General features: G+C 36.9%; 1 protein-coding gene across 1 annotated transcript; it reads right to left on the bottom strand.

The window, feature by feature from the left end:
- Positions 1-10,403: 10,403 nt before the first annotated feature.
- On the bottom strand, positions 10,404-61,291 carry LOC131044704 (uncharacterized). The gene is made up of 9 exons (XM_057978090.2): positions 60,977-61,291; positions 37,942-38,056; positions 37,652-37,719; positions 20,999-21,058; positions 20,529-20,687; positions 20,242-20,388; positions 11,078-11,292; positions 10,858-10,966; positions 10,404-10,734 (listed from the first exon to the last, which is right to left on the bottom strand). Exons 1-9 carry the CDS (start codon positions 61,079-61,081, stop codon positions 10,645-10,647), a joined length of 1,068 nt encoding a protein of 355 aa, XP_057834073.1. The 5' UTR covers positions 61,082-61,291; the 3' UTR covers positions 10,404-10,644.
- Positions 61,292-70,885: the final 9,594 nt, after the last annotated feature.

Here is a 70,885-nt window from a genome sequence, read left to right as displayed (position 1 = left end):
ATCATGGACTGACACTTTTCCCTTCTATTGTGATGCGTTATTTATATGTTTCGTGTTTGTAAGTGTTTTGGGATGCGAGGGGATGATTTTCCTTCACTCACTCCGGTGAGACAGGGAACGTCATGATTCTCCTTCATCGGTGTGTTTACCGTGTCTGTATATATATATTGGTCTATATGCACGTGTGGTTCTTTGGTGCAAGACATTAGGTACTAGTACCAGGAAGGTACAGGGTATTGACTCCACCTGGTTACGCAGGTCTGAGCATGCCTTATATATCCGATGGGAGTGGAGGAAATAGTTGTTGTACCCTAGCTTGACCGCAGTTATGCTCGTGTGAGTGTTGTCAGTTGGTTGTGTTTCCCCGTCTAGTTGTTATGCGTGTCATGGTGCCTTGGTTTGGTCATTTGAGAGTCGTCATTTGATCTGTCTTGGTTTTGCGTGTTTCTGTTATTTAAATGGTTATTTAATTTAAATGGATGATGCTATCTTATATTGGTGTAATCATTTAATTAATATGCTTTGTGATTATTGTTTATTTAAATTAATGAATGCTAGATTAAATGGTTAAAATGGCTTAATTTATTGTGTAAAGTTGCATTGATATTTTTGTGAAATAAATAATTTGCCTAGCCATTTAAAAAGGTAAAATGCTTATGTTGGAAGAAAGTAATTTGGAAAAAGAAATTAATAAAAGCTTTCCTTTTTGCTTTCCTTTTGACTTTTGCTTTTTCATTTTAATTGTTGGAAAGAATTTTATTTTTTTTGGAAAAGAAATAAATCTGATTGCCTTTTAGTTTTAAAATATTTAAATTTGATTGGATGAAAAACTTTAACCTAGAATCTTGGGTTAAAAGATATTTTTGGGCATCCATTCTAAAAAAATTGACGGCAAGGGAAGAAGAGGATTTTTGGAGAGAAAATTCTGGAAAAACTTCCTGGAGGAGCTACGAATTCGTCCTGGTTGCAAGATTGGATTTGCTTCATTCCTTTTGCTTGCTAATTGCTTCAAGGTTGGAGGTTCCCTTCTTGTTTTGAATTTGTTTTGTAATTTTCAATTTGCTTCCTGTGCATGGAAATTTATTCAATCTTCCTGTAGATGTTTGTAGAATGATTGAAATGAAAGAATTAGTGTTTACTACTGCTGGTTTTGTGAAATCTATATCATATGGTTGCATTCAGGAAAGAAATGGTTCATTTCTCTATATGTTGTGTGTTTTGTTCTTGAAAATCAATTTATTGATTTACCTCTTCTTTGAGAAGAAAGAATTTTAGATTGGACTTGGTGGAGCATCCTTGTTTCTATTTTTGTCATGATTTGGTTAGTCATTATTTCTTGTATGTTTATTTCACCATTTACCTTGCTGGTAAACTCTTCCTTGAAATTTTGGAAATTGGCACTGTATGTGTGACCCCGTGAAACAATTCTGGAAATGTAGTATTACCTGTTCGAAGAGGTAAGTGTTGTCGGTTCGAAGAGGTAAATTACATGTTCGAAGAGGTAAGTGTCATCGGTTCGAAGAGGTAAATTACCTGTTCGAAGAGGTAAGTGTCATTGGTTCGAAGAGGTAAATTACCGGTTTGAAGAGGTAAGTGTCACTGGTTCAAAGAGGTAAATTACTTGTTCGAAGAGGTAAATTACCTGTTCGAAGAGGTAAGTGTTACATGTTCCTGTTTGAAGAGGTAAATTACCTGTTTCTGTTTGAAGAGGTAGATTACTTGTTCCTGTTTGAAGAGGTAAATTACATGTTCCTATTTGAAGAGGTAGATTACCTGTTCCTGTTTGAAGACGTAGATTACTTGTTCCTGTTTGAAGAGGTAGATTACATGTTCCTGTTTGAAGAGGTAAATTACCTATTCCTGTTTGAAGAGGTAAATTATTTGTTCCTATTTGAAGAGGTAAATTACTTGTTCCTGTTTGAAGAGGTAGATTACCTATTCTTGTTTGAAGAGGTAGATTACATGTTCCTGTTTGAAGAGGTAAATTACCTGTTCTGTTTGAAGAGGTAAATTACTTGTTCCTGTTTGAAGAGGTAAGTGTTACTAGTTCAAAGTGATATTGCGTGATGTAATGTGATTTTTCATGTGAATTTTATTATGTGGTTAATGAATTTATCAATGAAAATTAAGGCATGAATTAGAGATTCAAATGGGTAGATTTGGATTATTGATTTGGAAATTGATTAGATGTGACTGCTGGAAAGGAGTGTTTATTTAATTTTCAATCAATGATGTTGCAAGTGTTTATGATGCTAATATTTTCAAAAAGATTGTCTAAGTGTGGATTTGATATATTTTGTTGTCCTTGCAAGTGTGTATTGTGATATTTTGGTCTGTGGTTCAGTCATCCTGTGGTGGTGTAATTGGTACCTTTGACCAAGTGATATATGTTGGCTCCGTTGCCTTAACCATGTAGTGTCTTTGCCTTATGGTTAGTCAAGAGTCAGTATGTCCTTGTTTGACTACTTGTTTTTCTGATAGTGGTGTTATGGTTGTTTGCTACGCCATATGGTCCTCGGGGAGTGACCATGCTTGTGTAGTGTCCTTTGAGAGAGTGGCTTTCGCTTGGGGGTTGCACCCAAAGTGGTAAGCATTACGACCCAGCGAAAGTCAAATAATAACTGGTAATCTAATGAAATGATTAGGTGGGTAGTAGCATAACATTAATTAAGATAATTGTACCTCATGCATAGGTGAGTACTAGTACAGGGCTCATAATGTTTCGAGAAGGCCTGGAATGGCAAACCAACCACCTTGTCTTCACGAAAGGCTGGTAGGGTCCGCATGAGACTTAGTCAGAGCCAGAGGTTCGGGAGAGGTTACCAAAACAGAGAGTCGGGACCTATGAGGGCCTACCAGGGTAACCATATTAAGCTATGCGATGACACTCTCTCATTTGGTTCACTTGTGTTTTGTGATGTCAGTTCACTTGTGTTTGTGAAGTTGAGTCACCTAGATTCTTGTGGAGTCTTATTGTGCTGTCATGGAGTCGTATTGTTTTGTCGACCATGTCATGTTTATGCTTGTTTGAGGGTCCTTAGCTATCTCCTAGCACGGTGGGGTGATATCATTTGGGAATTACATGGTCGAGTGGTAGTGCCACTTCCCATCGGATGTTCGAATTTGTGCCTTCATGCAAGGATTGGCTTCGCAGGTGTTCATGTGGTTCGTGACTCATGCTTCATCTCATGTTTTGGAGATTATTGGTATTTGTAGACCTATGTGGTCATTGTATCATTGTAATATTGATCTTATGTAACCTTGTAATTGGATGAGATCAATCCTTTATGTTTATTGAGAAGCTATGTATTGGAAGAGCAATGTAATCCTATATTTAGACGTTTTTATCAGTTCCTTGATGATGATAGTAAATGCTTATAGAAGTGGAGATTATGTTGTATCCTTTCAATCTTTCTATGATGAATCTTTATTTGCTTATGGCTTCTTGTGATCGTTGAGTTATGATGCATATGTGGAAGTTATTCCCTAAGTTAATTCTTCGTTGGTAACCCTTAAGGAATTTTGGTGTAAGTCTTTCGCTTGTGTTATCGTGCATGTTGTGTAAATGCACTTATGATGTTTATACTTTTAAAAAAAAAATTGTTGTTTCACCCTTGTTGTGGGTTTTCCTTCGGGGTTCCTGGCGGGGCATTACAAAGGATGGATGTCGACCTACCCCTACCCATTCAAATGGAACCTACCTCTACCAATGGATGTCAACCTGCCCCCCCCCCCCACCAACTCACTACCCTAGCGAACAGTAGGGGCCCTCCCACCCATGTTACGTATAGAATCGAGCCCTATTATTCTATTCTCAGAGGCCCTACTACTATTATAAGTTGGGCTAGAATAGGCGGCTACCCCTACCCACTTTTCACTTAGCGATTCCCCTAATCAAATTGGACAAAATTATTAGCTCGAATTAACAAATTAGAGTCGATAGATTATGGTGTTGGCATGTTACGTATAGAATCGAGCAATAATAGAATAATAGGGCGAATAGTACGGCGGCCCAAACAAATAGTAGGGGAGTTTCCCATCCTACTAGATTATGTTGTTGGCATGTTATGTATAGAATCGAGCAATAATAGAATAATAGGGCAAATAGTAGGGCGGAACTAGAGTTTCCCAACCCCCCCCCCCAAAACTTCGATTAATGTGCGCCTGCCCACACCTACCCCTACCCCATTCTATGGCATCAGATGAATAGGTGTGGATGATTGATCCATGACGTTCGAATCCTCATTCATCCAACTGGGCACTACGGCAAGACGTGAAACACCCACTCCCATTCCGACCTCAATCTGTGAAACCGTCTTGCGCCATATGTACTGCAGAAGCGGGAGACATGGTCAAAGCCCGTTACAGATTAGCAGGTTGGTTGCCCCCTCGTTCTATGGAGGGGTCGGGGTTCAACATCCCCGGTAATCGAAACCTAATCACGAACTATCTATAGGGCATCCCGACAGGGAAGGCTTCAATTAGGCGGGCGGTTGGGGGAGTCGTCCGAAACGGAGAGTGGTGAATGCATCCGAAGTATCCTCCTGGCTTTAGGGCCAGACTATACCTGGCGCAGCGTAGTCATTATTTCACCTGAGTCGATCTGCTTCGGTCGATTTATGTTGGCAGGCTCTCTCGCCCCACCTTCAATAAAGAGAGAGTTAACCATCCGAAGGCGGTAAAGGGCTGAAGGCGGTAAAGGGCTGAAGGCCTCATCTTCACGCATTAGTCTGCCGTTAAGAGTCCGGTCAACTCCCCATTATAGGGTCCCTTCACCTATCCGGCCAGTGGTTCACTTTCCACTTACCAGTGATCAAGCGACCAAACCGATCGCGAACCTTCATGGAGAGGCCAATAACGAAGTTCTATCCTATCGATCGACCGTTGTGGCAGCGATAGAAGAGGAGTACGCGGCGGCGTTAGCAGTAGGCACAATAGAATATAAATCCAGGGCGGGCGGGCACCGACCTACCAGATAATGGTGCAAAGTGTGGTTCTAGTTCCGGTTTGTCCGAGGTTACCCGTTAATGGATCGTTTCAGCCTATGCTCCATCACTCTCTCTGGTCCTCCACTTCGCTCTAGAACCTACGTTCCCGACTACGCATAGGCCGAATCGTGGGCTGGGAGGTAGATTCATTGAAGGGAAGGGGGGCAGGGCCCCATAGAATAGTAGGGCACAATCATATGAACCAGACTTTTGATCAATTGATCGATGGTTTCTTAGGGGCCCCTACTATTCTATGCAGCTCGGTCACTTTGTCAGTCATGTCTGCGATCCCTTTCCCTTTCAAAACTATACTAGCAACCAGGGGGTAGGGGATTAATTGATCGATGGTTTATGTCGGGGGCCCTACTATTCTAGGCAGTTTGGTCCCAATAGAATAGTAGGGCACAGTCATATGAGCGATCAAAATTATCAATGGAGAGATGGTTTATGTCGAAGCCCCTACTATTCTATGCAGTTCGGTCCCCATAGAATAGTAGGGGCCAGTATACAGAGCCAGACAAGAATCCTAGAATCACCTACAACAAAGAGCGCCCCACCACTACCCTCAACAGACGTTACCTAGTTGTTTGTCTACACTCACTTCATTTACAGTTTCAAGCAACCATTTAGCATCAAGTCAGTAGAATTGAGATTACGCCCTCTATTCTATAGTGAATGAAAACAACCATTTAGCATCAAGTCAGTAGAGAGATGAATTTTGAGAAACAAATAAGAACAAGCATGAGGACTAACTGCTTCTTCAGGTAGTCGATTGATTGCCCCTTTTCCCTACTCATGAGAAGTTCCTTCCTATGTTTATATTGTAGCAGGTACCTTTGAAAGAGACGGTCAAACTCTTGCCAACTTATAAAGGGAGGGGGGGGCAAGGGAGGGGGGGGGGGGGGTTCGTTGAAGTTGGTGCCCATATTTCTGCTTAAGTCTGGAGAGATATGTTTTGCTAATATTCCCCAACTGCTTGAAGCAGCAACGTCGCGCACACCATTCGAGCAACCCCTTAAAGCGCCCGCCATTTTCGGCAATACAATAAGCGGCCAAGTATGCGATGACCTTTTGGTTATAGTAGGCAACAACTTCCCAAAGGCTTTGGCTATTGTCAAAGGGGTTATGCTAATCAGAATACATCCATGATGAGTCATAATACATATCTATTCTAATTGGACCTCCTATTAGCTGACCAGACCATAATATCGAGCACACACTGACATTGAACTAGCCAAATACCCTGCTACAGGGTATTAAACCGTCGGAATAGCGGGCGGCTTTTACTCTCGAACTGTTGCTAGCGATCCAGCAACATAAGCAAGGGTTACTGAGACAAAGGCAAGGGCATCCCATCCTTCTCGCTCTATAGTAAAGCTCTTTAACACAAGGCACAAGCAGAGCCAGTTATCGTATTCGAAAGCCACCATCCCTCTCGCACAGTCCCTGTTTCCAATGGCGGGGGTTAAGCAATGGAGGCAGGCGCAGGTGACTCTGATCCATTCATTGAAGTTCCAGTCCCAAAACCACCAGCTTCAGTGTAGAGAACTCCACTTAGACCTTCGCCCTCATCCCACTTGATTTCCAATGGTGTGCCATCGTGTTGGTTTTCGCCTCCTTATCGTCCTCTGAATCTCCGTTGATAAGCTTATAATCGTAGTTGTCGCCTTTCCTTTTAGTCCACTTAGATGGCGCCCGCTAAGATGAGCTCTATAAGGCAGTAATAGAATCAATCTCCTTCGGGCTCCACTATGCCCTCCCTCCTCTTAAGGTTGCACTAATTGCTTCCTCTTTGGGAAGGTGGGTTGGCCCGCGATGAAAGGTGGGGTGGGTTAGTCCACTAAGCCACCTAAATTGTCTATCATTGGACAGAAAAGGGTACTAGGCGAGGCTGTGATGGGTCAAGGTAAACTACTGGATCAAATGGAACTATAACTAGGGGTTATGGATCTCGATCTCTATCTATAACTATAACTATAACTGAAAGGGATGTCGTAGCCTTTGCCTTCTGCTATGGATCTCCATCTCGACCTGCCCTAAATAGAATGGTGTGGGGATGCTTCTGGGTAATGTGTTTCCTGTTCTTGGCATTGGATCATAAATTGGTGGATCAACAGCTATAGGGAAGTCGACAATTCTATACGTAACATGCCCACCCCATAGAATAGTAGGGATCTACCTCTGCATGCACAACTAGAATAATATGCCCTAGGGAGGATGCTGACAGCGAATGAGGTGTTAATGTCTCAGTCTAGTGGACGGCAGTCGCAGCACCCGACAGGAAGGAGATCAATGTAGAGCAAAGCGATAAGGTGGCTGAGGAGAGGTGGAAGGCGCAAGGAGTACAAAGAGATAAGGTGGCTAGCTCGATGCAGTGGAGAGATGAGGGTGGTGCAATTAACCTACATGCAACTCAAGTTGTAGAAAACCTTAACATAACTAGCATCATTTTTCTTATCGCAAATTATGCTTCAAGTCTAAGAGGAAAAAGTGCATATAGCCCCACATATCTCGTCATCTTTTAATTATTTATCAACGAAACCTGAGGATGTATCCCAAACATTTTGGGGGGCAAAATATTTTGGGTACAAGGGGACACCTCAAAGACATCCCCAAGCCATCCCCAATTTTTGAAAAAACACAAACGTCTTGAAAACTTAATACGATCTAGTAAACAAAAAGGGATGACCAACCATCCCTAAGATGATTGGGGGACATCACAAACATCCCTACACATCTAACAGACATCCAAATAAATAAATAAAAAGTAATGTTTTTGTTTTTTTTAAATTGTAAGTCCTAAAAATAAATTCTCTAAGTTAGCCTAACGGCCTCGTCGAAACTACTTTTGGTGTGGATAGGGGAGCTACACTCGCTCCCCCTATAGCCCCCTAGCCTTCGAGCTTTTGGCCCAAATTAATAGACCTTTGACCACACCAAACACATGCTAGATAAAGAAAAGGGACTTCTTGTGTCGATGACCTCCACACCCCAACTCACCATAAATGAGGAAATAAAACGACACTTTCTTTGTTTTTGCATTTCATATTAGAGTTGAAAGTAAAAGTTCCAACCTTCAGTTATTTTGTTGTAGCTTGTACACTATATTATAATACCACATGCGGATTGACAATGAATTATGAAAGCAATTAAGTTTTTGCATTAGCTAATTTATTTTACTCTAATTTGAACTCTCAATTCAACACAAATATTATGTAATAAAGAACTTTAATGTATATGATGAATGATTTATCAATGTTATCATATGAATATTTGAAATTTCCTATATATTATATTTTTTTCTATTTATATACAGCCATCCTCTTTGATGTCCCCTATTGTCCCCAAAAATGGCTTTAAAAAAGGTCTGCGTAAAAACCCGTCCCCTTGTCCCTTGTCATCTCCATCCCGAAAACAAGAGGTAACATAGTTATTTATGGATGTTCACAACTGAAGTTCAAGCTTTCCAATCTGAACTTAGTATTAGATGGCAACTACATGCCATTGAAGCTAATATAAGTATCTTCAAAGCTCAGAAATAGGGAATCTCAATTGTGGCACAAATATGCAATGAACTTGGATTATTTGATTGCAATTCAAACAATTGCTGCTTGCATTATGTTGTTTTTTGGGGCATTTTTTATCAATGGATCAAGTAAATCTAAGTTGAGTGAATTCACGTTGCCTCACTTTATACAAATGTTTGCTTAATTGTATTAAGTACATGATCTTGAACAAGCCCAAGTTGGAGGTAAGATATTTCCGTGCCATGAGCTCCTAAGATAAATGATTAAGTATGTGCCAATTCCGGAAGCTCTCTTCTCTACTTGATGCACAAAACCGCCACCTAGAAAGTTGAACAAAACTTGTAACTGTTGGGCTACTTACCTTATTGACATGTGAATCATTAGCATTAAACAAAGAACTAAAAACTTTGAAGTTGGCCTCCTCGTTTAAAGGAATGAGACGGTCAGATAGGAATAGATGTTATCGCATTAGTTTTAACATTGACAACAAGTGTAGGTTAGCTTCCCTACACCCTTTTAAATGTGCCCTTTTTATTTACAACCACAATGCAAGGTTCACTACAAAGAAACAACCCTGTCTTCTTAAGTTTAAAAAAAGAGGAGAGATAAATAAAGTATGGATCCATCATGCCGAGAGTTCCATGTATGATCCAAAAGTATAGGAAGTTCTCCGATTGCTGATGGCACAGCACTTAGAGCTCACATTAATTTCATCAATCGGAGAACTTCTACACATTAGACTTCACATTATCGGAAGCAATGAGTGACACCAAGAATCGACAAATGTTGCAATTACTCTTACAATATTAAGATGACCACAATAATGTTCAATCGGGTCCTCGTTCAGACCCTTTTCTGTTTGGTAACCTACACATAAAGTATTAAAATTTGTAAAGAAACTTTTCCTTAAATCTCCTTACAAAAATGTCAAATATTAATGTATAACTAATATATATGTTTTCTTTTATCTGATGTAACCTTGAATTAGTTTTGTTTGATAACCACCCAAAATTTGCATAGAACAGGGTGCAGGGCGATGATGGGATAATTTATAAGGCATAGGATGGTAATGCCTCGTGTAAGCATTTTGAAAATCTCTGAAACTTAGTCTCATGTGATGCCAAAGTTATTTCAGTCTCATGTGATGCCAAAGTTATTTCAGGCATCAAAACTTCAAAAAGCTTGTAACTAAGTTGAAGACAAAACAAAATCCTCACATAAATTCACTCTTAATAGATTAATTATTTCAGTCTCATGTGATGCCAAAGTTATTTCAGGCATCAAAACTTCAAAAAGCTTGTAACTAAGTTGAAGACAAAACAAAATCCCCAGATAAATTCACTCTTAATAGATTAATACACAAGAACCCCACAGGTTTAGAATATGGATAAGATTTATTGGTGTTACCAAACAAATTTGAAAGTAAAATTCATCAAAGAGCAACATGATTCTCAAATTTTCTCTAGCATGTAGTTGCCCCAAGTACTTGCAAGACTATTTGAGTTTGACGAGGGAAGTATGCAGTAGCTCCCCTCCGTCTTTGTTTTGTGCATTTTGAGTTTTTCATGCAACATAATTTTAGATGTAGCGTGTAAGTAAACTTCATTGATGGGCAACATTATTCTCAAGTTTTTTCTAGCAGGTAGTTGCCCCAAGTACTCGCAAGACATATTTGAGTTTAATGTGGGAAGTATGCACCAGCTTTTGTGCATTTTATGTTTTTCATGCAGCACAATTTTAGATGTGCCACGTCTAGGATAACTCGATAATACAAATTTGGCATTTCTTCTTATGTATAATTTATATTTTGTATTTTATATATATCTGTTAATTTTTGGACTTCTAAACTCTTCCATATTGCATGCATATAGCTAATGGAGCTCTGTAATTGAGGATTCAAAAACTGCATTAAAAATATTTAAGTGTATTACATGCAGTATTCTAATGTGCAAGATACGAGGCATGCATTGAGGAAACATTTACATCTTCAAATTGGGTTTACCTATTCACTGTCCCGGTCAAATTGTAGCTCAAGCATATTTACCAACAAAAATTTCATGCAGAAGCCATTAGAAAGATCCATTGATGCAGTACAATTCCAAAGAAACATAGTTTCTCCCCAAATTTGATTATTCTTCTTGCAATTCTGGTTTTCCCGGTTTTACAACTTGTGACATAAAGTTTCCTAATAGTCTCTGATCAATAACCATGTTTGGCACCTGTACAAGAGATGAAATGGTTTTATGTTAGGAAATGGCCTTTATGTTGTTAAATGGAAGAAAAGAAGTGAAAAAGTGCAGAATGAAAATGATAATATGTTAAAGGTTATGAAAATTTAGTACCTTCTCTCCAAAAAACATTTTTGAGTTATTTGCAATGGCCTCAATAAACTTCAGTTCCAAATATTCTGGGGTAAGTTTTAGTTTGTTTGCTTCAGCTTCCTTCATGACCCTGAAAGGAAAACCATCCCAAAGCTCGAGATTAATAAAGTGACGTGATAATGATCCAATGAATATAAGTGTGCAATTCTTAATATCAGAAGGTAAGAGTTGAGCAACATGCCTGTAATAGTTAGAATCTGTATGACTTTTTTCACGAGCCAAGTACATTTCATTCTCAAGCTGTTGTTGCCGCTTTATACTCTCTTTCTCCATCAATCTTTGCTCCATTAGAATCTTGCTGACATGAGAATTTTTCTCAGCTTCTGTTACAGCCATTTTCTTTTCCGTTTCAGCTTCCTTTTCCACTACCTTTTGTCTCTCAATTGCTATTAAAACCTTGAATTCCGACAGATGCAGATATTGTAAGAATTTAGCCATATAGAAATGTTCATACTAACTTATGAAATACAAGAACAATTAGAATACTTCGTAAACTCACGAACAATCAGACATACCATAATCTAGAAATTTGAAGCATGCTAGAATTTCAAAAGTGAAGTAAAATGAAAAAATATGTAGACAAGAATTGCCTAATTGATCCTAAAACACTAATACTGCCTAAAAGAAATGTGTAAGAAACGCTATATATTTTTATCTTGGGTGATTTATACAGAAAACAAAGTGCTGGTTCTAAAATAATAGGCCATGCGACATGACTGGCCTATTTTAGGTGCAATCCTGTGTATTTTTATCTAGATTCTAAACCCTCATTAGGGTATAAATTTTCTCTTAAAAGTTTATCAGAATCTAAAATTTCTAAAGCAAATATGTTCACGGTGAATAAAAATAAAATTATAATGTCCTAAACTTGAAACAAAACTAAAAATTATTTAGACAAGTATTGCATAAAAGAAATGAGTAAGAAAAAATAGTAGACTTTTATCTAGGACGATTTATACACGAAACAAAGGGCTGGTCCTCAAATAATAGGGCATGCCACATAGATCATGACCTATTTTAGATGCAATCCTGTGTATTTTTATCTAACCCCTCGTAAGGGTATAAATTTTCTTTAAAAAGTTCATCAGAGTTAATTTCTACAGCAAATTGTTCCACAGTAGAAAAATAAAAAAGTTATAATGTTCTAACCTTGAAACTAAACTAAAAAATTATAGTCTATTTGTGTTCTAAATTTTTCTACCTTCAAGTGTGTGGATATATATAGAGAGAGGGGTGGGTAGAGGGAAGTACATTTTGACTACTCTAGAAAAACTTGGAAAACAACATGGCAAATGCATTGGGTCGCAGTTAATTGCAAGTATTTTGAGTAATATAACATAGATTAAACCCTAGCAAGGGAAACTGGTTCCCAAATGAAGGTTCTTCATAATCATCGACCAACTCTTACATCTGCTGCCACAAATTTTACTATTTATGGGGATAGTCCAAGAGTCTTTTAACTTTTTATCAAACGAATCAAACAGAAAAGGAAAATCATACCCTATTAAGACCTCATTCTTTAGACCATCTTAAAAATCTAAGATTCTAAATCATGGAGATGCTTCCAATCACAAATGATTCACCCCAAACGAAGTGACACAAACTGAATTTTATCCAGATTATTAATTCAAACTAGCATTCTAAAATCAAACTTAGAAATCTATGCCCATTTAGGGTTTAGGGTTCAGGGTTTCCATGGTTTCATTTTCCTAGATCAACCAAATCTAGGAATGTTGGTTCCTAGAATATAAGGTTATTGTTTAAATATAGACAGTCAAACCTCCTTAGAACACCTAGCCAACATCTTAACTTTTTAGAATCCTCAATCTTTAGTCTAAATCATGAAGATAGTCCCAATCAGAAATAATTCCCTCTAAGCATAGTGATACAAATTGAATTTGTTCCAAATTAGTCATCCAACCTAACATTAAAAATCAGACTTGTGAATCTATACCCATGGTTCCATTTTCCCTGATCCACCAAATCTAGGAATGTCAGTTTTAAGCATATGCAGTTATTGTTTAAATCTAGACTACTGATTCTTCCTTATCTCTTCTCATCTAATAGGACCTATGGAAATTAGAATTTAATTTATATTCATCACCAACAGCTATAAAATTTACCATAATCTCTTCTAGTTGTACTGTGATTAGCATTTACTAGTTTATCTGAATTACCGCGGTCGGCCCCCTAGACCCCTGGTACTGGTCCGATCGGTCCGGTCCTGGTACGGACCAGGTCGAACCCAAGAGGACCCAGGTTCGTGATTCACAGGCCTGGTTCGGACCAGGTCGATCCCAAGAGGACCCAAGTCGAACCCAAGAGGACCCAGGTCGAACCCAGGGGTCTGACAGCCCAAAAATGGGCTTTTTTTTTGCAAAAATTTTTTTTTTTTTTAATTTCACCACATAAAAAATTAAAATATAACCCTAAAAGTGAGTTTTAAAACATTAACTTGGCTCATTTCACACAAGCAACATGACTACAAGCAAGGGGAAACGAAGATGTGGGATATAGAACCAGAACATACTGATTTGGATGCTTTCACTTCTCAGCTTGTTGCATTTGATGACTCAGATAGCGAGCAAACTTAAAGTGCAAGTGGCGTTGGCATTGGCATTGATTCATCTAATGTCAATGTCAATGATGAGGAGGAGGAGAATGAGGATGAATTAGAGAATCCATTTGATGATCAAACTTTAAATTGTTAAAAGTTGAAACAATGATACTAGAATATTTTACCATTTTGATATTAAACTTGATGTATATAATGCTGTTATGGTATGATCATGATGCTATGATTACAAGTTTATGTTGGTTTTGTTGTTTATATGATGCTATGTGGCATGCTAATCTTAATTCATGCTTATAGGCTGCTAATCATAATTTACATGTTTTTGGACAAACGAACCCAAACCCCTTTTCAAAATTTTGCCGTACTGGTTCTTCGAACCCGAACCGGCAAGCTAGTATTTAATGTTGCAGCGCCATGTGAATGGTAGAGAGAAGAGGATCTGTTGTTAATGTTGAGCAGTAGTATTCCACGAATTATGACTTTTTTTTCAAATCGCTGCTCATATTAACCATATTCTAAACTAAAATGCTTGAAATTTTTCTCCATGACTTTTTGCAGGGCTCTTTCATCTCGTTCTTAATCCGAGTCCATTCTAGATATCAGTTTATCGCTTAAAAGGCTTCTGATATCACAACCTTGATATCGCTCAAATGAGCCAAGTTGACCTCTATGGACTTTGGAAAGAGAAATTGTCTGAAAATTTTGAAATGTAATTTCTGGAAAGAAAATATCTGATAAATAATGAAGTTTTCAACATAAAAAACGAGTGTTCCAAGGCAACATGTTCCCCTAGAAAAATTACATTTCCAGAACAAGGATGCCCAAGACTTAGGTCTGGGAAATATCCCACCTTTACACCTCTTCAGCCCCCAACCATTACCACTAGGCAAGAGACATACCCAGAACATTTCCCCTATTGGGAATGTTGAGGGGACTTTAAGAATTAAGAAAAAACCCAAACATCTCTCATGCACTTCCAAGATTGCTTGTCATCCCTGTACCAAACACCTCCAAAAAGTTTCTGTTTTTAAAAAAAAACATTTTTCTTGATGTTCATGCTCCCAACTCTAATCCTACAAATTTATGGGCCCCACCAATGCCCTAAGCACTCCACAAAAAACCATAAAAACACCTCACACTCACTCCAAATCATAGATTGAGGAGTCGGTTAGTCCTAGCAAGAACTCATGGGACTCGTGAGTCCTAGGGCTCGCCGAGTCAACTTGCGAGCCAAAACCTGGAGAGTCCAAGCTATGAATCGCCAAGTCGTGTTGAGTAACTCACGTGAATCCTAGACTCAAACTCGTGAGCCCCGACTCAAGCCTCTTGGCTTTCCCAAAAAACACCCAACAACATTTTAGAACTTGTTTTTTGGTTTTATTTCATTTCTTTTGCTCTTTGTTGCCCAAAACAGGTCTACACATTGAAATAGGGTTGAAAGAAGTGAAGAAGAGGAGGATACAAGATCGGAATAGAGACAAATAAGTGATTTTTATTCTCTTTTTTTTTTTGTTTTCTTCGATTGAAAATCAGAAAAATCTTGAAAAATTGGGGGAAATGCTGGCCAAAAATTTCCCATTTCCCTTCATAACCTATTTCCTAGTATTTTTAGCTTGTTTTTTAATTCTGTTTTTTTCAAATGATTGATTATCATTTTTTTGCTGATTATTTACAAAACCGTATTGACTTTTTTATTTTTTCATGTTGAAACAACAATGTCAACTTCAAAGTCAAGGCCATCTAAAAAAGACTTTGCATGGAAGTATGGGATACCGGGAAATAAAAAGGGTGAGGTCACTTGTACTTAATGCAGTAAATGGATGAAAGTAGGAATTAATAGATACCACATTGCCAAAATACCTCACCCTTCTTGCTGATTGAGTTGAGAAAAGAAGAAAGGCCAAAGACAAAGGAAGCAATAGCAGCAATGATGAGTCAGAATGTATCCAATTCTATGGTGTTGCACACCTAATCTTCAAAAAAATGTCGATCATATTTTGTCCCAGCCATGTAGTGCTTTTGGGTGTGAATGCAATTGGAGTTTATTTGAGAACATTCACACAAAGAAGAGAAATAGGTTGACCCAGCAGCACCTCAATGATCTTGTCTTCGTCCAATACAACCTTTGCCTTCAAACTAGAAAGGTGGAGGGCATTTCACGAGTCCATCAACTTGTTTAATATTGATCCATATGGTGAATGCATTGTCAATGAACAAAATGATGATGATGTCCTCCTTACTAAAGAAAACCTTGCATAATTGGAGAGATATGCAGCAGAAGCAGAAGCAACAGAATTGGATGCAATGGAGGAGCATGAAGCCAGTTTTGAAGAAACAACTCATCATCATTTAGATATCGTAGCACCTTCTAGTTCGAGGCCTAAAAAATTGAGTTACATTAGGAGAGGAAAGAGGAGGTTGTAGATTGTATTTGGTTGTTTTTCTCATTTTGACATATCATATATGTAAACATTTATAAACTTATGATGCTGTTATACATTTGAAAGTTTGAAACTATGAACATGAATGATGAGATTTCAAATATTAGATGTTTGAAGATCATATGACATGTGTAATATTTGAATTATGACAAATTGATAATTAAATTAGGCTCTTTATGTTCTCTAAATGCATTAATTTCGTTTTGTTTTTTTTTGTAAAACTACGGTTTTCTTCTTTGACAAGTCCTAGCCATGTTTTTTGCGGAGTCCCGAGTTTGAGTCCTATTTTGGGCTTCCTAGTCCACACCAAGTCAAAGTCCTATAACATTGCTCCAAATCACTATTAAAGCTTGAAAGCATTGAGCAATGCTACAAGTTGCACAGCTAGAGAGAGAGAATTGGCGAGAGGGAAAGCATAGCAAGGAGAGCAGCAAGTGCCAAGTGTTCAAGTTTCAACACATCAATCAAGTCGGTTACCATCAATCCTTTTAAGTTTTAAGTAAGCCATGGCCCTTCATTGTTTGGGATTTGGATTTTTTATTTTAATTTTTCATTCCTAAATCGCTACATCTGAAACCAATGATTATGTAACAGTTTTTTTTGTTTTTTCTTTCAATTTAAATATACAATAAATTATGCATAGAATCATATATGGTTATAAAATGTTGTTTATAGGTTTGTTGGAAAACCAGCAGTTAGGCAACCCTCAAAACAATATTTAGGGTTTCTAGTATTAACTTCACATTTACAACAGCAATGTTTTAATTATTTTAATTTGTTTATTAAATTAATATTATTTAATTTAAAAAAAATTATTTGAAAATTTGCATAAATTATTAAATAGCTGATTAAGATTTAAATATTTAATACTAACCAAACTAGGATTTTTTGTCTTCTGCGAATCCTCTGTTTCTGCCCTTCATGCAACCTACAGTAATAAAAAAAGGAAAATCTTTGTCTTGAGCCCATGCATAATTTAATGACATGACATGCGTATGTTTCATAATGGTTTAATTTCATTTGTTGCAGCATCAGTATGAATTATAATTCTCACAGCATGAGTGATAAACAGAGTCAGCAAGAGCCTATGGGGGTAGAATTTAAGACTCCGAATACAACTGAGGGGCTCAATGAGACAACTACTTCTATCAGTAGTGTATATTTTAGTTGCCCTTCCAAGTTTGGAGAAGAATTTGCCCAGAGCCAATTTGATAAGAAATTCCCTTTAAGACAATTTGCAACCAAATTACAATAAAAAACTAGGGGAATGACCACTCCACTATGGAAATTTCATTTCCGTCAACTTGAATTTCAAGGCAGCAGTAGAAGAGTTAATGCACACGTCCTTCATGTCTGAGGCAAAGATGTAAAGATGTGTAAGGAATTGTCACTCAAACGAAGAACTGAAATAAATAGACTGTGAGGTTGTGGTAGAGAGCAAACACTTGTAGCTACTGCTCTGCCATAAAGGTCTTACTCCCACTAGTACTAGAACTTTTTAAGAGCCACAGCTTTGAACTTTTCCATCTAATTCAAGGGCAGCAAAGCGTAGGGGAAATGTAGAATGATTAGTAGAGATGTGGCAGAGTTATTCAATGTGCAAAATAAGGATGAAGCAGACGACGCAATTGGCAAAAAAATTTTTTGCCACTGTCATTCCATTCTATGTGGCTCACTCTTCTTCTTATAAGGAAGTTGTGGCAAAGATGATAAGAGCAAAACCATCATATTGGTACCAAGGGCTACAAAATTGAGGACAACAATCTTGGATAAGAATACTCCGAGGTTAATATTCTAATGGAGAAAATGAAGGCTACATAAGTCACTAGTGGATGCAGCAAAGTCATGGATAGGTGGATGGACATCACACACTGCCCAATCATAAACATCATGGCCACACATACAAAGGGCCCTCACTTTCTTATGATTCTTGCTTGTTCAGAGCACCGCAAGGATGCTGATTTTAGTTCAAATTCTTGCAAATGCTATTGAGGAGGTTGGGCCAAAAAATGTGGTGCAAGAAATAATTGATGCAACATACATGTGCAAGGTTGCAAGGAAATTGATTGAGACAGCCTACAAGCATATTTTGTCGACTGCTCGTTGTGTGAATGCCATGAATAATGCACTCAACAACATGAGTAAAATTTACTTTGGTCAAAGAGGTAGTCAATGATGCTATAGATGTGTAGATGTTTATTTGCAACTACCACACTTCATATGCACTCTTTAGGATCTTCTCCAAGGAGGAGTTTTTGACACTTGAAAAGACTAGAAATGCATCGTATTTCATTCTCTTGGAGAGGATGCTTGAGTTGCAAGAGGCATTGCAACTAATGGCCATGGCATTAGTGTGTACTCAATGGCCTGATTCTAAGTCAAAGCAAGGGAGGGCAATAAAAGAGTTGGTGAAAAGAGATACTTTTAGAGTTGATGTTAGATAAATTGTCCCATCATTACTCAAATCTTCTAAGTCACTAGATACGAGTGCATTGACAATATTGCTTGGCCAAATGAAGGCCATTGTACAAGAGAATTTCCCCACGTTATAATTCTACAATAAACATATTCAGCCACTCTATAATAGATGGGAGAAGTTCAACACTCTCTTGCATATGGTTGCTATGCATTGAACCCGAAGTAGTATAGGCAAAAGTCTGAAGAAAGTTACCCCTATAAAAGATATTGAGATGAAAGTGGGGAATTTGCCATTCTTAAAGGATATGATGAGGAGACCGAGCTAAATATGGAGACTGGCACATGAGGATCCAATTTTGTGGTGGACTATACATGGACCCAATTCCTTGACAACCAGAATAGCCATTTGTCTATTGTCTTAAGCTTCTAATCCTTTTGTCACTAAGAGGAATTGGTCTACTTATAGATTCTTCCATTCTATTCAGAACAGACTTACCTCTAAGAGGGAGAAGAATCTTGTAGATGTACATAACACCTTGCACCTCATTGACCATAACACGCTTACATATAAGGATTGTCCAATAGCCTGATGAGATGTAGAGCCAAGGATCCAGCCAAGGTGATATTGATGTGGCACAAACAAAGTTGGTTGGTATTGGTTTGGAGGAGCTTGACCTTGAGAAGTTCAACAATATAAGTGATGAGGAGTTTGATGTGGACTTTGGGGATGATCAGAGGGATTGGCCCATTGGATAATTGTATTTAAATTTCCAATATAATATAAATATACTAATATTCAGTACTTTCATTGCTCAACGCCTTGTATGTTTAGTATTGCAAAGATTCATTTGGTATTCCCACACGTTTTTATTAACTATTTTTCCCAAGTACAGTAAATATTTGCACCACCATCCCCAAATCTAGGCCCTTGGTCCCCCCGTCCCTAATAAACACCCCCTTTTCTAAGATTACATGGAAAATTGTAAAAAATATTATAAAATGCATCTAAAACCACTAAAATGAACCATACTGAAATACTAAGATTATGGAAATAACAAATGTTTGAAATACAATATATAAATCCCTTGAAACAAAACAAAAATCTGATTGATGAATGAAATTTCCACTATTGCTCTCAAATCACTGAATAAAGCACATTGATATCTATAACTTATAGAAATAATAATTAACTCAAAAAGCATATTATACTGAATTGATAGATGAGCTTTGCATTGTAAAAGGCAGCAAAATCCTACTCCAGTAAAACTATGTAGAACAACTAATTGTCTCAAAGAAGCCATTCACAATTGTGAATAAGTATTCTTCAATGTCTGAACGAAAGGGTCAACTGGAGCACAAAATTTTGCCTTACGAAATAACTATTATAAAAAGTTCTAATACGAAATACCTCTCTTAAATATAGACATGCAACTATAGATAGGCTTCCTACAAAACAAACTTTGCATCACTCCCCTACAAGAATCTTTGGCCTTCGTCTTTTTTTTTTCATTTTCTTAATGCAATATTTGACCTTTGCATGGCTTTATTTACATTTTTCACCTAAAACACTCTAGCCTCAGCATGCACTTATTTTATAAAACTTTGCATGCCCTTATCTTTTGTTCTTTCTTCCTAAGATAATCACATGCTTAAGTTCCATTCAGTTTTCCTAGAAGACTTATGTTTTTCTCTTATATGGTCTTCCTAGAAAAAACATATAGAATTTCTCTTCTATGTATGTTCCAAATACAAATAATATTAACAGCAAGTGAACAATTAGGCTCATCTCATTACACAAATATAATTTAGACCTCTGGACCAATCTTTTGTAACTCATCAATGCATATATATTAAATGAAATCAAATGAGCTATAAATCTGACTATTGCATTACTGCATTTGAAATTCATACTTTTGTGCGTTCTTCCTCCATTTGTTCATAATTTCGAGCAATGCTTGTTGGAATTGTCGGCTTTGTCACCCTTACACCAATTATCTCGATGCCAGGGGCATAGCGTGTACAATCAGCCTGAATTGCTTCTTTCATTTTCTCATCAATCTGTTCAAATCAAAATCCACGTATTGTTTCAAATATTCTACTCCAAAATTGATGCCTATCTGAAAAAGCATTATATCCCTGCTCTAGTCAACTCAAACCAACAATAAGGGTCTCAATGCGGCCTTGTAAATAGAACTTGCCTGGTCAAACATGTCAGTATACACGTCCTGCAGAGTGTGGGCACTGCAAAATTGATTGATTTCATGATGTATTTTGTCATATATCCAAGTCTTGTCATATTTCACACCATAATTGAGTAGTGTCTCATAAACATATTCCTTTCGAAGACGGTTCACTACCTGCACAAATTTGAACGACGTCTTTTAAAATGAGAATAAAAAATTTAAACTACTTAATGAATAGAGTATGCATTGATCAAGACAGGCACAATTTATCCAACCCGTACTGAGTGCACATCACACAGTGGACCTCTTTCATATAGGCTTAGTGCATAGGCCACTACCTAATCTGAGGCCATAACAAATAGGATACGTTTCTATAATAGAAATTTATGCCTTTAAATTCCACGGTACTATCATAATTAAATGTTCTCAGGTTCATGATAAAAGGCACGAGTACATTACATTACAATTGAAATGTATCCACAAACCTCAATCTTTTCAAAGTAAATCATTACTCCACCCTTTGTACCACATGGTATGTTAGTTACCTGTCCTCCAAAACAATAAAGAGAGATTAAGGTTAAAAAAATTACTCGCAATATATCAATATATATATTGAAATGAAATTTGATTTAGAGATTCCAACATTAAACTTGACTCGAGAGAATGCATTAAGAATTTTCAACAAATTATGTATCCCTGAACTTGTATTTCAATTTCATGCCCACCAAGAATTTGAATAATAGAGTCAATATTTTATTCAATGGCTTAAATAAAGTCTTGCACAAATCACAACCAAACTACTACGAACCCTTTTTTAATTTTTCTGGTGATAAAGTTAAAAGATGTTAAAAGTTAGGCACCATAAGCGAAAAGAAATGGGACATGAAACAAACACGTGCTATTGATAAACAAAACTACATTTGCAAAATGTTTTAATCATGAAGGTAGGAAATATGGTTGGAAAGATAGCTTTTAAATAACTTTTAGTAATTTACATATAATAAACAAAATTAATTTATTACACACTTCACTGTATGTCCAAAATACACAAAATAAATTTATTACACACTTCATTGCATGTCTAAAATAGACATAGATACTCCTAACACCCCTCTTATAATGCTCTTTTAGTCACACATCAACATTACTCTTTTTTTCCTTAAAATTTTCTCAATAGGTTCTGTTGTAAAGACATGTTGCTTGATCTTATCAAGCAATAACCTAATTTAATCTCGTTGTTCTGAATATGTTTTCTGTATAATGAGAATTATTTCTATGTGCTTAGATAATGCATGGAAGAATGGATTCTATACCAATTCAATGGGTTCGCTGATCCTCATAATTCACTATTGTCAGTACAGCTCATTTGAAATTCATGTCTTCTAGCATTCTTGTAAGCTTTGTATTCCTCTTCATTTTACTAACATTCATATTAAATGATGTACAAAAACTTATGCCCTTATAAAGGGGCTACAATGTCAATAAAAGGTGCAAAAAACAACATATCAATTACCACTACTGCCAAAGTTATATGTCTCACAGATTATCACATATCCTCTCATATATGTATCATCTACTAAGAACCATTCTATCATAATTCATAAGTATCATGTCTTGCTGGATGTAGCCAGCTCAAAAAAAAAAGCCAAAAAATAAGCCATGTTTTCTTAAAGACTTAAAAATACATAAATATCAAGTAGACATATCAACAAACTAGAGTCTTCTTCCAGTTATGTCGCATTTCATGGGCAACCCAGGAACTTTACATGGAGATGAACCAATTTCACCTACAGTAATAATATTTGCAGCATCAGGCTCACCACTAATGAAATCTGCTAATTCAAAAGAATTCCTACATTTTGTCTATGCCAATTTTGGAATATCCCTGTCAGATTTGAAATCCTACTTTGGTCCATGATAATTTTCAGTGTTAGAGTAGTTCTTTCCGGCCTTAAAGTTGGTTTGTTGGGGCTGTACAAACACAATCATCCAGCTACTAGTAGCCTTAAACCTACTTTTCCTCCTTGGTAGTGCTCTTCACAAGTAGCTCTGTCCTTTACACTCTTTGAAAACCACTCTCTCATTAATCAAAGAAAGTCTGCGTCCAAGGAACCATAAACAGTGCCAGGCTAGACCCTACACCAAAAGTACAATCTGAAGCATCAAAAGGGGAAGCGGTTACCCTAGAAATGAAGTCTTTTTCCTTATCGGGTGCAGCAATGTGAGAATGCTTTGAGGTTTCAGCCAGCCCTTCTATTTGAGTTTCCTTACTATCAAAGCCAATAGTACTACATAAGAGTAATAGATTCCCCTTGAAATTCACTGGATTGTTTTATATTCAGCCTTGCTTGCCGATATAGCTATGACCTAACTTGTTACCTCTGTTGACCAAATGTCCTCATGGTAAAAATTATGTTCAAGACCTCATCTATCAATATATTAGACATGTTTATCGATCCGATTTTCCTTTGTAGGTGTGGGTTGACAGTCTTTATCAACTTCGGTGGATTGTGAACCATCAGAACTGGTCATGTTTTTCTATTGTCCCCCATCATCCCCATGCTCCATACACCTTGTTAAGCTTTCCTCACTACCAAAGCTCCCTTCAGTAATCTTTCACATTGCTTCTTACCAGCTACTTTTTTGTTCTCTTGTTATCAAACTTAGTCATGGAGATATCCCCTTCAGCAGCCAACACATTTTATAGAGCTTCCTCTCCTGTTCTCATCTACCTTGCCCTCTACCCAGACATCATCAAATGGGAGAGGTCAGATCTTTAGTCTTCCTCCTACGACTCCTAAACTCTTGTAGGTTGACTTGTTTGGAAAATGACCTATCCTGAGAATGTCTCTTTAATCTTGTTGTCACTTCATTTCCAGTCAAGTGCAAGATAAGAGTGACTTCCGTAGTGCGGTCAGTAGGGTGACAGGTCGCCCTTAAATTGGGAAAAAAATGTTTACATCCGACTTTGGACATTTGTTGGGACAATGTGTTAAAGGATTATTCAAATTCCTATTGTACCATATCTTGCACAGTACACTTGTGGAGAAACAAGCCAAAAGATACCAAAAAATTAGAATGCTTTATGTCATAAGTAAATCCAGTCCAAGTAACATTCCAATTTATTTTTATTTTGGCAAACATTAACCACCACAAAAACCATATTTCCATGCAAGTTGAGAAAAGTCAACACACGTACTTTGACTGTTTCAGGACTGATACAGAAAGACAATCATCCACCTTCATTCTAGATCTTTTTTCAAGTTATCAGATAGCTGCCATCTAAAGCAAAATTTCTTTGTTTCAAGGAAAGAATACAACAAAAGGTTATCTATTCAGTTCCAAGTTTTTGAGATATCTGCCACTTCCCAGCTTTCATTCAATTTTGAGATCTACACCAATATCCTACTTGGCAGGTCATAGAGTCACTTTATATCAATCTTATGTAGAGGAGTGCTAAATTGCTAATACAACATTTAAATCCTCCTTCCAGTTGAGAAAACCAAAACATGCATTCTGCCCAACCCCAAGGGATTTCTAAATATAGATATAAGTTCTCTTCTCCTGACAAGGAAGCTTGTGTCTCTGTTGACCTAAAATAACTTCATAAGTTCTCTTTAGATGCGTTTGGTCATGTTGGGGCTATCTGTTGCAAAGTTTTCAAGCTAAATACAAAATGGATCTTAGGCGCATAAGAGAAAAGAAAAAATTAGAGGTTTGTCTGTCTTTGACAAATTTCAACACCACCCACCAAAGAGAGGGAAAAAGAGAAAATGCTTAATTTTGTTATTACCTTTCTTTCATTCACGCAGCATAAAAAATGCTAGGGTTTTTCTGTCTCTTACTTTGAAGAGGTCTCCTTTCTTAGTGTGAGATCAGCTCCTTGCTGTCCCTGTGTGTAGCGCATTGCAGAAATATGAAGAATGGATATGAAATGTTGCAGGAGGAGAATTAGATCTCATGAGTCAGCAACAACTCACATCCACGTGCCCAAATGTTCAGAATGAAAGTTCTACATGAGATACATACTGCACTTCATCAGGTTTGTGTAGGGCTACTTTTGAAAGTCTATAAGGTTCTGCAGTTTGATGAGGTCTACATGCTTGAAGATTTTTCTGTTTGATTCATAAAATTTTGAGGGATAATCTATGAATCCCCTTGATTCTGAACCTCCATATTTCAATAGAATTTACATTGTTTGCCTTAGCAAAAAGCAGTGAATCAAACAGTAGATAATACCAAGGAGTTTGTGCTAAATGACAAGGGTTTTCATGTTTTATGGCGTGAAAAGTGTTATTTCCATGTTTTTTTACATTCTAAAATAGTGAAAGCATACAACTATGGAAGGCCTTTATCAAGGATGCAAGATACATGATAGATATAACATATATACTACAGAACAAAAGGGCAGCAGCGAGTTCCATTTTTTACATGAACAGAGGGCAGGGGTTTTTAAGAGAAGACCTTACATAGCAGGCCTATCTATTTATCTCATCATCAAAGGATTCAGTGTTGGTTTTGAGGTTAAAGTTAAGAAGGTTTTGGTTGTTAACTTCATTGCTTAAATCATGTTGAACAGTGTGTTTCGGCTGTCAATAGCCTTGCCTAAAGTCTTGGTCTTAAGAGCCTATGGCTTGTCATAAGCATGGAACAGTTGTAAATGCGAAGAAATGAATAGTCACCATGATGGACAGATGACAATATGGTTGAGAGCCATGCCAAAGAGCAGAGAAGTAAAAAGCGCAAGCCTTTTTGTCAAGAAGCCTAGAAGCTAGCTAAAAGACAGGATAGAATGATGTGACAGCCATGTGTATGACAGTCATAAAGATTCTCACAGTAGAGGAGCATGCATTATGGTCAAGGTGCTTGTTTTGTGACATTGCAAAATAAAAACTAAACCAAAAGAATACAGAATATAGCAGTCACCAAAAATGTCAAGTGAACAGCAACAGAAGGTGAAAGAAGATTTATCTGTGTTTGCAGGATAATCATTAACACTTTGTCATCTCCCTTAAGGTCTTCAAACCACAGTGAAAGAGAGCAGTTATAAGTGAGGTATACAATAGATCAAGAATGCAGCAAATAAGGGCAGTCAAATGGCAATCATCACATGTGAACATGATATGATAATAATGAGGACATGTTGCATGGCAGAGTTTTATAGGTGACAGTCAATGCTATAAAGAATAGTAACAACTATCATTGAGTAAGAGATATCACTCTGTAGGACACTCTTAACGGAGAAGCACAGAAGTATACAAGGAAAATATGACAGAAGTAAGATAGTATGACAGTGCTCCTTGTTAGAAGATGAAAGCATGACAGTGAGAGCAAGAGGTCATGCTGGTATACACAATATGGTGATAAATATTAAACAAAAGGCTTAATATTATAGTGAAGGGTCATTGAGAAAGAAATATAGCAAGAGAAAGACAAGGTTGCTGACAGTCATAACAAATAGCAAAGAGAGACCTTCAGCATACACAGATTGTCATAGTACAGTACTTTTTAGGGCAGAAGTTATGAAGGCAATGGTGCATTAAAAGGGCACTATGAGAGATAGATAGGACAGTCCTTCAAGGATATGTAGGAGAGGACAGTCTAAGACTATGATAGTCATGTGGATATGACTAAAGAACATTAAGACTTCAAGGAAAAAAGGATACTTACAACTATCAAAAAATAGAGATGATAGTCCACATGAGGTAAACAATTGATAGAGATGTGAAGGAAGAGCCATGATGGATATGAAGAAAGCAACTACATTGAATTTTGTTTTGGTCTGACATTCATGATAGCTGGGGCTATTTTTGTGCAGCATAACTCAGGGTTCATTAAATGGCTCAAGCATTGCTAGTTTCAGCATTACTATGCTGATGTTCAATTTTACGTCACTAATGATGACTAGTGATTGTACCTGCAAAAGCTGTGTGGGATTCACTTTCTACAGCTCATAGATGGTATATTCATTGCTGTTGTTTCACATATAATATGGAAAATGATAATCCTGCTAATAAGAGAAATAAGGGATTATGATCCGGAGAGCTGTAACATGGAAAAGGAAAATGGTGAATGTTGAGGCTCACTATGTAAAATCTGCACAGAATGGATTTGGTTAGATTGTCCACCGTATTGATTATGATGGAGTCTTACAAAAGGGGGTTGAAGAAATTTTGCAGTTTGAGGATAGTTTAGACTCATCTAATGAGCAGAAAAAACTGAAGGATTTTGGATTAAAAAACAACAATGTAGAGAATGTCTTTCAGTGAATCTGCATTTGACGTCTTAAAATTCAAAGATGACACAAATTTATCAAGATTGCCAGAAGAAGATAATGAAATATGCTTTGGCACTAACAGAAATGAACTGCTTGAAGGAGCAGTTGGCAAAAGCTGAATTTAAGATAAAAGGATTAGAAAATAAGTTCGATACATAATCAATGCTTATGGAGCAAGAAATAAAAAATTAGGGCTCCAAAAGAAGATTAGTCAGAGAATGATAAGGCTATATCAACTAGACTAGAAGCAGATTTGAAATGCCTTAAGGAGAATGCTTTCAATTTAGAGGGGCAATTGAAGCCTTCAAAAGATGAGAATGAAGAATACAAGAAACTTGTAGAACAGAGTGAAGAAGATTGCATCAAGTCATTTGAAAGGGCTTTGGTGTTAAATAACTTCTAATAACTGAGTCAAGGAAAAAAGAAATGGAAAAGTTTATAATATTACTCCAGAAAGAGATTTCTGAGCTTAATCAAAAGCTTAGGTCTAATGAGAGGAGACAGGAGCCTTTAAATAGAACAGAAAGAGAACTGCTAAAGAAAATCAACAAATTCAATCAATCTGAGACCTGAAAGAAAGTCAGAAGATTATCTGGTGATAAATAAGAAGATAAAGGCTTAATTGTTGGCATTGGGGTAGAAGGAACAAGAATTGCAAGAAGTCTTAACTGTTGCAAAAGACAGAATATCTAGCTGTGATGACAGTGCAAGAGATGTTAAGTTTATGACAATTTTGAAAGCACTATCATGGGCAGACAGTAGGGTTTGCAAAAGACAGAATACAAAGAGGGTTATGATGCATGCAATAGTTTTCACAGAGACAAAGAGAGTGAAACTGAAGAAGAGCAGATCTAAGTTCACCTTGGAATGCACAAGACAGTAAGAGAAGGAGACAAATCCAGTCACAATGAAAGAGTCGAGAGTTCTATCAAGCTGAGAAGACAATGTGCTATCAAGGAACAATGATAATTAAGAGTTGATGACAGAGTCATAATATCTTTTCTCTCATGCCAGTCACAATGAAAGAGTCCAGAGTTCTATCAAGCTGAGAAGACAACATGCTATCAAGGAACAATGATAGTTGGGAGTTGATAACAGGGTTGAAGGTTATCTTTTCTCTCATGATGCTAGCCAAAGGATTCTATGTAATGAAAGTAATAGGAAAACCTGTCATCATAATGACAGTCATATGGAGAGGGCGAACCTTGAAGGCAAGAATGTGAAGATAAGGAAGGTCTTGATGACAACATATGGCAATCACTATCCTTAGGTTTCTCCCATGCCATCCTAAGAAGAAAAGCATCCTCAAACTTGTTTTTCACATGGCCTACATGCATGGAGAGTGGAGTGTGGCAGTTTAGAATAAGTAATGAGCAGTTATAGATGGTTGCAAGCATATAGAGACCAGTTAGATGAGAGGATCTAGGAGACTGTTTGATCAAGTCACTTACTTTTCCAAGCATCTAGGAGATTCTTCAGCTGGATGAAGTCCAAGCAATCAAGGAGTCTTCAACAAACAGAATTATGGAGTCTCCAAAGCAGTCAAAGTAGGAATATTAGTTTTCCAACACCTGAATGCAGGTCAAATGGTCAGCACAAGCAGCAATAGCCATCAATTGTCTTTAATACATGTCCCAGTTTCTCTACTACATGAGAGAAGAGTAAATAGTATGCTTAGGAGCAAAATAAGTTAGTTCTTTCCTTTCTAGACAATGTTTGTAATCTGAAGCCAGTTCCTCCATGGATGGATGATGGCATTGTAACTCACTGAAATTCAGATTTTCAGACTTGTACACAGTTGTAAAGAGCATGTCTCCTCAATAAAGTTCAGAGAATTTACCTTCTCAAAACCTGTATCATTGTGTAAAATGCATGATAGATAAATGGTTTCTATGAAATTCTATATATTTTATTTAATATATGTCTCTTTCAGCACCTTTAGGCAGGATAAGGCATACTCTCTTTGCAGGTTACGTGTTGTGTGATTGGTACAAACAGCAACTAGTTGTGAAAGTTCCATTTTCTTTCTTGAAATGTTAGTATTTTCACCTCCCTATGAAACACTTATGCATGGGTATATAGAAAATTTGATTTGTGTTATGTTACAGCTGAGTCATTGAGTACATGTATGTTAGAAACAACAGTATAAATCCTGAAACTCATTCAGTGCATCACCCCAATTGAAATAGGTTCATTTCATGTCATTTGTTTTCCCTTTTCCCAAAAATTCAAGTTCAGCTTAGGTGATTGCAGCAAGGGAACCAACCCCCTCTGGAGATTCACTCCGATCTATGGGCAACCCACGGACCCTGGAGTGTTTTCATGTTTCACTAGATTGGTAGGTTAGGAGCTTAGCAAGGGTGCAATTTATGTGATAACAGTCTCATTTTAAATTGGTCCTCATCAAAAGATTTGCCTAACCAAAAATTATCCTCAAAAATGTTAATTATTTTTTGGCCCAAACTGCCACAGAACACCCTCTCATGCGATAGAAAGACTTGTGTTTATAATGAAGGTTCCACCATATTGATTTAAAGGCCTATTCCGGACTCAAATATGATATTTCCTTCAGTACTTTCTATGGTGTTTGTCCATACCTGTTTGAGTATCCATTTCGAAGGTTGCAATGTTAGATACTTCAATACTAACCCACTTTGTCACTTGCCTAAAACAAATCTTCTAACTGACTACACATCTCATCTTTACACCTCTGCCAACTGACTGTAAACATCACCTGACAATTTTATTCATTTCCTCAAAATGTCCATAAGAGATCTGAGAACATGAACAATAAACAGTACTGTATGATAAAATAATTTTTGACAAACCTGGAACCTGACAGTTCCTGAAATTGGATGACCAAACCACTTGGTAAGCTCACTCTTTACCTTTTGCTCCAGTCAGTTCCACAATTCCTTGAAAATGAAATAAGAAAGTGGGATACTACAATATCTTCCAATCCCATTAGGTCCATGACTCTGCCACCCTCAAGTTCTCAACCACTAAGGAGGATCATTACACCAACCTAATATATGAGATATCAGAAGGGAGTCTTTTGATCATTATGTACTGCAATATATATCCATTTTTTTAGATTGTCTATATTTTCTTTCTTAAGTGCACAAAACAAAGAGGTATTATAAGAAAATTGAACTTCAAGTAGATAGTCATCATTTGGGAGATCAATATGTTGTTCTTGAGGCCTGAATTCACTAGTACTGAGAAGGTATGGATTGCTTCAGCTGCTAGCATAAAAAGGGCTTGTACCACAGAACTACCTCACCTACTCAACCTTTGTAGCACAAATAAATTGAATACCCGTGAATAATTTCCAAATGTGAGCATATGCACATTTGAAAAGACACATCACCATTCTAACAAATTTGTCTCCTAAACCTTCTGGTTTCAGCACTAACTGAATCCCCATTCAACTCTATCATATGGCTTGTCAGAATTAATCGATTGCACACAAACATTTTGTCCTGTGTTTCTTGCCCATTCTGTCCCTTCCTAAGTTGTAACAAGGTTGTCAGGCGTGTATCTTCTTTCCACAAATTCAGTTTTTTGTCTCAAATACTACTAGCAATGATTTTTACTAAATACTTATATGACACGATCAAGTGATTGGCCTTCAATTCTTAGAGTTACTTGTTTCCTGTTTTACAGATAGGTTTAATAACTTTTTGTTTATCTCAGGCCCCAAAGTACCAATCTCTAATGCACATGCATATATTTGCAACATCTCATAAATGATCCATTTTTTAATCAGGCTTATATAACTCAACAAGGAATTTGCCCACCCCTGATGATCTTTCATCAGATTCATGACTAATCAATTTAATTGCATATAAGGTCTCATTTCTAATAATGGCCTTCACCAACACTAGAGCTTTTCCATATCAGTCTTTATAGTTACAATCCTTTCACAAATGCTCCTATTTTTTGAATTTGTTCATCAGTCCTATTAAAGATAGAATCTCTTTTTAGATCCCACTGTTTCAATCACTTTCGCTATAATTTTTTACCTCAAACATTCTAAAATTAACTTAGATCCCTAGTCATTTCCCTTTTACAATTTATTTTTTATCAAATTTGATACCTTGAGCCTTCTTGTTCAAAAAAAAGTAACCTCCTCCCTGATTCTGATGGCACCATATTAGGGGATTCAACATTTTTAGGTTTTGAAACAATTTTCCTTTAACTATATTAAAGTCCTCTTGAACTCTATCCAGTACTTTGTTTCTTTTCATTATCTTTATTTTTACCATAAATTATCATGAACACTTAGTAGCACTAAAAGCGCCTTCCTGGATCTGAACTGGACGACTCATATCTGTTGTTGTTTTAAGGACTGCTAAAGTAGTCTTGAAAACTTTGAAGCGCTTTTGGTTTTTGAGATATCAGACATTTCTTATAGAGTCCTTTAAACTTAAACTTCATCTTAGAGTACAATTTGAACTCCATTTGAATCAAATGGTTACCTAAAGGAGTAAAATGGATCACTCCTTTTTTCCTTCAATTTCCTACATAACTATAAAATGATTTCATGAAAATATAAATATATCCAACGTTGAGTGGATTGTATCTCTTAACTTACTCATAAGAGCCACATGAGAGCCAAACACTTTAACTATTATTTTTCTCTCCACACAAAGGATCTTCAATACTTGATATTCTCTTAAATTTACACCAAAACTATAGTCCATTCCTTTCCTATGAAATATGTTGCCTCCAAATTTGTCTTATTTTCCCTCTGAGGTCTGCCCTTATAATCTATGGGATTTATTTCGAGGTGCACTGCAAATCAATCTCACAACTGAGACTTTTCTTGATGATTCTTTGGATTCTTAGAACATAAAATGAGAAAACACCAAACATACCACAATCTTCTTTGAGAAAAAACCCAAATGCCCTGTGACAAGGAGATCTGCAAGGGCCTACAGTCTCATCCTTCCTTTTCTGAAGACATAAAACCACAGCACTACCTTTTCCATGGGAATTCTCTGTAGCAACATGCTCAGCAGCATTCCAAATGTACTAATAATACATCATAGCTTACACTTGTAATTTCAACAATCTTCAATATCAAAAAATAAAGCTTGTCCTTGGACCCAAACAATCCCACCATGGCTATTCACTATGTATTTTTAGAGCTATTTTTAGGTTTTGACAACCTTTCAATATATCTAGTCATCTTTGTAACTTTTGAGGACGTCCTTTGTCTTCAATCAAAGGGACTTCTGCTTTTCCCTTTTCCTGCTTCAGGCCATCCATCCTCCCGATGTGACTCTTCAATACATATTTTAGATGACTCTTCAAATTGTGTTTTAGATGAAGCAAGAACAAGGCTTCAGGTGTTTCCTTTTTCACCCGTCTCAGAAACCATCTTAATCTTTCTTCTCACAATTTCCCTCTATAGATCATTTGAGGCCTAAGTGAACCCTCCTTTTGAATGACTTTCTTCTTCACTAGTATAGTCTTCACCTCATTGGAACTCTCTGTCTTGTTGATGGCCCTTTTTCTCTGATAAGACACTACCCTGATTCATAATATCCTAAGTTACGGGTTCGGGTTCGGGTTCAGGCACCAGTTCGGGTTCGAAGAACCCGGTATGCCAGTACGACAAAATTTTGAAAAGGGGTTTGGGTTCGTTTGGGTTCGTTAGTACAAAAACATGTAAATTATATATACATGCAGCCTATAAGCATGAATTAAGATTAGCATGTCACATAGCATCATATAAACAACAAAACCAACATAAACTTGTAATCATAGCATCATGATCATACCATAACAGCATCATATACATCAAGTTTAATATCAAAATGATTAAATATTCAAGTATCATTGTTTCAACTTTCAACAATTTAAAGTTTGATCATCAAATGGATTCTCTAATGGGGGTTTGGGGCAACGCCCCCAACGGGTTCAAGGGGCAGCACCCCCAGCGGGTTCAAGGGGCAGAGCCCCTTGCGGGGTCAAGGGGCAGCGCCCCTCGCAGGGTCCTGGGGGGGTCGAGGGGCAGCACCCCCGCCGCCAACACCAAATTACAACCTTCAAACCCACACGGAACTCCATGGCGTGCATCAATTTTCTGCTTTTTTAAGACGTCAGGAACAAGGCCAAAGAAGTCAAAATTCTGATCAAGGTGCATTCTCCCGTACGGGAATTGTGTTTTCTGACTTGTTCTTTCGTACAGACTTGTGCTTCTCTCTTGGTTGTACAATGCATAGGTGTGTGGCTTGAGACATAGGGTCATTTTAATTTTTTATGTGGTGGAATTCAGAAAAAAAAAAAATCCATTTTTGGGCTGTCAGACCCCTGGGTTCGACTTGGGTCCTCTTGGGTTCGACCCTGGGTCCTCTTGGGTTCGCCCTGGTTTGAACCAGGCATGTGAACCACGAACCCTGTCCAAACCACAGGCGAAGCAGACCTGAACCCTGAACCAGAACCGTACCGGACCAGTACCAGGGGTCTAGGGGGCCGAACCCAGTAACTCAGATAATATCATTCAATTTCTGAACAAGTGGATCATATGTATCTTCAACAATATTTGTCAAACCATTACCAGACTTATGAAGACTGAAAATAGCATCTGTCAGCTTCTCTGGAGGAACAAAGATGGAACTTTTTTGGAGTGGGGAACTCTCCTCTCAAGGAGCCTCTATGATCTGCTGATTAGGAAACTACTGTCTCATTTTTACCTATTTTACAGTTAAATTTGTTCCTCTTCTCATCATATTTAACCAGATAAGGAGAAACATTTCATATGACCAGATTGTTTGCAGCAAAAGCATTCAAAGAACCCTACTAAACCAAAATGATCATATACAAAGGATGTCCCCTTACGAATAATCTTCACAACTTTAGGAAAATGATCTTTAATCTGTAGCATAACTGCCTATGCAGTCATACAAGGCAAAGTGATGCAGTCATGGACATGGGGTTGAATTTAAGACTATCCAACCATGCAAGCTATCAACAACAATATACTCAAATCGCACAACAGCAGAACTCAAATATTCTTAATCACCATTTAACTGAACAAGCAACTTCATTTACTCAGACCGAATATACATCAATAGATTATGTCAAAAGGGCTTACAATCAAAATAAGATCTAGGTCTTGAATTACAGTGAAATACAAGCATAAACAATGTGTGCTTTCTCCAAGAACTATCTTCTGTGCTAATATACATACTACGATATATTATGCTCTTTAATCTTCTAACCCTTGGTTTGCTATCGTTCTCAGTGAGTGAATGCTGTTTTCCAACGTGGAACTGATGTTATTTTATGGCAAGAAAGGATGAAATGTCTTGGCACTACCAAAAAAAGTACTTCATTGTCCTCTGTACGTGTTAGAATTCATAGGTTCAATGTAAGGTGAATTCTCCTTTGATCCTCAAGTAAATGAGTAGATGATTCCCCTTGTGAATAGTGTGGCAAGATGTAAGCATAGAACTCAATGATGTCCTAATCATGAGGCTACCTAGGACCAATAATCTTATGAATGACATTATCAATTGGCACAAGATTCAAGTCTGTGGTACAGAGATGGATTAAACATTCCTTAAGTTAGGATTACAAGACACGCCACATTAATCCAGATGAAAACCCTTGGCAATGACATGGCTTGATAGAATACAAGCACATGTAGCTCTAATGTGAATTCAAAACCACCATAATACAAATGCATTAATGCACAATGAAATATTGTTTGGAACTCTAATCTACTTAATGATAATGCAATAAAAAATCAACACTGTTGTGAGAACAAAATGGTTGTGACACTCCTAGACACTAAGATACCTACAAAACAAAACAAACACGAAAGAAAATATTTTTGGTTGATGCAAGATTGCTCTTACACCCTAAATGATACTATATTATAGAATAGAAATAGCAGATGGAATATGCCATTAAAACATCTCGTAAGAACTATAGCAATTCAAGCCAATAAAAAACTCAAAAACTGTAAGGGAACATTGCTGATTTCTAACCATCTTCGGTGACCAAAGACATTCACTTTATCGATTTCAATATCAAACATCCATGATATTGCTTTAAACCAGGACTGGCCACAATACCGAAGGCCTTTCTTCTAAATGACTAAAACCATTCTCGCCATATTAGAAAATCATGAAGGCGTCATAATATCCCTGGTTTAGCATCCTACATAGAGTTTCAATGATGCCACTGTTCACCCAAATAGTTTTCAAATAGGCTTGAAGACTTTCTTAAATGAGTTTTGACCTAAACATACAAAAAAATTGAATTTTTCTGCAGCAAGATTTCTTCTTTTTCAATTAGTTTTTGATATTTTACCATATTATGTTTAGGAAAAATACTAAGCAGGCCCTACTTGGTTCTTCCTGCTGCTCCTATGGTTCTTTCTCTATATTCCTTTCCTCCACCTAGCTCTTTTCATGTCCTTCTAACATCTATTAGGGTATGAACAGAAATCTTCTTATTCTACATCTCTGCAACTTTCTCACTTCTGAGCTCAACCTCGGTCATCGGTTTATCATGGTCAAATACCCCTTCTTCACAGCTAGGACTTGGCAGTTGCAGAGCAGGAGGCAGTTGAAACATTCTCACAAAATGGGTTAAAGCTTCTACGCACATTTTGTTCCTCCCACTGGCACTTATGAATCCCCTGCATTAATTATAGGGGGCTTTCTATTCTAGTTATCTTATTCAACTACATCTCATCACTCACATGACCTCTTTTAAAACTTATATTAAAGTTTTAAATATCCAATCTCCACAATCTAGCTAGCTCATACCAACACTTTTTTCCAATTTGCCACCATGTCAATTGGGAAATCCTGAATGTTTTCCAATGTGAAATATTCAAGGAACTCTAATGGAATCCAACTTTTTGTCTTACCCAAATGAACAAAATAGGCTAGTAGTTAAACGTTAAATTCAATTACAGAAATCATACTAATATCCCCAAACAAACAAAACAGGCTAGTAGTTAAATATTATATTCAATTACATTACAAAAGTACAATGCTGAAAAGAACTCTAGCTGCTAAAAATAACTAAACGCTAAAACAAAGTAAACAAACTAGACAGGATAAACATAAAACAAATAAATTTCAAACAGTATGTTGCAAGTATGAGGAAAAATAGCCATGTGAGCAAAGAACTCCTCAAGACTGCAAATCACCTCTATCTCATGTGTGTAGCAAGGATCAGACCAGAAGAACCAATAAGACCGTCATGAACCACCATGGGAAGGACAGTGCGGGATCTGGTGATGTCTAATGGTAAGGGCAGGAAGCTGCACATCCTGGGAGAAAGTAGAATACTCATCCTGGAACATCTTTTTATCAAAGACCAATGAACCTCTAGAGGTCAAGAAAAACTGGTCACATGCACATGTTATTGTAGCTCAGGCAGCAGGAAAGGGGATCTAGGAGGCCCTCTTCACCAAAACAAAGAAAATAGACAACACCTAGAATGTAAATGAAGACTAGATCTCTAGTAAACCACAAAGAACATTGTCTTGCTAAGCTGCCACTTGTGTGTGTGGATCACTAGTATCCAGAGGGTGCTAACAGCCTCAACATCTATGACGGGCCAACAGGAGGTAATCAGCTTAACAGATCTAGGGGTCTAAACTGAATTCCTAAAGTGACAAGCCTCTTGAAGAAAAAAGGCCAACTAACTCTAATCAGCGTAGCAGAAAAATGTAGATAGAGAAATATTTGAGTCACTATGCAGCTAATGATACCTACACCTACCCCAAGTCTCATAGAAGACTAGACACCTAAAAATAAAGTGCTTCTCATTCCCTGCTTCCTAGAGAGAATAAAACCGGAAGGTCCTGCTACTACATGGTGTACAGTGATCCATCTCAACAAGTACCCGTGGAAGCACCCCTTAGCTAGCCAAAAGGGATCCTCAAGCACTGTGACCAATGGTGCTGGAGATAGGCAAAATGGATGTGTCATCTACAATTTGTAATAATGACCAAAGAAGGCAAGGAGGGGCATTCAAGGACTATGTGCATGGAAAAAGGCCATCAATACAGCCTCTGGGAGATTGAAGAAGCAAACTGATCAACTAAAACAAACTACTTCAATATCCATAAGACCCAAAAAATGAAAAAATCAACCCTCCCAAAAGAGCAGTTGCTAAAGATCAATATCTCTCTTAAGTTAACGTAGATAATCCAAGGATTTAAGTCTATCAATGTACAAAAGTATGCTTAAAGATATTCCCAAGGTGAAGAAGCTAGACAGCAGAATCAGCTTGGACAAGCTCAATTAGGTAATATTGGTATCTAAAAATAGATTTTCTACCATCAAGAAGTTGATGCAAATAATTTTTACTTTTTTGCAGTTAAGGCATGGGATACATTTTCTATAAAGGGATCCTCTCACAAAGTCTCAAATAATAAGAAAACTAATTGAAATGGTTAACAGCATTTAGCAATATATAGCACTATTTCACAATACAAATTAGATTTTAGGGTCACAAACATTAAAATGGGAAAAGAGAAAGAACAATTACCACTTCTTTAGTAGCAAAATAGATATATAATTCTCATGAAAAAAGTACTTATAGGAATCCTAATTATAAATTTCAGTTGACAGACACGAATAATATGAGGAAAAACAATAGAAATCCCACAGGAAGAAAACTATAACTTAGATCTATCATAGCAAATTTGATTATTTTTCATTGGATCCATAATACATACGGCAATATGAGAAATGGGAACATTTTTTTCTTACTGTATCTTGTATGACAATGTCTAGAAGAGACTATATAAGTTTATGGTCTCATTTTTATCTTTACTCCGCATACCTTTCTTTTCCTTGAGACACACAGTGAAGATGTTTACCTTATCTGTTTGAATGGTCACTTGAATTGGCTCATATCGAGTCAACAAAGGAATCTTAAGATGGAAACCTGAAATGAAGACAGATCAGAAAGAAGAACAAAAACACTGTAAAAAAAAGTCATGGCTACAAATATGCAAAATGTCTATGCAGCATCTAGGATGCACCTTTGAGTGTATTTATTAATTAATTGAAAATTAAAAAATCTTTTGTATTCTGATATTTAACTAATTAATAAAAACAGTCAAAAGTGCATCCTGGGTGCTGCATAGTCGTTGCCACAAATGTGTACCTGGAGAAGTGATTGTTTTCAGAAGAGCACCACCCCTCCAATAGGCCCCAACATGCCCTTCAGGAACTTGATGCACAACGTCTAGACTGCTGGCTGTTGATAAAGGAATAGATAGCTACAGATATCAAACTAGCATACCGAATTAGATCACTGGTGAGGAAAGTTAGAGATAGGTGGAAATAAAAACAGCAGATGCTAATCTGAAAACCGTACAAAAAGAAAGCAATATCTCTTATCTAATCCTTACAATAAGATGTTTGATTTAACAACTCAAGGGTAGGCATCTGAATGAAAAAAATCCAAGGCATACCATAAAAACATTATCCCAATTTTGTTACAACTGAGCTGAAGAATTAACATTTGTCTTCAAAAAACTCTTTAACACTAGGACAGTCTCTTTTTTTTTAAAAAGATCAATAAATTGATACAACATTTTTGTGCTTCATTTATGGTAGCAAGGCAGGGATTCATCAAGCAAAGAGTCTGCTTGGACTCATCTTTAACTCGACAAAAGACTTGAAATTTTGAAATTCATAAAAGATTGAAATGTCACAAAAAACTACTGTTTGGGCTTTGGGTGTGGTTATAACACACTAGACCAATAATGGTAAGGCTCCAAATTCGAACCCCACGGTACCCCCTCATGCCCAGATTGCAAAAAACATGGAGAGATCACTAGGTTTAGTACAAACTATTAGTCTAATATTCTATTACACTTATTTTATTAATTTTACTTAGGTAATTACATTTCTCTCCATGTAGCTTACTAGGTTTAGTACAAACTGTTGATCTAATATTCTATTACACCTATTTTATTAAGTTTACTTAGGTAATTACATTTCTCTCCATGTAGCTTACTAGGGCATTAGAGAATTGTAATTAGCTAAGTAAATAAAATAGATGTAATAAAATATTAGACCAATAGTGTGTACTAAACCTAGTGCTTCCTCCATGTTTTCTGCATATACATATGTATGTATGCATGCTTGCTTCCTCCATGTTTTCTGTATGTCTGTATGTACTATATACATACATACATACATACATATATGCAGAAAACACACACACACATATATATATTCATATATTTATGTATATATACATATAGGCATGTTTCATCCATATTTTCTGCATATATGTATGTATGTATGTACACACACACATATGTATGTATGTACGTACGTACGTACATATATGTATATATATAGGCATGTTTCATCCATGTTTTCTGCATATATGTATGTATATATGTATATATATAGGCATGTTTCATCCATGTTTTCTGCATATATGTATGTATGTACGTATATACGTATATGCAGAAAACATGGATGAAATATGCCTATGTGTGTGTGTGTGTGTGTTCTGCATATATGTATGTATGTATGTAGTCCATACATACATACACAAAACATGGACGAAGCATGCATGCATGCATACATATGTATATGCAGAAAACATGGAGGAAGCACTAGGTTTAGTACACACTATTGGTCTAAAATTCTATTACACCTATTTTATTAAGTTTACTTAGGTAATTACAATTATATACATACATATATATATATATATATATATATATATATATATATATATGTATGTATATGTGTATACATGTATACATATACATATATGCGTGTGTGTGTACGTGTATACATATACATATACACATGCATATATATATATATATATATAGGTGTATACATCTATATATACATATACATGTAAATGTATATTCATGCATATATATGATATACATATATATATGATGTATATATGATGTATACATGCATATATGATGTATACATGTATATGTATATCATATATATGTTATGCATGTATACACATATGTATACATACATATATATGATATATACATATGTATACATATATGTATATGTATGTATACATACATGTGTGTGTGTATATGTTTTCTCTTGAATTGCTAATTAATCAATGAGAATAGTATAGCTATTGCTTCTAAATTGAATCTTTTGTTTAGGGTTGATATAGCTAATTTCTAAGCAGTCTAATTTTGGGTTGATTTTGCTTTGCAAATCTAACATAGTATCAAAACCATTATGTATTAGAATAAAGTTTATTTTGTGTTGGCAGCGATTTTGCTTTACGAATCTAACATAGTATCAAAACCATGATGTATTAGGATAAATTTTATTTTGTGTTGATAGCGCTACAATATTAGTTGATCTGGTGAATGGTAGAATCATTCGGAGCTCGCCATTGTATCCCAAAGCATCATATCAACTAGGCTCAGCCTTTATTTCATCCAGATCAAACAATTAAAAGCTTGCTAATGGGGTCAGTACAATTTGCATTGGTTTGCGCAGGTATATCTTGTAGGAAGACTTTGCAATTGTATCTGGAAAGCATCAAACTATTAGATATGACAGTAAACATAACCAGGTTGGACACACTTGCTTGGAGTCTTCTGTATTCTTCCCTGTTATTACATGTATGGAGCAGTCGCGTTCGAGGTACAAAGTACAAAAAAAATTGGTAAGTATGTTTCTCGTCGAAAACAAGGTTTCAATAAAAATGGAGCTCTACTTTTTTAAAGTACTCCATGCATAAAGTGCAGGATCTATTGTATTGTTTTAAAAAGCACCTCCTCCATTATTTTAAACTTTAAAGCATTGTGCAAAATAGGTGCATTGCATTTTTTACTCTTTGGTAGTACACTATGCAAACCATGTACCTGCAAACTATGCCAAAGTACCAAAAACCACATGACCTGCTACACGTACAAATTCTGAAACATTAGAGGTATAGTTAGCTGCCACATCAGCATCCTACCACCTCAATGCCACATAGGCACCAGATTAGTGTATTTGTCACATAGGCACCATGTCACCAAGCTGATCCTTCTTGCACGCAAAGGTATCAAACTTTGAAAGTCGATACCTTTCAAATGGTTTCTTTGAGTTTCCACGATGAGGGGATGTGTTTCTGGTAACAAAAAAAAATTATAGAATATTGGGATGGCAAGGGAACAGCCATACATATTAAATATAATAAGATATAAAAATCTAAAAATATTATATGTACATGTTCTGGGAACAGCTGTATATTAATTATAATAATATATGTGTATACATCTAAAAATGGTCTGAAGATAATTAATTAAATAAGCAATTATTTAATTAATCCTCCTTCCCAATTTAATTGAATTCATTAGCAATTTGATTAAATTCCCTATTCATCTACTTATTAATAAATCTAAGGATTTATTTAATAAGTTCATTTCAATAGTCCCCTTTGATTAATCAATCTAAATTAATTGATCCTCCCCCCATTTAATTCATTTCTTCTAATCCACTAATTAATTAAAACAAATCAATTTATGAGTTATTGAAAGTTAATTAGCCTTTTTCCTATTATTTGAATTTTTAAATTCAAATTCCCCACATGCCTCCTAACTTCTAACCACCCCCTAACCTAACCCATTCCACCTAATCCTGGGTTTAACTAACCCTATCCTCTTGCACATCCTAACCTCCTTATCTTAACCTCCTATGGGTTGGATATTCTCCCCTTGAGAGTTGAGACACATGGCACTTATGCCACATGTCTCCTCCCTTGGACACTTGCCCTCTTGTGAGCAAGATTCCTTGACACTTATCACCACAGAGATGACAAGTGTCCCTCCCTCCAACCTCTTCTCCAACCTGACCCTTGATATCTTCAGATTCAATCTTGACCATTGATTCCTGCCAACTCACCCCTGGCCTTGGAAATCCTATAAATATCCCCCATTTTGGAGCACAAAGGATCCCATCTCATCCCATCTCAATCATTGTTATTATAGGCATATATCATCTCATTCATTGTTATTATAGGCATACCCATTCTTGCATATCATTTCTAGCATTCTAGTTTAGCATTGTTATCATTTATTGCATCTTAGATCTAGCTTAATTTGATCATCTTCTAGTATAATTGCTTAATCATATAGCATAATCAATCTCTCATCTAGCTTAATTGCATCTATCATTTAGCATAATCATGCATACCATTAGCATAATTAGCTTCTTGGATCAATCTAGCTTAATCATGCATTTATCTAGCTTGCACATCATATCATTTTAAATCCTGTCTTGGTGTAGTCAAGTCACTAGGATTGCTCATCTAGATCTGAGAGCAAATCCCATCTCTTAGGAGGCGATAGGTCGCTTTGTCATGGTTTATCTTTCGTTTGATTTCAATTTGCTAACCATGCTTGTAATGATCTATTGAGTGTTTGTGTTGCAGTTGCAGGTACCCTACGTCACACTCACGACAATATGTATATTTAAGCTCGTTAATGGGCTTTCAAGGGTTAATCCTTCTCACAATCCAAACAGAATAGTTTCGTGGAAACCTCTGGATCAAGGTGTTGGCAATATTACATTATAACAGACAATGAAAGATTGTTGACATTTCAATAAGGATATTGAGAAGGTTGTTGATGATTATGGACATAACTGATTAAAGATGTTTTATTATCTTGATATTATTATTTTGTCATTGATGTCAAGAAATTGATTTTCTAATTCAGTATGATGTTGTCATATCTTGAGAAGTATGATATGAAGATTATAAAGAAGTCGGTAAAGACACAAGAAAGAATATGATGAATAAGGGGATAAGTTATTCAATGGGCAACTCTACCGAGTCAAACAATGATGAGATCTTGATGTTTTAAATTGTTTTAACATCATACATATGGTGTAAAATGTAAAGGTTAATACTATACTATGTTATCAGGCAAAGAACCTAGTCAGTAAACCCTAAGGAACTTAGTCGGTAAACCCTAAGGTTATTGCAGTCGGTTAATGAAGACAGAATGTCTACCGAGTGAAGTTTAGTATTCACCAAGTTGTAACCGAGCTACAACAGAATGCATTAAATGTTTACATGTGATATTTAATGAATGATGCTGATGAGTTGGAGCGGATCAATGATTGGTAAGCCGTGGAAGAAGTTTGTTAACGAATCTAAGGCAATGGAAAGTCGGCAAGAAGACCTACAACTCAGATTGAACCGCATTACCCTAACACAAGTTCCAAGGTGAATGTGCAAATTCCAAGGCGGGGTAAAACGTTTTCAAATCGAAAGATACAATGAACCTGGATAAGATTGAAGATCTGATGGCTATGATTGATCATGGGAAATGTGATCAAGGAGATTAAGCAGTTAGAAGATTGTTTATAAATAGGAAACTGTTGATAAACAATGCATGTGGGCAAGTGTATGCACAAGGATGCTACATAGTGATTACCGAGCACAAAAGCTTGAAGACCTGTTAGAATAACAGAGTATTAATGCCCAGCAGATAGACAAGATTAGTTCTATGTCTAGATTTTATTGAACAAATAGGAATCTGCTTTAGCATTTTAGATGTTAAGTTGCAGACAGATTGTATTACTGTTATTTTGTGAAAGTGACAGGAAATCTCTTAACCGAATGGACTTAACAATCTTATATGTAAATCCTCTAACAAGGTGACATTCTGATTGAGTGTTTGAAATCCTTTGACAAGGTCACTTTTAACAAAGTGAAGATCCTAACAGATCTGAGGGAAATCCCTTAACCGGGTCACATCTAGCAATGTGTTTGTAATCTTTAACAGGATTTGCTTTTAACCGAGCATACTCTAGAAGAGTATATTTCTTAGTGGGTCCGAAATCCCACAGTGGTTTTTCCCTATTTGGGTTTCCACGTTAAATCTAGTGTTATGAGGTTTATATTGTTCATATGCTTTTGAGTTTGCATGTTTGACAGTTTTTGGTTATATGACTGATATATGTGTTATCGAGGTTGAATCTGATGTTTTTATGGATGATTAAGTTTGTATGATTCACCAACCCCCCTCTCATCTTGTTGGCTATTGGATCTGTACTTATATTAAGTATCAGAACTATCAATTGGTATCTGAGCTTTGGACTTCGAAAGGAAAGTTTAAAGGCACTTGAGTTAAAGATCCAAAGATGTATAAGAGGGGTGCACCTAAGTTGAATAAGTCAAGTTTCTCTACATGCCAGAAAAGGATGAAGCTATATCTATCAGGAGTTGGAAAATATGCTATATACTATCTGGAGAATGATTTTGTTGCACCGAGCACCTATCCATTGACTATGGAAGAGATAAAGGCGAAGCAAGAACATATTCAAGCAATGATTGAAATAACATCTGCATTGACCGATTCTAAGTTTAATGATCTAGAAGGCTGCAATGATGCAAAGGCAATGTGGACTAAGCTCATATCTGTATATGGAGGAGATGAACATGTACAAAGAGCAAAAGTTGAAAGTTTAAGAGGACAACTTGAATCTATGAGGATGAATGAAGGTGAGAACATAGCCCAGTACAGTACAAGACTAAAGGAGATTGTAAATCAAATCAAAGGAGCAGGAGGAACTATTGAAGAAAAGGATGTGACAAGTAAGTTGTTAAGAACCCTTCTACCTGCCTATGCAATCCGAGTCTCTGCAATCAATGAATTGAGGTTTGTACCTAATATACCAGTTTCCTTGGATGCTACTATTGGTAAGCTACATGCATTTGAGTTAAGTAATTTTGATAACAATGAGTCATCGGTAAATAAAATTGAATCTGCATTTAATTCTTTTCATCTGAATGAATCTAATGATTACAATGAAAGAAAGTATAAGTACTCTGAAGGAGATCACAGTGGAGCAAGTGAAAGATTTCGGAAGAACATGGAGGAGGTAAACAAACTGTATGAAGAAATCAGAAAGCAAGAAGAGTTTGAAGCACTATTGGCCAAAAGGTTACCGAGAGGCAAAGGTAAGTATAAAGGAAAACTACCTTTGAAATGTTTCAATTGTGATAAGATTGGACATATGGCTTCTAACTGTCCTGACAAAGATTTCACTGAAAAGAGAGATTACCGAGATGACAGACAAAAAGATAATCATTACAGAGGACACCGAGACTTCAGAAGAAGAGATAGAAAGACATGCTTAATTGCTGATGAGGAATCTGAAGATGATAAATCAGATGAGACTGATACAGAGGAAGTTGTTTATGTGGCTATCAAGGATGGATCAGATGAAGAAAGGTATGAAGAAAAAGCCCTAATATCTCACATAAACACTAATGATTCTTGGATTATAGATAGTGGATGCTCACATCATATGACAGGAGATAAACACAAGTTTGTTATGTTAGAAGATTATGATGGAGGCTATGTTAGATTTGGTAATAATGCACCATGTCTGGTGAGAGATAAAGGATCCATAACACTTCTTGATAAAGCAAGATGCAATGATGTTTATTGGGTTGAAGGTTTGAAATATAATTTGTTGAGTGTAGCACAGCTAAACAACACAGGTTACCGAATAGAATTTCAGAAAGGAATTGTCAAAGTTCATAACAAGAATGGAAAGTTAGCTGCTACCGGGACACAAACAAAAGGTAATACACAGCTAAACAACACAGGTTACCGAATAGAATTTCAGAAAGGAATTGTCAAAGTTCATAACAAGAATGGAAAGTTAGCTGCTACCGGGACACAAACAAAAGGTAATACATTTCACCTTGACTCAACTCACAATAAGTGTTTGCATGCAAAGATTGATAATACCTGGTTATGGCATAAAAGGTTTTGTCATGTTAATTTTGATAATCTGATCAAGATAAGTAAGAAGCACAGAGTAAGAGGTCTACCGAGTCTTGAAAAACCTGAGAATGCTATGTGCCGAGGATGCCAGATGGGTAAGATGACAAGATCTAGCTTTACAAGTAAGTCCTACACTTCTAAAGGAATTTTAGATCTTGTGCACACTGATCTTTGTGGTCCTATGAAAGTTCAAAGTTATTATGGTGATAAGTATTTCATATTATTTGTGGATGATTATTCAAGGATGATGTCAGTAATGTTTTTAAAAGAAAAATCAGAAGCTTTTCAAATGTTTAAGTGGTACAAGGCTAGAGTTGAAAATGAAACAGGAAGACAACTGAAATGTCTTAGATCAGATAGAGGAGGAGAGTTCACATCTGATGAGTTCAACCTATTTTGCAATGATCATGGTATTAAAAGACAAGTCTCTGCACCGAGAACTCCACAGCAGAATGGAATAGCTGAAAGAAGAAATAGATCTATTGTGGATTGTGCTAGAACACTGATGATTGAGAAGAAGGTTCCACAAACATTTTGGAGAGAAGCAATAAGCACAGCTGTTTACACCTTGAATCGAGTTCAATTGAAGAAAGGTACTGTGAAGACACCTTATGAAATTTGGTATAGCAAGAAACCTAATGTAAGTTATTTTAAGATCTTTGGAAGTAAATGCTATGTTCATAAAGATGATAGAAATGGCAAGTTTGATCAGAAAAGTGAAGAAGGAACATTTCTAAGATATTCTTCTAGAAGCAAAGCATTTAAATGTCTAATCAAATCATCTAACAAAATAGTAGAAAGTGCAAATGTGAAAATTGATGAATTTGCAGAAAGAACTAATGAAGGGAATTCCAAAGAACCGGAAGACTATGATGAATTTGTCTATGTGCAACCGAGAAGTCCTACCGAGATAACTGTTGGAGAAAATGAAGGAAATATCCAATTACCGAGTGATGAAGAAGATCATACAGAGCCTACCAAACCTGTATTAGCCAAGTATGTCAGAAGACACCATGCACCAAGTCAGATTATAGGAGATAAGGATGATCCAGTGATGACAAGGAACAAACTGAGACAGAACACATGTTTGATATCTGAATTTGAACCGAGAATAGTGAAAGAGGCATTTAACAATGAAGATTGGATAAATGCTATGATAGAAGAGATTGATCAAATCAAGAAGAATGACACATGGACACTGGTCCCAAGACCGAAGGACAAAAATGTAATCGGTACAAAGTGGATCTTCAGAAACAAGCTAAATGAAAAAGGTGAGGTCATTCGGAACAAAGCAAGATTAGTTTGCAAAGGTTATGCCCAAGAAAAAGGAATTGATTATGGTGAGACTTTTGCACCTGTTGCTAGACTTGAAGGAGTAAGAACATTGTTGGCATATGCTGCTTTCAAAAACTTCAAGGTATATCAAATGGATGTCAAATCTGCATTTCTGAATGGAATATTAGAAGAAGAAGTTTTCATTGAACAACCTGAAGGATTTGTTGAAGACAATGATAAACATCAGGTATGTAAATTGAACAAAGCTTTATATGGTCTGAAACAAGCACCTAGAGCATGGTATGAGAGATTGCACTCTTATTTGATTAAGATTGGTTTTATAAGGACAAGTGAGAACAGCAACATGTACATGAAGAATGATGAAAATGGAATACTAATCTCAGCCATATTTGTTGATGATATTATATTTTGTGGAAATGACTCTTTATGCAAAAACTTTGGAAATGAAATGAGCAAAGAATTTGAGATGTCATTAATCGGTGAGATAAAGTATTTTATAGGTTTACAGATACTGCAAATGAAAAATGAGATTTTCATTACTCAATCCAAGTACATAAAGGAAATCTTGAAGAAATTTGGAATAAAGGATTCAAAACCAATAAGTACTCCTATGACTACCAACTGTAAACTATCAAAGAATGATGAATCTGCATCTGTTGATGAGACGCTTTACCGATCTATGATTGGAAAGTTTCAATATGTTGTTCACAGCAGGCCAGATATAGCACATGCAGTAGGTATTGTTGCAAGATTCTCTGCAGATCCTAAGGAAATACACATGACGGCAATCAAAAGAATTTTCAGATACTTAAAAGGCACTGAAGATTATGGCTTAGTATATCAGAAAGGAAATGATTTTGATTTAAAAGTTTATACTAATGCTGATTGGGCAGGCAACATTGATGACAGAAAAAGCACAAGTGGAGGAGCTTTCTTCTTAGGAGAAAGACTAGTGAGTTGGCTTAGCAAGAAACAAGGGTGTGTTTCTCAGTCAACAGCCGAAGCTGAATATGTTGCTGCAGCACTAAATTGTACCAACATTGCATGGATCAAACAACTGTTGGAAGGTATAAATGAGAAAGTTACTGAGCCAGTAACTATATTCTGTGACAATACTAGTGTCATTAATATTTCAAAGAATCCTGTTATGCACTCTAAGACAAAGCACATATCTATCAAATATCATTATCTTAGAGAAGAAGCTCAAGAGAAGAAAGTGGTGTTGGAATATGTTAACACAAAGGAGCAAATAGCTGATATCTTTTGGGGAGTTGATGCTGGATTGATACACTTTAGAATGTTTTTCTGAAAGTGTACTGGAATAATACAGAGAATGATACAGGGATCAGGAATTGAAGACAAATGCTCTAACTGAGACTCAATTGATACACAACAGCAGGCAATAACTTCTTACAGAAAGAAATTATGTTTTAGTTCTTTTTCTTTTTGGCATTGTTGTCAAAGGGGGAGAAGACCTACCTAAGGGAGAGAAGACCTAAGGGTGAGAAGACCTACCAAGGGGGAGAAGACTAATATATGGGAGAAGACTGAGAGAAGACTATAGATTGAAATAAAGACTGAAACAGAAGAGAAATCTAATGAACGGGGGAGAGCATTTCAGCATTTCAGAATCACAGCAATCCGAATCTTTTAAAGGTCAAATCAATTGGTTTTGCCATCAATGCCAAAGGGGGAGATTGTTGGCAATATTACATTATAACAGACAATGAAAGATTGTTGACATTTCAATAAGGATATTGAGAAGGTTGTTGATGATTATGGACATAACTGATTAAAGATGTTTTATTATCTTGATATTATTATTTTGTCATTGCTGTCAAGAAATTGATTTTCTAATTCAGTATGATGTTGCCATATCTTGAGAAGTATGATATGAAGATTATAAAGAAGTCGGTAAAGACACAGGAAAGAATATGATGAATAAGGGGATAAGTTATTCAATGGGCAACTCTATCGAGTCAAACAATGATGAGATCTTGATGTTTTAGATTGTTTTAACATCATACATATGTTGTAAAATGTAAAGGTTAATACTATACTATGTTATCAGGCAAAGAACCTAGTCGATAAACCCTAAGGAACCTAGTCGGTAAACCCTAAGGTTATCGCAGTCGGTTAATGAAGACAGAATGTCTACCGAGTGAAGTTTAGTATTCACCGAGTTGTAACCTAGCTACAACAGAATGCATTAAATGTTTACATGTGATATTTAATGAATGATGTTGATGAGCTGGAGCGGATCAATGATTGGTAAGCCGTGGAAGAAGTTTGTTAACGAATCTAAGGCAATGGAAAGTCAGCAAGAAGATCTAGCTCAGATTGAACTGCATTACCCTAACACAAGTTCCAAGGTGAATGTGCAAGTTCCAAGGTGGCGTAAAACGTTTTCAGATCGAAAGATACAATGAACCTGGATAAGATTGAAGATCTGATGGCTATGATTGATCATGAGAAATGTGATCAAGGAGATTAAGCAGTTAGAAGATTGTTTATAAATAGGAAACTGTTGATAAACAATGCATGCGGGTAAGTGTATGCACAGGGATGCTACATAGTGATTACCGAGCACAGAAGCTTGAAGACCTGTTAGAATAATAGAGTATTGATGCCCAGCAGATAGACAAGATTAGTTCTATGTCTAGATTGTATTGAACAAATAGGAATCTGCTTTAGCATTTTAGATGTGAAGTTGCAGACAGATTGTATTACTGTTATTTTGTGAAAGTGACAGGAAATCTCTTAACCGAGTGGACTTAACAGTCTTATATGTAAATCCTCTAACAAGGTGACATTCTGATTGAGTGTTTGAAATCCTTTGACAAGGTCACTTCTAACAAAGTGAAGATCCTAACAGATCTGAGGGAAATCCCTTAACCGGGTCACATCTAGCAATGTATTTGTAATCTTTAACAGGATTTGCTTTTAACCGAGCATACTCTAGAAGAGTATATTTCTTAGTGGGTCCGAAATCCCACAGTGGTTTTTCCCTATTTGGGTTTCCACGTTAAATCTAGTGTTATGAGGTTTATATTGTTCATATGCATTTGAGTTTGCATGTTTGACAGTTTTTGGTTATATGACTGATATATGTGTTACCGAGGTTAAATCTGATGTTTTTATGGATGATTAAGTTTGTATGATTCACCCCCCCCCCCCTCTCATCTTGTTGGCTATTGGATCTGTACTTATATTAAGTATCAGAACTATCACAAGGATGGGTCAAGATTAATTTTGATGGTGCGGCTCGGGGTAACCCGTGTCCTTCAAGTGCAAGTTGCATTGCAAGAGACGACAAAGGAAATTTGATTGCCAAATGTTTCCAAAATCTAGGAAGGGGTACAAATAATGTTGCAGAAGCTAAAGCTGCCCTCCTAGCTGTTCAATTGTCAGGACTATTGGGAATTGCCAATATCCATCTAGAAGGTGATTCACAGATTATTATCCATGCTATTCTTAAGGGCAGAGCTGAACACTGCAAAATTGACAGAGTTATCCAATCTATTAGACATCTACTCGCAACCTTTCAGCACTTTAAGGTCCCTCCTGTAACCCGTGTCCTTCAAGTGCAAGTTGCATTGCAAGAGACGACAAAGGAAATTTGATTGCCAAATGTTTCCAAAATCTAGGAAGGGGTACAAATAATGTTGGAGAAGCTAAAGCTGCCCTCCTAGCTGTTCAATTGTCAGGACTATTGGGAATTGCCAATATCCATCTAGAAGGTGATTCACAGATTATTATCCATGCTATTCTTAAGGGCAGAGCTGAACACTGCAAAATTGACAGAGTTATCCAATCTATTAGACATCTACTCGCAACCTTTCAGCACTTTAAGGTGCCTCATATAAGGAGGGAAGGAAATCATGAGGCGGATTCTTGTGCCAATCAAGCTTTTGACATCCAATAAGACACAAGTTTTTAGATGTGGCCCTAACAACCGAGTGGCGGAAGAATTTTGAATTCAACCGAATTCCTTTTTGGGAAGGTTAGGTTCGATTTGAGTGTGGAGTTTGGAATATTCCCCTTGTTTTCTTGCCTTGGCTCATGGCCATTGGGATGCAACAGTGCCTTTTAATGCTCCGAGGTGTCCGACCTGCTGGGTTTTAATTCAAATCCTGCTGTAATCTTTGGTAATTCGTGCGACACTGTTGGCTTCGTCCCACTTGACATTTAGGTGGCACTATCCTTTGTGGGTGTACAATTTTGGTAGGCAATGGAGGTTTGTTGTTGGTTGTTGCTCAGGCTTGCTTGGCACAAAATGTCCAATCCAATTATGGACCTCGACAAGTTGGATATTACGGCTTTGGCTGAGTGGGATCTTTATTTCCTAGCACTCATCATTTGTTGCTCTTGGGTGGCAAAAAATACATCAGGTTTAGCGTCTTCCATAAGAAGATGGCAGAAGCTAGTTTCACATCGTTTTTTCATAAAAGTCTGTGAGGCTCAAAGAAAAAGAACTCTCTTCTCTGCTAAAGCGATTGAGGAGAATTTCTCCTTAATGGCTTTGAAGCCAATGGTTGCATTCTGGGGGCCGATATCGAACGAGAGTCTCTCAAACATCTTTACGTTTCAAGACAGAGACATCTTGACACGAGTCAAGATTATTCTAGGCGAGGAATACTTGAAAGCCTTTTTCAAGTATCGATGCAATGTTGATGTTGCATCCATGTTTACCACGTGGTGTTTAGAGTTGGAGTCGAAGGAGATAGTTCGATGGCTGGTGGAGAATTGTATCAAAGAAGAATGGCGGAAGGGGTTTGAAAGGTTGATGGAAATGGCACGAGATGGGCAAGGCTTCATCTGCCCAAGTGGTGTATGGCTTCACATGAGTGAATTCATCCCACCCCTGCACCCATTCCTTATCTGGAGCACAAATTGTAATAAGGAAGTCCAACGAGCCTCGGCCCAGGTTGGCATGACAGGGGTGAAGGACTATCTAAAGGCAGTGGAGGCTAGGAGACTTAGGTGGGAAGTAGAGAAATGGGGCCCTTACGATGAACAATCCCCCTTTGCATCCGGTGCCTCTTCACGACGCAAATGGGGCAGCCCAAGGGGCACAAAGAAGAAGTCATGTTGATCCCTTTACATTGGTTTTCCTCCAAAGCTGCGTGTCGAAGCTGAGTTGCCTACAGCAATGAACGTGAAAGGGGAAGCTTCTTGTGGCAAAGGCAAGGCGATTGTGCTAGCAAACTGATTGTTGATAATGTGTAGGTGATTGTTCTTTGGACATAATCGTTTTTTGTCAGAATGGTTGTATATGCTCGGTATATATCTATGTAAAAGTTAAAATGTAAATCCTAGGGTGGTTTATAGACAAATAGTTAGGGAAAAGGGGATTGGAAATGGTTTCTGGATTCTGTTGAACTCTATGGGAGATGATCAAGCTCTTTTAATATATCATATATTTTGTGATGTTTTCAATATTAATACAAATACAACATTTACCGATCAAAAAAAATATGTATATTTAAAATTATTGTAAATATTCTAACATTACTTTAAAAATTTCCATGTGGGGGCTCTATTTCTTGAATCATATTTTACGTGGTGTTAATATTTGACTCAAGTGGCTGAATGTTGTTAGCTATTGACAAAATATATAATTAAATACACACATCCTAATTGCAAACAACTTCATTCAAATACAAAATCACAACTCTATATGCCGACAACTGAAAATTGCAAATTTGAAGTGTTCCGCATAGTTTCCTGACGAGGGACACAGGGATGGGGGGATGGGTTTTGGGGATGGGGGAACATGGGTAAGTTTGGGGATGATAGGAAGGTGGCACAAATACATATAGTACTTGGAAAATTAGTTATAAAAAGATGTGTAAGGAATTAGTATAAGAACTATAAATGAAACTTTGCCACACTATGTAAATTTTACACTAATAAACATCAAAAACAAGAAAATGATTGCATTGAAAATTTGGAATTTGATTATTAACTATGGTGGGCAAAGTTTTGGAACTTTGGGAGCAAAGTGCAAACCAAGAATAAGTATTAAGAATTGCAAATGAAACTTTTGCATACCAAATGAAGTTTAAAATTTTAAACTGATAATTACAAAAGTTAAAAACATAAAAAATGTGGAAATGATTGTGTCAACAATAAGAATGGTGGGTGGAGGTTTGGGGTCAAGGCGTAGTGCCCCTTGCAAAATTATTAAGATTTGCAAATGAAACTTTGCCATACCAAGTGAAGTTTAGAATTTTTTAGTGATAAGTACAAAAGTTAAAAACATAAAAAACGGGGAAATGATTGTGTCAACAATAAGAATGGTGGGTGGAGGTTTGGGGTCTTGATTATGGCTTTGACTATGAACATGCAAAGATTTGCGACCAAGGGATATGTATTATGTAGATTTTAATGATAATGATTCATCATTAGCCTATTACTTGCTTAGATTTATAGTTTCATGGGGGTTTGGGAGCAACACCAAAACGAGGTTGAGGGTAGCACCCCTTGTGGGGATCACGGGCTAAAGTAGAGAGATGTAGAGAAATAGGTGTAGATCTAGGGGAAGAGGGAAGAGATGAGAAAGAGAGAGGTAGGGAGAGAGGACAAAAAAAGAGTGATAGGGAGAGAGATAGGTCTAGAGTTCAAGGGAGATAGAGAGTGAGAAAGAGAGCGACAGAATGTTGACAGGAGCTTGCTGATTACTAAAATTTGACTAAGGCTGAAAATTTATAAATCTACTAAAATCTAAAATCTATTCTCAAACATCCTGCCAATATATACGTGAAATATAACTTAAATTATAAAAAAGGAAAAAGGCATTTCTATTTTGATGAAGAGGATGAGACTAACTTGAAGACAAGGATTCCATTTTCACAAAAATTTCACTATTTTTTGCTTAAGGACCAAGTTTCTAAGTGGGGACTATGAGAAACTCCTATGTGTCCCTAGCAAGTATCTGACATCCCAGTGACGATGGAAGGATGGCAAGGGGCGTCTCCTCCCCGCGTCCCCATTCCAAAAACGTGGGGTTTGGGGGGAGGACGCATCCTCGTGGTCCACTGCAATTTTTCATTTACCCTTGAATATATTTTTCTTTGCCCTCTCAAATCTATAGGTCTTGTATGCTTCACCTATGGCATTTGCAACTTCCAAAATTTATCGATGCACTTTTAAACTATTACATGGTCTACATGCACATCCTCAATCCATGATTCCAATGCATTTTGCAATAAGGGACATCTCCCCTACATTTCAATGTGCCAAGGATTTCCCTATCTTGGAGACATGGTGATTTTATTTTTTGGGGGGTGGGGAGGTTGTCCCCATTTTAACATGTGTAAATTGTAATTTTTCAAGTAGAATCTGTGGGTACAGTTTGTTTCCTAATAGGATATACGATTTTTTCAAAAATTCTATAGAATCACTTCATTCCTACATGCAGTTGGTTAGTCTCATTGTAATCGCACTAATCATAAAGTGGTAAAATTGTACTTCTTGTGGGGATGTGTGCCAAAAACTTTAATAGGGATTGTGTATTAACCGAATTCATATGAAGTTGCATAATTTGCATTATATGGAGGGGAGTTCAAACATGGATTATAAGCATAAACTAATAAATGATAAAATTTGTAATTCTAAATGACCAGAACTATCAATCTTGGTGAGAGTTTAGAAGATTACTTCACTACAAAGTCTCTTCAACCCTACATACTTGGCCTCATTTTTTAGCCAAGCAATATTTGGAAAAGGAATGAATGGTTTAACAACAATGACAAAGTCTATGGATGTCCATGTCTCACTATTTCTCAAAAGTTCTTATATCAGATAGAGTTCTTTTTTCCTACTTGGTCCACTATCTAACAATTTTGTGGAGATCCATTAGAAATACCACATACTTTTGATGACTCCTCAATTGACCATTCTTAACCTATAGTGACAAACACTATTACAGAAACTCCTCTTGCCACTTCTCCAAACGTTTCCAATGACTCTCTTCACTAAGATCATCCATGTCTACCACATACACCTTATTCGAATGCATTCTTATCACACAAATCACATACTAATGATGTAAGATTTCTAGAATCCATAAAATTCTTTGTAAGCACGTTTCTGGAAAAGATTGTGTGAGTTTTTTAGATCAACGTTTCGGATCACACTCTGTGATCCATCATCAGGATTATCACATATGTTTGTGGAATCTCATCTTTGGACCTAGATGATACTATTTAAAACTTAGTTTTCCTCTTTGATGGTAATTGTCATATAGCTACATCACCTTCTCTAGATGTAATGAAGGTACAAATAAACCCTCATGTTCTCTCTCCACCTTTACATGCTTTCATGATGAGACAAACTATATTGCACAGAAGTCTACTTGCAATTCAACATAAGCATGAAGACAAACATTTTCTAGGGGTTTTTATCTTATTTCTTCCCTTGTATCATTTCATGGAGTGGGAAGACCTTAAACATGCACATACAGTCATATCTCTTCCTAGCGGAAGAAACCTAGATGATGCAAGCTTCTAATTTAAACTATGTATGCTTCTTTTCTTAATGATTCAAAACACACACCATGATCCATCGTTGAGAAGAGGAAAATGTGGAGTTGGGGTGTGGAAGTAGCCTTAAAAGAGAACACGATGGGATGAGAGAAAAGGATTAAAATCCTATAGAAAATTAAAAGTATCTTGGTGCAATTGCATCTTCTCAACATCTAGTATGGTCCATCTTCATCCATTTCCGATTGGGGGCTATTCGCGTAGGGGGCTACCTAGTAATTCCTTTTCACCTTCTCTCTTTTTTGGGTGAATCATCTCTCTCTTTCTCGAGGGATTATCTCTCAATTATTCAAAGCTTTTTTTGTACATGGGTACCTAATATGCCACTCCTTGTTGGGACCTATTTGCTTTCCTTTGTATGTTAGATTTAAGGGGGGATGCTGATGTAATATTTTATTACAACTCTGTTGTTAATTTTACTTTAGGTAATATGTTCCATCCTAGGTAGTTAATAAGGGTGTGTGCCATCCTTGATTAGAGGTAATCAAACCCACCTTTACCTCATCAAATGATGGCAATCAAGTCTCACATTTGCCACATCAATTGCCACCACCATCTTCACTTGATTAAGTTATGGCTTTCACAAAACTTGCAATCTTCTCTGCTCCCACAGAGGGCTTCTCTCCACCACCTCTTGGCCTCTTCTAATACCTTGATTTGGCTTCCTCACAAATTGAGGGCTTCACCTATTTTATAGGTGGTTTTGAACTTTACTACATTGGCTGGATCTTCTCAACATCAATGTGATATTTTCATACCTTGGCGATCTCTTCTTGCCCTAGCAATCACTTTCTTTGTTTGGGCTGCAACTTGTCTGGCTACACCTTTTCATACATGAGGTTATTCAAAACCTCGATTCCTTCTATGGTTGACATGCAAATGTCAGTTTGACTTCACTCTCCTCTTTGGAGGGTGGACTTCACCTTTGGATGGTGGCTTCTGCATTGATAGCAGGATTGAATTCATTGACTAAAAATACTTTGCCCATGTAACTTGGACAGCTTCCCATACTGAAAATAATATCACAATATTGACTTGTGATCCTCGTTGATCTCCTCTAGCAGCTTCCTCTAGGTTGCTTTTTGTTCTGAAAAACGATGATCTTCAACATGCAAATCATCCTTGTTTGATCTGCGATCTTCCTGTGACTTCAAACGTGGTGGCAAAGCTTCCTCTTGAAAACGATAATCTTCTCATATCATCAACCTTCCTTCTTACTGGTTGAATCTCCTTGGATCTTTCTGCAGCTTCAGCAATTTAACCCAGATAATTCCTCGAACATGACTCTAACACCAAATGAAGGATTAAAATAACGTATAGCACTTATACAATGTTGAAGAGATTAGAACAGTTATTAAAATATCACATTCAATCACTGATCAAAGAAAAAACATCAATGCTGATCTGTATGATTTCCCAGTACTGTGCAAACAGTAGGAAAAATAAATTGAAAAACTATTATTTCTAACTGCTTTATTAATTCAAAACTGCATACATATATAGGACAAAGTTCGATGATAGAACTAACTAATAATAGCAAGCTAACTGATAAAATCTCATGCATCGAATGCAAGAGCATTTCCTCTTGGACATGTGTCACCACTGTTCATCCATCCAAGAGGCTACATATGTATGTTTCCCCTTGAATTGCTAATCAATCAATGTGAATAGAATACTAATAGCCATTGCTTCTAAATTAAGTATTTTATTTTGGGCAAATAAGGTTTAATATAGCTAATTACTAAGCATTTGGTTTTGGGCTTCTTTTGCTTTAAAATCTAGCACAAAATTCTGTTCCTCGAGGACTCATCCCCAAGGATTTTCTAGATGTCCCTATTCCTAGGATGTTTATGGGATGCAGGAACACAGTGGAAACATTCTTAGTTTCTCCCTTAACCCCAGCTTCTGCAGAATCCATAATCACACTTTAAAGTAGTTAAATTCATCTGGAAGTTATTAATACACATAAGCAAGCTCAACAAATTCCCTCAGTCTTCTGTAAAATATTAGCAAAGTCATAACCAGCATCAACTACCACATAACTTTAGAATTGGTGGCAATATTTTTGTAATGTTAGAAATTGCATACCCTACAATTTTGACACTGCAAATTGTTCTTATTTTAGTGTTCATTCCTCTAGTATGTTTTAAGGACCATATTAGTCATCTTTCCTAGCTTACTTCCTAATCCAAATGCCAAGTTTTGTATTGTTTTGTGTGTTTATGTTCTTTTTTTGTATTTTTAATGTTCTTATGTTCAATATGACCGTTTTGCAATGTTAAACATTTGTTTCTTCTTGGACATTAGCGTAGTCACGCAGACATCTGCATAGGCACACTATGTCCCAGAACCATACAAGCTTTATTAAGCAGCCAAAAATTGTCTCTTTTGACTTCCATTTGTTTGTAACCATCATTTAGCCAAAGCCACCAAGTTTCCAACAGTAGTTTCCCGATTTCTTTGTCAGAAATAGCCTCTAAGATTACTCAGATTCCTCCTTCATGCTTTGAAAATGATTTTTAGCTCCAAGTCTTCTCCTCCTCCTCCAATCTTCTATGAGACTTTTTGGCTTTGTGAGTATCCTCCACTGTCATTCTGAAGCTTTTATACACCACAGGTCTCTGTTTTATTGGGACAGTTGTTCCTCTCAAGTCTTTCTCCTTCCTTGATATTTTTGTATTGTATTGGTCACTTGGTATTTCTGGAATCTACATATGCCCACTCTCTTCCATACACTCAGGGATAATAGTAGATGCACTTGTTATTGTGTTCTTAGTCCTAGATGAGCATTCGATGGGAACACACACTCTCCAATCTAGTTTCTACATGACTACCTGTGGATGTTGAAAGACCATATTAGGGGCTTGAGCATATTGGCAAGCTCCCAAGTAGTCATCTCTTTCCCTTCTGTCCTAGACACAGATATTTCTGGAGATCTTCACTCATGGAGGTTTTGTACTTGTAACTATTCCTTGTTTCATCATTAAATCTAGAAAAAGGGCTATTTAATGTTATCCTCCAGCTTTCTGTATATTATATGTATTTTGTGCTTTTTGTTGCATTTTACTTGTGTACAGACATCCCAGCTTTAGTACAGTCCTTTTATTTTTCCAGTAACTTAAGACACCAACACAATTCGAGGACTACAATGTGACTACCAGACAATGGCGCAATTGGAGGATGAATGTGCAATCACAAAAGTGTCTAGTAAGTTCGATTTTTCATTTTATCCTTTCTAAATTTTTGCTTTCTGTTTGCAGTTTATTATTTCACTTTGTGTCGACACCTAATTAGTATTTCCTTCTTTTATAAACATAATAACACACAAATTGTAGCACCCCATTCAATTCTATTTTAATTAGACATGATCATCAAATTAGTTTATTTATCTAAAATGTTGTAGCTGTGGAGTAGTTCAAAACCCAAATTTACAGTTTTTGATGCATATTAAAACAGAGCAACTCAAAGGCCCATGCAAAAGCTCAAATCTTTGAAACATGAGTCTCAAACAATCACTAATAACATACAATTCATTGAAGTCACCATTTTGTGGTCTAAATCCAAATTTTACATCAAACTTGCTCGTACCCTACAAAGTACAAACCATCGCTACTGGTACAATCAGCAGAGATAACAGGACCTCCTATTGAAATAGGTTCTGGATAAAGCACTTCTTTATAAAAGTAACTATTTGTTGACCAACAAGCCCAACTTAACACATTCATAAAAAAGACATTCCACTTTATTGTATTGCCAAAGATGAACGATTCCACTTTGAAGCTAGTCAGTACACTTCAGATTCAGAAAAATGCTTGTATTGCAGCCTAGAACAATCCTTCACTAACCATGAGATCACTCACTAGCTCTCCAAAGCGATGGAAGACATCCTCCAACCAAAAAAGTAGAGAAAACATCCAACAAAAATGATTTAAAGAAGATGCTAAAAATTGCTCATTTATTGTCTCATGTGATTATTTATGACATCAGTATTCAATGTAGATGATATCATCCAGTCAAAGATTAACTCAAACTGGATCAAACTCCTTGATTTTGTCTCTCCACGATGACTTGTACACAAATTTCAAAAAAAATCTCATTAATAATAGACCGTGCCAACAATCATGACATCAGCATTGTTTGATTGGCATTAATCACTGTTTACAGTAGGTCAACCAATGGTCCAAAATCCACCAATTCATTGAAACTCCAAGTCCCCAGCAATAGATCGAGTTAAAAACAGAAGAATCAACTAGAAATGTTGCATCGACAGGATCTAATCCTATCTTTGACTCTCTAGCTATATGTAAGAACTTAGAATTTAGCATTTTAACCTCTTCAATTATTTTTCTTGAGTGTTAACCATCTTGGATGAAAATTCTGCAGCATCAGACATGCTGAATAAGAGTCTGTACTGCAATTTTAAGTTTTAACTGACATTGGCTTTTTGCAACAGTTATTTCACTTAAGTATGACAACTATTTTCACTTTGACATATATATTGACGATCCAGGTGACTCATACAAAAGAAATTTCATGCACTAGTGTTACGTCTTGTAAATAAAGAAATTCATGTGTAATTACACTTAATTTATGAAAATACACATTAAAATGAGGTTTAGGCATCCCTAGTTTTGAGATTTTCATTTTCTATCAAGCACACACAAACATATATGCACATACATGGGTCCAAACTAAATGGAACCAAATCTCAGTAAGTATATAAAATGGGTGATTGGAATAAAACTTGTAAATGTCATCAACACTCGTGATAGAAAGTTTCATGGATATGACAGGGGATAAATTTACATGAAGACCACAATAGAAAGGTATTTACCTGGTGATTGTATAACTAACCATCTCTTAATTGACGGTATCCACCTCAATTGAAATATGGCAAAATGAAATGAATGAATAGTACTTCATGAGATAGTTGCACAAATTTAATTGCTACCTTCAATTGATTGACTGAGTGATATAAACAGAATAAGGTGGAGTCCTTAGTTGGAGTCATTTCATATGTGAGTCACCATTACGTCATCGATAGGCTCCTGTGGCCCAATTATCATCAATAGGCTTCTATGGCCCAATTAATAATCATTTGGCATTGTTTTTACTATTGGGTTCGTCAGAATGATAACACTCGCCTTTCACTCTATTATACTGTCAAAGATTGTTTCAAAAACCAAGCTAGCTTAAGCCCTATATAATACTAGTATGATAATTTGTGCATTCTCACCTTTTGAAACAGAAAGATTCGCCTGCCATTTTATATTCCTAGATAATTATTTCTTGTTAAAAGAAGTCCAGACAAGAAAGGTTTAGGGTTCAGTGAAGGTCATCGTATACCACACTGATATGAAAAATCTGACAGAACAATCTAATTTTATTCAGAACATATTTGAATTGAAGAACAAGACACTTAGCAAGTACAATCCACACCTCAGAACCTAATTCTGTGGTAGTGTGCCCAGGCAGAGCAACAAGAGGTCTTAAGTTCGAGTCGTACCGTATACTAAAAGTGAAAAATAGAGATTAAGAAAGAAAGTCCTACCGTGAAACATACTGTAATGGCTGCCACTATCATATTTATATATTCTTTACGGCCTCTCCAGGCGCCATGTGTGCCGTCTCCACCATTACTCCCTCGATTGTCCATTGCCAAGGATTTAATTGCCAAGGCTTTGATTTACTCGGCAGTTGGGAATTTCATGTACAGCGCCCAAACTACGAATTCATTTCTGATAATAAAGTCAAAAAAATAATATCCGGGTACGGCCGCAAAATATAGGTCTTCGCAACGTCATATGCGTCTTCGTCTTCCTTTCGAACCCGGGGAGCTCCTGATCTATGGTAAAGTGTTGAAGTGTGCTCATTTATTATTTATTTATCTCTTGTTTGGAAATTTATTAGACGGGTTAATGGTAAGTTGCATGGAGAGGAGCTTATAAATTCCTGTTTAGGAATATTTTTAAGTTGGTGGTTTCAAGAATTTAGTAGCATAGAAGAAGAAGATGATGATTTTGATGTCTACGAGGCTAAACATAGTTTATGGGACAGCTCATTGATCAAACTCACTTTTACAGTTTCATTATTTTCCTATGCAACGTGATGATTAGCACCCCCAACTTTAAAAAATTAATAAATAAATATCATTTTATTTCGTTTTTTCGTTCGAAAATCTAAAATTTTAGATGATTGACTTGTGAGCTAGAAAAAATTCTTAAGTTGGTGGGGTAACCCCAACCCAAATTCAATAGCTAAAATATGCGGTCCTAAAAGGTAGGAGCTATTATTTTCTAGGAAAAGATTTCAATTAACCTTGTAGCATTTTTTTTTACTTCATGGGACGTCATGCTCCATGAAAATAGATGTCAAACCCCCCCTACCTCCCCATGGGACCTTACCTCAAGAAAGGCAACAAAAAAAGCTTTCCAGTGAATCCATGGTATGATGAATATTATAAGGCAACAAAGAGAATGGTCAAATTTTGGGGAAATAAAAGACAATATGCAAAGCTAGTAAGACTGAAAAAAAAGAGGATGCAAACAAGAAGGAAAGAGTTGATTTTTATTGGGAGACACAACCCAAGAGGCTTCATAAAATAATTGCAACAAAAAACACAACTAAAGAGAATAATATCACATATTTACAATGGCTAGAATGTGCAAAACAGTTGTTTGAGAGAGTCCACAATAAAGACATCCCTCTAGTAATCAATTCAAGGGCTAAGCTCTTCTCTTTGAAAGACATAAAGAAGATATTAAAAAGACCACGATGGGTAAAGCATGAGAAAAGATGGCCTACAAGCATAATACATAAAATGGGGCATGGAAGCCCTCACATTGCAAATCAAACGAATATTTAATGGGGTCATTCAAATTGGATTTCTAACAAACTAGCTGACTGATGTAATCGTCCCCTTGCTTAAAAGTGGTGATATCAACAATCCTTCAAACTAATGCACTATAATAATCAATACTCTCTTTGAAAACTTTTTGGGAGCATGATAGAATGATGAATCAATATTTGGACAAAGGAGGGAAATAGGATGAAAGGGCAAGTGGGATTTAGGCCAAAGAACTCTACAATTGATCATTGTATTACACTCAAACACTTGACTAAGAAGATCTGAGATAAATAGGGAGAAGAAGTCTTCTTCTGCTTTGTTAACTTCAAGTAAGAATTTGACATTATATCTAGAAGCAAATTATGGAGTAGAATGGAAGAATTGGACATTCTAGAAAAGTATAAGGATATTGTTCATAAGTTGTATGATCAATTTTAAGCCAGAATTAGGACCAAGTAAGGATTATCACAATGTTTTGAGAGTGGCATTGGTTCTAGTAGAGTTTTTCATTATTACCTTGCTATTTGGATTGTTCATTGAAAAATTAGAGTAGATAGACAAGTTTGGTGGTAAGGTGTTCACTTGACCAACTATGTAATAAAGTTATTTCTATATGCAGATGATCTTATTTTAATGGAAAAAATAATGCATTATTTTGAGAGAATGCTTGAAAGCTCTAGAATTGTTTTTCTAAGAGGTGAGGATGTAGGTGAACACTAGCAAAAATAATGTTGTGATCTTTATGTTAAAGAAAAATAAGCTTTGTATAGAATTTATCTTTGAAGGCAACCCCTTGCAAATGATTAATGGTATTAATATCTTGGCCTTTATTACCACAATATTAGAGGACGTGTAAAGAAAAAAGGATACAAAGAGAATGGAAAGCCTTATGTTCATTATTAAAAAAAATGTGAAAGAGCTAAGCTATGAAATTGGAAAACGAAGAAAACTCTTTTTGGGTTGCTAGTGGTACCAGTGGTACTATATGGGTGTGAAGTTTGGGGTGGCCACAGGGGCTTCACTAAATAGATAATATCATATCACATGCGTTCATATTGGGGGGTTTAATATGCTAAAAATGAGGGTGCAATATATTGCCCATCGGTGAAAATAGGGAGGTTTTTAATTCAGACTATGAAAAAATGCAATATTTTGTGCAAATAGGGGGGCTTTAAATTCAGGCTATGTATTGGGAGGGGATGGAAATAAAGGATTTTAGGGCAATATTTTTTGAAAATAGGGGTATTCTTTAGTATGCCATGAACGCGGGTGATATAACACAGGTTCACTAAGTGAAGCCCCCGTGGGGGTGGCAATACATCAATAATGAAGAGGAGACAAATAAAGAGATTACATAAACATCTAATCACAAATCATCCTCAAGATAAAATCATCTATTCCCTATGATATTGTCTTAACTAAGGTTGGTGCCTTTTCTATGGAGGCATTGGCTATGATTCGGCCATTAAGTTATTTAAAGAGGCTAGTTAACATACAATTACCTCATTGGCCCAAAATGATTAAAAAAAGGGACATTAGACAAAAGGAAGAGCATGTGAATGAAACAAAATGATAAGTGGGTGAATAAGTGGGACATTAACATTAAAAGAGTGCTCGAATAATAATGGGGCAATCAAAAAGTGTGTGAAAGGAAAAATCAAAGAAAACGTACATGGGCAGGGCAACTTGGGAGGAAAAGAGAGTACTATATCAAATATTTCAATACCACATATGACCATGCACAAAAAATATATATAGGAGAAAACATAAAATGGAAAGCAAAAATGTTACCAATTTGCATTAGCTCAAGTGTAAAACCAAAAGGTGGGTGATACCTAAAGAAGAGTGGACAAATGGAAGATGTTGTTATTGTTATCTAGAAATGGTGTATATGCAATGGTATTATTGTAGCATCATAAATTATCACCGAGCCAATTTACACCTCATGTGTGTGCCCCTACTTTAGCATGTCCCCTCCTCATCACCTATCTAGGTCCATTTTGTGCCTTCTCTCCAGTTCTAGTGCCATGTACACCCACTACTAATTGTTGACAATTGTTTTGACGCACTCGCCAACAGTCAGGTAGCCAATGTGAACACTCACCACCTCTCCTGAAAAGTAATAAGTTCTGAGGAACTAATCACTCCAAGGTCTCTATAGTCAGGTCTCGACGGTGATGGTCATCCCAATGGTTGATGTGGTTGTACCTTTTAAGGGACCTATTGGTTGAAACTAAATCCCACTAATCGTTAATAACTTAACTTCCTTTTTTGTATTTTTTATGATTTCAACATTCTTTTGGAAATAAATTGCAAGAGATAAGAAAACAAGAAAATAACAATGAAACCAATTCAATGACAAATTAACGAACTACTTAATTAGTACCCTACAATCCAAAAATCATCAAATATTATCTAAATCAACATTCAATAACGGACCTCCAATAAACCTGCAAAGTCGGCAACTTCACAGACTCATAGAAAGAATATCACCATAATTTGTCTATCCCAGTAATTCACATACATCGCTTAAGTGCATAGCATGAGTCACAAAGAAATAAACGGAAAATCAAAACACGTTGTTGATTTCAAACAATAGACATTACCGGATTACAAAGAAAAAACTCATAGAACATATGCATAGATCAAGCAATCTATAAGTTGCTTCTTGTATTAATTTCAAAGAAGTGTAATAAAAATAACTCAACTTCATAACAATTTGTAAAAAATAATCTAAAATTTATAAGTGGGCCTCAAATCATCAATTTGTGGACCCTTACAAATGAATCGAACTCCTCAATTTATAGAGTTTTCTGCCCTACTTTCTAGGAAATAAACCTAATCTAAATTAAGGACTCAAAAGCTAGGAGTCGCAGTTAACTTGCAAGTTTCTGCCTCTATACTCCAGTTAACTACTACAAAATGGAGGTTAGGTGAGCACTACGAAGACCATGTTGTATGAACTAGGTTTTCCTAGTTATGCAGAATTTAGCTCAAAACTGGAACGTGAGGAGGAGACATAGTTGGAGTACTAGTGAGGAAGTCATGCAAAAACTCCTCTCAAAAGTCATGCTATCCTTAGTAACTATATGTTTATCTTCTACTTCTTTTATAGAACTTATAATTGTTGATGATACATGCAACTACCTTGGCAGGAGGATCAACAACATGCTTGATTCTGAATTTATACTTTTTCAAAACTTCCTCTACATTCTTCTCTTTCTTCTCTAACTCCCCTACTGTCTCTGCTACCCGTTGACATTGTGTTATCAAATGTGTATATATGTCCATCAATGTAATAGTAAACTGAGCAGGAGATCCAAAATGTTGGGCCTCATATGCATCCCATTGGCTGAGTATTTGCTCTTCTTCCATAACTCTCGCATTGGTTATCCCCAACCCAAAAACTCTGAGTAACTGTCTTACAAAATCTTCATACTTTAGTACCTTCTTGAGGAGGGGAACTTGAATGTATGCTACATCCTTCACATGATTATGAAGCATTTCCATCTGCAACTCCAAAATGTATGTGTAACACTGCAAATTCTTACAACTATCTCCACCCAGGAGGTCCTCCTCTATGATTAGTTCTTCACCCAGACGCAAAACCTTATTCAATATCCGGAACTTCTTGCTAAAAATGTTAAGCTTTCGCTCCCATTGTTGAGAGCAAGAAGCTAATGCTCCTCCTACCTATGCCACCTCCTTGTATTCCCTCATGGTATTTTGCAAAAATAATCTAATTTTGGAGGCATTTATTTGTGCCCATGATTTTACTGTAGCGGCCACATGTCTTACCTCAAGCAATACTTTTACCTCTCCCTCTAGGAGTGATGAGGTTGAAGGTAAATTGTCATTTTTAAAAGTATCTAAAGGCCTGCCCATTTCTACCAACTATTTGTACTGCTCCAGTCATGCCTTGATCTCTGCATGGGAAGTGTATTCCTTCTCCATTCGTCCCCTGATGATGCTGGTAGCCAGCTCCAAGGTATCTAATTCCCCCCACTTCATTTGCTTACCTAGTTTTACCTAAGACACTTGGTACTTTAGGGAGCCTTGACCTTCTACCTATAGAGGAATAACTACTTGACTAGAACCTGTTCTTGATAGATGATGCGCAGTCTTGGCTTTCTTAGCTTTCCTTGGTTCCTCTGTGATTGCCTATTATAGTGTAACCTTTGGTAACACTACTTTCCTCTTCTTTTTCTCGAAGGTGAATTATAACCATTGTGGCACATCCTTATCTCTATCACCTTCATGAGGCACTATGTCGGCGGTCACAATGCCCACATCTGATTGTTCCTCTACTTCATCCTTCTCCTCCTCTTATGCATGCTTAGGACCCTGAGGTGAAGCAATTTGATGGGCCAGACTAGTTTGGAGAGCAATATCAACGTTTAACTATTGTTGCTTGTGCAACTCTCCTAACCTATCAATGACCTCTTCCCCAAATGTCCTGCCATCCTTATCCATTTCTCCCATACCTCGACGGCTATATCTTTTAGGATATCTTCCTGGTCCTGAGGGGTTAAGATTAATCTTTCGTTCAACAAATCTTCAGCCTCATTTCATTCTTTCTTTCCTCCAAGTGGTTGTTGTTCCTTAGGTTGTTCCTCTTGGTCAAAGTTTGTTTCAACATTACGGACACTTACGATTTATGTGGTAGGTCTAAATGCTTGTGTTCTGGGAGGCATTGTTGTTGTATAAGCTGGTGATGGCATAGGGGCATTAGCAACTGGAGCTTGTGTTGTGGCAGTAGATGAAGGTTGAATGGGTGCACTTGTCATATCAGGAGGAGGAGGTTGTGCATTGTCTTCTACTTTTCCTTGTTCTTCTTCCTCCTGAGTGCCTTCTCCTAGAGTTTGTCCAATTTTTGTTCTTACAGGAAGTACCTTCGCTAGTGACACATCGCCCGGCTCTTCTCTCACTCTAAAGTCTGCAGCCTTTTTCAATAATTTAGATTTTCTCATTTGCTCTCAAAGCTTCAGTTGCTTCATCTGGGTCAATGGACGTATTCTTTTGGGAACTAGACCTTGTTTTACGAGCATACTCCTTATAACCCCTTGATTGGGGAACACCTGAGGTAGATTCCTTCTGCTTCCCTTTTGAAGCGCTTGGCCTAACCCTCAAACCGAGCCACTGTCTAGTTCTATTTATAATTGCTTGAGTTATAATGTCTACATTTGTATCTTCATGCACCGACCACCTTATAGGAGAGAGAGGCTTCTTATCAATTTCTTGTTCTTTATATACATAATCTAATAGTTCTCCATCATCCATTAGTTCTTTGGGGAGATTGGTTTCTATTTCAAAACTCCTAACCTGAGGTACTGACAACATGTAATATTTCTTTTCTCTAACCTCAAAACTGTCTTGAAGGTTTGCCCAAAAGTCCTCCAATCTAAGCTTGTGCCCCTCATATGCCTTAGGCATGATTTGTTTGAGCTTTCCATAGGGATCATAACACTCCCTCACATAATTAAACTCTTTAAGATTTAGATCATGGAGCTCTTGTTCTGTTGTCTTTGCTACCTGAATTTTTGAACAAGAGAAATAGCCAATGCACACTGAGAAATCTATCCTCGCCTTGTGTTTCAAGGACAACAGGGATTGGAGGCCGAGCATCTGCCTGACATATTCTAACAAAATGATGTGATCATTACAATATCACGACAATAGCATAGGGTTTTGTGTGAACCCACTGACCCTGATATATGTAGAGCATTGGTTCTAGATGAACCAGCATGCCCATTCTTGGGTGATCACCATTGCTTCAGGGCTAATTCTGTAACCTGTATCACCTGTGAGTTTGATGATAATAGGGAAGAGGAAGGCATCGTTGATTATTTTAAAGTTTGTCTTTGCATTGTTTAGAGGGAGTTGTAAGTAATACTCCCAAACTTTCTTCTACCCTTCCCCATCTCCCAACTAGCCCTCTATCTGTAGTCCCGGGAATTTACCTACTCAGGCAGCCACCCATATAACATAGGAAGTGAAAAAGAACTTAGTCGTTTGATGTACTTCCTTCATCTGCTTATGGATTTTGTCGAAGACGATTTGAGCCCAGTCGAAATATTGCTTCCCTATAAGGACAGTGGTCATGAAATAGAACATCCAGGGATGAAAATGCTTGCAATCTAGCTTGTTGAAGGCCTTGCTCAGCATGATGATCAAATCTCGCTGCAGCTCCTTAAAGTCTGCCCTCAAAACATCGGTGGCTTTTAGCCTTGTTTTTCTCTCCTCCTCTAACCAGTTCTCATTCATATGCTTCTTGTTGAAGCAATTTTTCCATTCCATACTCTGAGGGCTTCTTCTTCGGTAGTTAGGAATGGCTCATCTCTCGCAGGGATGCCAAACACAAATCCCAACATATTTGTTGACAAATAAATTATTGTTCTGCCTAACTATTTGTGCACTTTCTTGTATCTGCATTGTAGAACTATGCAACAGTCTTGATGAATTCAGGAGTTTGGACTGATTGTGGGAAAATGGTTGCCTCTAATAGGCCTGATCTCTTAATCCTCCTTAGTGGGGCCTCTGGCCTTGGTCGGTCCAGTTGTGTTTTAATATCCTCCAACTCGATGTGCCCCACCTCTATGTCTGTCACCCATTTAATCTGGTCATCTAGCTTTGAAACATACACCTGTCCTTGATATTGATATTTCATGATCACAGGAAGTTTTTCTAACTCATTGCCTCTCTTGTTGGAAGTTGGGTCCATCTAAATGCTCTGATCTACAAGAAATAATCAAGAACTAATCCATTACATAGATAAAAATATCAATAACATCATCCACTTCAAGACTTCGAGGTTCTGGGGTGGATGGGCTTGAAAAACAAACTTTGAAACTCTGAGGTTCAGAGTAGATAAAATGAATAGAATTTGGAACTCCAAGGTTCCTGGGTTCTGATATGGATGAGACAAATGGACTTTGGAACTCCGGGATTCTGGGGTTTCGGAGTGGATAGAAAAGGTTAACTTCAGAACCTCGAGGTTTCGGGGTCCTGGGGTAGATCAACAGGGCATCGAGAAGATGTTTCGGAACTCCGGGGATTCAAGGTTACGAGGTTAAAGTAGTAGCCCAATAAGAAAGGACCTCGAGACCTCGGGGATCCGGGGTTCCGAGATCTAGGGTAGTTCACTTTGAAAATTACAAGATGATCTAGAACTCCGGGGTTCCGAGGTAAATAGGCATGACCAAAGGAACCAACCTTGGGACTCTGAGGTTCCAAGGTGAAGAAAACTACCTAGCCCGAAACTCTGGGGTGGGGAAAAGTAGGGCACGCAGAAAACACGAAAAATGAGGAAAAACCAAAAGAAAAATCTAAACAAAAACTAAAAGAAACCAAAAAGATCTAAACACAGAAACACAAGGAGGAAGAAAAATCCACCAACCTGGTGAGAAAAACATGCAAAACTCTCAGCAACATGGGGTGCAAAGTCGGGAGGTCGCAATTAGAAGCTCTAAAAAACTTGAATGCACGAATGAACTTAGAAAAGTTCATTCCTTTTATTTAGACACCCCCCCCCCCAAACTTTGTTCATACGATTGCCTTAAACAAGACCTCGAGAGTCCGGGGTTCCGGACTTCCGAGGTGACAAACAAAAGACAACAAAAAATCACCTCGGGACTCTAAGGTTCCGGGATGAATTACAAAAAAAAGAAGAAGCAAAACTAGCAAAACTAGCAAAAGAGCTCGGGACTCCGGGGTTCCGAGGTAAAAAGGGACAAAACAACCTCAGGACTCTAGGGTTCCGAGGTTGAAAGACAAAACAACTTCAGGACTCTGAGGTTCCGAGGTTGAGGACTAACAAAACATGAAAAACTCAGGACTTCGGGACTCCGAAGTTTCGAGGCTTCAATGAAAAAGGAAAAGGCATGACTTCGGGACTCCGAGGATCCGGGGTTCCAGGGTTGTGCACAATCAAACAAACACCTACTTTGGGACTTCGGTGTTTCAAGGTAGGAATAACAAAAACCAAACAAAGGAGACCTCAGAACTCCAGGGTTCCAAGGTTGCCAGGCAAAACTAAAAAAACAAAGCTATAGAAAGCAAAAAAGAGGGACCCATATTTTCAACACAAAGAAACTAATGGGGGTTAAGTATGCAAGGCACAACACTAATTCCCTGGGGGGTTGTCCTTATCCCTGAGCCTTAATTGAGGCCCCTTAGTGCCTACGCCTTGGTCCCTCTTAGTTGGATCTTATTTTGAAATGGGGCAAGGACCCTATCTCTCTAGTGGGAATTAAATTATGTGGCTTCACATGACCCTTGGAGGTTGACCTAATCGGTAAATGACCTAGATACCCATATATAAAGACATTTGATCAATTAATTCTAATCTAAGACTCCAAGCTATCAATCCTTAAGCACACTTGTATCCATGAAGCATTCATCATCAAGCATTTTTAGAGATCTTTAAGGTTGCATATTCTTCATTTATCCATTGTGGAGCAAAACTACATCATTCATATGCAAGCATGTGTGTGTGATTAGGGCTTTGTCATGTTCATGCCATTTCATACAACATATGTGATTACATTCAAGAAGCAAAGCATCATCATCAACAATTGCAAACCTGAGGTGTATCTTTCTATTATTTATTTCAAT

This window comes from Cryptomeria japonica, chromosome 3, assembly GCF_030272615.1.
Source record: "Cryptomeria japonica chromosome 3, Sugi_1.0, whole genome shotgun sequence".
NCBI lineage: Eukaryota > Viridiplantae > Streptophyta > Pinopsida > Cupressales > Cupressaceae > Cryptomeria > Cryptomeria japonica.
The sequence above is the reverse complement of the archived record's forward strand: the minus strand, read 5'-3'. Positions and strand labels throughout refer to the sequence as shown.

Bases quoted from the DNA above. Each gene is read 5' to 3' on its own strand.
- LOC131044704 (XM_057978090.2), bottom strand. From the start codon at position 61,081: ATGGACAATCGAGGGAGTAATGGTGGAGACGGCACACATGGCGCCTGG. The intron at 21,059-37,651 runs GTAAACATCTTC...TTTGGAGGACAG, and splicing joins TGACCATTCAAACAGATAAG to GTAACTAACATACCATGTGG. The intron at 20,688-20,998 runs GTTTGTGGATAC...AAATTTGTGCAG, and splicing joins TTTACTTTGAAAAGATTGAG to GTAGTGAACCGTCTTCGAAA.